The 64,398-nt window shown below is 34.5% G+C and overlaps 6 protein-coding genes and 1 long non-coding RNA gene across 10 annotated transcripts; 6 read left to right on the top strand and 1 right to left on the bottom strand.

Moving 5' to 3' along the window:
* The first annotated feature begins 20,065 nt into the window (after positions 1-20,065).
* Positions 20,066-21,059, top strand: LOC110645186 (non-specific lipid transfer protein GPI-anchored 5). The gene is made up of 3 exons (XM_021798242.2): positions 20,066-20,488; positions 20,599-20,646; positions 20,742-21,059. Exons 1-3 carry the CDS (start codon positions 20,161-20,163, stop codon positions 20,867-20,869), a joined length of 504 nt encoding a protein of 167 aa, XP_021653934.2. The 5' UTR covers positions 20,066-20,160; the 3' UTR covers positions 20,870-21,059.
* A 1,443-nt stretch (positions 21,060-22,502) lies between these two features.
* On the top strand, positions 22,503-27,025 carry LOC110645178 (F-box/kelch-repeat protein SKIP30). Of its 3 annotated transcripts, none has more exons than XM_021798232.2 (2): positions 22,503-22,734; positions 25,785-27,025. In XM_021798232.2, exon 2 carries the CDS (start codon positions 25,869-25,871, stop codon positions 26,904-26,906), a length of 1,038 nt encoding a protein of 345 aa, XP_021653924.1. In that variant the 5' UTR covers positions 22,503-22,734; positions 25,785-25,868; the 3' UTR covers positions 26,907-27,025. The 3 variants fall into 3 exon arrangements, with proteins under 3 accessions (XP_021653924.1, XP_021653925.1, XP_021653926.1); XM_021798233.2 differs by having other exon boundaries at positions 22,523-22,764; XM_021798234.2 differs by having other exon boundaries at positions 22,524-22,683.
* An 8,868-nt stretch (positions 27,026-35,893) lies between these two features.
* Positions 35,894-38,253, top strand: LOC110653129 (FCS-Like Zinc finger 8). Its single transcript, XM_058152721.1, has 3 exons — positions 35,894-36,661; positions 36,753-37,576; positions 37,763-38,253. Exons 2-3 carry the CDS (start codon positions 36,795-36,797, stop codon positions 37,830-37,832), a joined length of 852 nt encoding a protein of 283 aa, XP_058008704.1. The 5' UTR covers positions 35,894-36,661; positions 36,753-36,794; the 3' UTR covers positions 37,833-38,253.
* A 3,630-nt stretch (positions 38,254-41,883) lies between these two features.
* Positions 41,884-44,606, bottom strand: LOC110645169 (uncharacterized). The gene is made up of 3 exons (XR_009151156.1): positions 44,332-44,606; positions 42,240-44,224; positions 41,884-42,140 (listed from the first exon to the last, which is right to left on the bottom strand). It is a non-coding gene; the product is annotated as an uncharacterized LOC110645169 (long non-coding RNA).
* A 4,445-nt stretch (positions 44,607-49,051) lies between these two features.
* Positions 49,052-54,021, top strand: LOC110645172 (protein transport protein SEC13 homolog B). Of its 2 annotated transcripts, none has more exons than XM_021798228.2 (2): positions 49,052-49,253; positions 52,788-54,021. In XM_021798228.2, the coding sequence occupies exon 2, from the start codon at positions 52,847-52,849 to the stop codon at positions 53,750-53,752; it is 906 nt and encodes a 301-aa protein (XP_021653920.1). In that variant the 5' UTR covers positions 49,052-49,253; positions 52,788-52,846; the 3' UTR covers positions 53,753-54,021. The 2 variants fall into 2 exon arrangements, with proteins under 2 accessions (XP_021653920.1, XP_021653919.1); XM_021798227.2 differs by having other exon boundaries at positions 49,053-49,334.
* Positions 54,022-57,623: 3,602 nt separating this feature from the next.
* LOC131182795 (late embryogenesis abundant protein 31-like) lies at positions 57,624-59,288 on the top strand. Its single transcript, XM_058152107.1, has 2 exons — positions 57,624-58,345; positions 58,434-59,288. The coding sequence occupies exons 1-2, from the start codon at positions 57,941-57,943 to the stop codon at positions 59,286-59,288; spliced, it is 1,260 nt and encodes a 419-aa protein (XP_058008090.1). The 5' UTR covers positions 57,624-57,940.
* On the top strand, positions 59,285-61,620 carry LOC110645174 (late embryogenesis abundant protein D-34-like). Its single transcript, XM_058152106.1, has 2 exons — positions 59,285-59,872; positions 61,299-61,620. The coding sequence occupies exons 1-2, from the start codon at positions 59,285-59,287 to the stop codon at positions 61,545-61,547; spliced, it is 837 nt and encodes a 278-aa protein (XP_058008089.1). The 3' UTR covers positions 61,548-61,620.
* The last annotated feature ends 2,778 nt before the right edge of the window (positions 61,621-64,398 follow it).

The raw sequence follows: 64,398 nt of genomic DNA, 5'->3' as shown, positions 1-64,398 counted from the left end.
GATTGGGTTAAGTTTATTCCTGGTTCTCGAAATGATGCTTTGACACGGGACCACGGCTCAGTCAGGCTGCTCCACGGTCATCATGGGCTTAGCCTCATGCCTAAACCATGTGATATAGCTGTCACGACCCAACCTATGGGCCGGACCGGCACTAGGACCTGGGCCAGCCTAAAGCCCCCGAGGCCCGTAGTAAGCCTAACTGTTCATTAACCCAACTCTAAGGCCCATTTGAGCCCAATTTCAAGAAACCAAACGGACAGAATCCGGCCATAAAATGGACTTTTCAACGGGGAGTTTTCGACTCACCCGACCTGTAAACATAATAAATACTCAATTGGGGAGCTCAGCTCACCCTCCACATACTCATATCCTCATAAAAATAAATGGGAGCTCAGCTCCCTCATCCAATCCATCAAACATACATATCATTATACGTTTACAGGTCCAACATGATAATAATATTACAGACCATAATCAAATAAATACTTCTAACACATGCGGAAATTCTAGGAGTAAATAAAATTACACAAATATTGATAAACAACCTGCGAAGGAGAAAAGCAGGTTAACCAAAAATAAAATCCTCCTGTAGCACGAAAAAATATTGAGCAGAGTGGCGTTAATTTCGAGAGTAAAATATCAATTTTAACCATAATCTCTATAACTATCTAAAACTAATGCACCATGTAGAGTGAAATGCAACATCAACATCATTTTCACATCATAACATCAAAAAGGTAATTTGGAGTACTCACGCACCCTGTAGCATCAATCATAACATATGAGAGCTGATCCCTATACAACTCTCTTAAATCCAACTCGTACCAGTGAAGAACTCAAGCGGACTTTTCGCAATAAACCAAATCGAGGTCCCGTGAAGAACTCAAGCCGTGACTACCCCTCGAAGGATCGGGTCCCGTGAAGAACTCAAGCCGTGACTACCCGTCCTATCCATAGTCCACACCACATCACACGCACGCCAACGCACGCACACTGCTCCAAATTACCACAACAACATCATGGCACTTTAACAGTTATCAATGCATCATAAATCGTGCCTAGAGTTTAACTACATAAATATATGCATATAAGTGATGTATGGGCATGCTGAATATATAATAATATCGAAATTACAATTAAAATTAATATTTTACTCACAGACTTGACGGTGGTCACTGAGGCGGCTGGGCGGAGGAAGAAGGTTGTCCCGGCTCACCTGACAATTTTATTACAATCATTTAATACAAATGACTCAATACAAATCAAGAAAAGACCCAATACGTCCTAAGTCATGCCGAAAATCCGGCAGAGTCTCCCCTATACCTAGGACCTACCCAACCTGTAAAAGGGCTCAAAACACACTTCTATATCCACAACTCAATCACATCACACAGCCCCTCCTGGGCCCATCAAATCAATCATCCATCACAATATGTAAAATTTCAATTTAGTCCTTATAATTGATCATTTTTGCAAAAACTGCTCAAATAAGCTCTAAAAATTATAAAACTTTGCCCCGCGGTCCTTAGAAATATTACTAAGCTATTGCAAAAAGAATCGTAATTTTCTAAGCTACCACGAATATTTTATGGATTTTTAATCCTATTTAAGCACTAGAAAATTACGAAAAAGCAAGGTTCGGGTTTACCTTTGCCGATTCCGACTTCGGGAACGTGCTCGGGATGCCTAACAATGGTGGGGTAGCCAAAATCTCGATCCAATTCGGAGACTTTTCCGGTAGCTGGTCTGTCTGGCCGAAAATTCACAGATCCGGACAACTGTCGAATTTCCGCGAATTGAGGATACCTACACGAAGCCCAATAATAATATATAAAAATCAGGGGTGTTACATTCTTCCCCCCTTACAGAAAATTCGTCCTCGAATTTTACACAAGGCAGAATAAAGTACATGATTACACATTGAACAGATAAGGGTACTTGCTACGCATGTCCCGTTCTGACTCCCAGGTGCACTCTTCCACTGACTGGCTCCTCTACAAAACCTTAACCATAGGGATCTATTTTGATCTTAGCTGTCTCACTTGGTAGTCCACTATGGCTACAGGTTGCTCCTCAAATGTCAAGTTCTCTTTTAGCTCTATTACATCTGGTTGTAGTACATGAGAAGGATCTGGAATGTATTTCCTGAGCATGGAGATGTGAAACACGGGATGAACGTGAGAAAGGTTGGGTTGTCACACCCCGGCTTAGTGGGCCCCAGCTCAAGCCCCTCTATGGGTGGCCATCTTGCCGGCGTACCCCTCTAGAGGCCGGCGATGCGACTCAAATCGGTACTGTCCGCTTGGGTGGAGTTCAATCCCTTCGCCCTGCAGAGCTAGGATTCGAACCCATATCACCTCACGGATTTGCTTCGCCTCTTACCAATTGAGTGCGAGGATTGAACTCCACCAAAGCGGACGATCGATTTGAGTCGCATCGCCGCCTTTAGAGGGGTGGCAAGATGGCCACCCATAGAGGGGCTTGAGTGGGGCCCACTAAGCGGGGTGTGACAATTCAATTGGTAAGAGGCGAAGCAAACCCGTGAGGTGATAAGGGTTCGAATCCTAGCTCTGCAGGCGAAGGGATTGAACTCCACCAAAGCGACAAGATCTGATTTGAGTCGCATCGCGGCCTCTAGAGGGGCACGCCAAGATGGCCACCCATAGAGGGGCTTGAGCTGGGGCCCACTAAGCCAGGGTGTGACAATAAAAAGGCGCCTTTTATTGTCACACCCGACAGTGGCCCGGCTCAAGCCTTTATGGGTGGCCATCTCTTGGCGTGCCCCAGAGGCGGCGATGCGACTCAAATGCATCGTCACTTTGGTGAGTTCAATCCTGCCTGCAGCTAGGATTCGAACCCTTATCACCTCGCGAGTTTCGCCTCTTACCAATTGAGTCTGAACTCCACCGATTTGAGTCGTATCGCGGCCTCTAGAGTGCACGGCAAGATGGCCACCCATAGAGGGGCTTGAGCTGGGGCCCACTAAGCCGGGGTGTGACATGGGTGGTAGCTCCAACCGGTAGGCAACTGCTCCAACTCTATCAGTAACCTCAAAAGGTCCAATATACGGAGGTGCCAACTTGCCCTTCTTTCCAAATCTCATGACTCCCTTCATCGGAGAAACCTTCAGGAATACATAGTCGCCTACTGCAAACTCCATATCCCTCCGTCAGGGGTCTGCATAACTCTTTTGCCTACTGAAAGCTGTTTTTAATCGTTCCCTGATTAAAGGAACTATCTCTGAAGTGTACTGCACTAGGTCTACATCATGCACCTTCGCTTCTCCCATTTCTGTCCAACACAGAGGAGACCTACACTTTTTTCCATATAGTGCCTCATAGGGTACCATCCCTATGCTGGAATGGTAACTGTTGTTGTAGGCAAACTCCACCAAAGCTAGCTGCTCATCCCATTGACCTCCAAAATCCAAGACACTCATGCGAAGCATGTCTTCCAGTGTCTGGATTGTCCTTTCGGACTGTCCGTCTGTCTGAGGGTGGAAGGCCGTACTGAAGTTCAACTATGTGCCAAGTGCCTCCTGCAACTTTCTCCAAAACCGAGGAGTGAACTGGGGCCCTCTATCAGATATTATGGAAGCCGAAACTCCATGCAATCTGACTATTTCTCGAATGTAGAGCGGCGTCTTGTGCCACGTAATATGTAGTCTTCACAGCAAGAAGTGAGCTGATTTGGTTAGGCGGTCTACAATTACCCATATCGAATCATATCCTCGCGTGGTACGAGGCAACCCAGTCACAAAATCCATAGAAATCATTTCCCACTTCCATTCTGGGATAGGGAGCTCTTACAACTTCCCTGACGGTCTCTGGTGTTCAAACTTCACCTTCTGACAAGTCAAGCACTTGGACACAAAGTCTGCTATGCCTCTCTTCATGCCATTCCACCAATAGCTATCTCTCACATCATGGTACATCTTGGTGGAACCTGGGTGGACACTGTACAGTATATAGTGTACCTCTCGCATGATTTCATTCCTGAGGTTGTCCATATTGGGCACACATATCCTAGAACCTTGCACTAGGGCGCCATCATTGGCAAATCCAAACTCACCACCTTCACCCTGCTGTACTCTTTCTATGATCTTCATTAATTGTTGGTCTCTGTGTTGGGAAACTCTAACTCTATCTAGCAAGTCTGGCCTCACTGAAAAATGAGCCAACAAGACCCCCTCATCTGAAAGATCTAGGATTAAACCTTGATCAATCAACTCATGTACTTTCTGAATCAACGGTCTCTTCTCTGCTGAAATATGCGCCAAACTGCCAGAAGATTTTCTGCTTAAAGCATCTGCTACTACATTGGCCTTCCCATGGTGGTACTAGATGGTGCAATCATAGTTTTTCAGAAGCTCCATCCATCTCCTCTGTCTCAAGTTTAAATCCCTCTGTTGGAAGATGTACTTCAAACTCTTATGGTCGGTGTATATCTCGCACACTTCACCATACAGGTAGTGTCTCCAGATTTTTAGTGCAAAGACTACAACCGCCATTTCCAAATCATGGGTGGGATAGTTCTGCTCATGCCTCTTCAGCTGCCTTAAAGCATAAGCCACTACTTTTCCATTCCGCATCAAAACACACCCTAGGCCAACTCTGGAGGCGTCACGACACCTGTATCCTTCACCGCTCATAGGTAGTATTAACACAGGGCGGTGGTTAGACACTCCTTATCCTCGTCATTATAACTGACTCTATCGAGCTCTCTTCCTGTCCTTTGCATCTTATCCACTTCCCTTTTCCTATTTTTGGTATTGTTGGTATCTTTTCAACTTGCTGTACTTATTCCTTAATTTTAGTCCTATCTCATCCTTACACCTTTTCCTTCAAAGATGTCTATCCCATCATCAACTTTAACTTTCTTTTTATTTCTTAGTCTTATCTTGATTACTAGTTTCATTACTGAGAGAATTCTAACCCTATGATTTACTCCTACCAGCACATTCTTCACCTTATGTAACACTTATAATTACCCATAGAAAATTTTTCTTGTATCCCCTTTTTTCCAACTTAACTATCAGAACATTATCATTCCCTACCAGCCTTAGTAGGAAATTGCTTATCCTGGATGAATATGAGCCCCATAAACTATAAGTTCCATCTGAACTAACACGGCTGTAGGAAATATGTGTCATGCCTTAATTCCAAACAAGATACTTCACGTGTTCATTCTCCTTAATATAATCATATATACTGCCCATAGCTTTCTAAACTTCAACCTCAAATTACCCATCAACAACAATTTCATCTATTGAAACTCATCCATAAATAGTACTTCATCTAGCTCATAGTTTAAAACAGTCGAAAGCCTTAGTAGCTAACTAAATTTAACTCTGTCATTACTCTGATCGTCCTTTCATACTTAACACTAGGTATGTACTTACTGTCATTCTCATATCAGGAAATTGTATATGAATTGGTGCCTATCAAAATCTCAAATAACTAGGTCTCCTTGCCTCAGTCTCTGCTCCTTATATAACGCTCTGGAATCAAAAACACGAGCTAAACTTGAAAAGAAAGAAAAATGTCACGACCCAACCTATGGGAGCCCCCAGGCCCGTAGTAAGCCTAACTGCTCATTAACCCAACTCTAAGACCCATTTGGGCCCAATATCAAGAAAACAAACGGACCAGTCAAAAATGGACTTACCAACGGGAGTTTTCGACTCACCCAAACACAATATATAGTCAATTGGGGAGCTCACCACCCTCCACATACTCATCAACATAATAATAAATGGGAGCTCCTCATCCAATCCATCAAACAGACATAGAATATTAAGTTTAGTCCAACATGATAATAATATTACACCAAATTCAAATAATTAACACATGCGGAAATTCTAGGAGTACATAAAATTACACAAATATCGATAAACAACTGCGAAGTATAAAAGCGTTAACCAATAAAATATCCTCCTGCGACTGTAAAAATTTTTGAACAGAGTGAGCGGTAAAATATCAATTTTAACCATAATCTCTATAACTATCTGTAACTAATGCAGAGTGAAATGCAACATCAACATCATATTCACATCATAGCATCAAAAGGTAATTTGGAGCACTCACGCACTCGTAGCATCAATCATAATATATTGGGAGTCGATCCCTATACTCTCTTAAATCCAACAAGAACTCGACTTTCGCAATAAACCAAATCGAGGTCCAGAACTCAAGCCGTGACTACCCGCCCTATCCATAGTCCACACCACATCACACGCACGCCAACGCACGCTCCAAATTACCACAACAACACTCATGGCACATTATGAATGCAACATAAATCGTGCCTAGAGTTTAACTACATAAATATATGCATATAAGTGATGCATGGGCATCGAACATATAATAATATCGAAATTACAATTAAAATTAATATTTTACTCACAAACTTGACGACAAATTGAAGAAGGCTCACGACAATTACATTACATCTATTTAATAAATTTGACTCAATACAAACAAAGAAAAAGATTAAGTGCGTCCTAAGTCGTAAATCCAGAATCTCCCTATACCTAGGACCTACCCAACAAAGGGCTAAAAACGCACTTCTATATTCACAATCCATATATCAATCAATCATATCACACAGCCCTCCCGCCCATCAAATCAATCATCCATCACAATACGCAAACTTTCAATTTAGTCCTTATTATTGTTCATTTTTGCAAAAGCGCCCAAACAAGCTCTAAAAATTATAAAACTTTGCCGTCCTTAGCAATATTTCTAAGCTAATGCAAAAAGAATCATAATTTTCTAAGCTACCACGAATATTTTATGGATTTTTAATCCTATTCAAGCACTAAAAAATTACAAAAAAGCAAGGTTCGGGTTTACCTATGCCGATTCGACTTGAACGCTGGGATGCCTGACAATGGTGGGGTAGCCAAAACCTAGATCCAATTCGAGACTTTTAATTAAGGATACCTACACGAAGCCCAATAATAATATATAAAAATCGGTGTTACATTCTTCCCCCTTAGGAAAAATTCGTCCTCGAATTTTGCACAAGGCATAAAGCACATGATTATACATTGAATGTCCTGCTCTAACTCCCAAGTGCACTCTTCCATCGACTCCTCCACAAAACCTTAACCATAGGGATCTGCTTTGATCTTACACTTGGTAGTCCACTATGGCTACAAGTTGCTCCTCAAAGGTCAAGTTCTCTTTTAGCTCTATTACATCCTGTAGTGAGTATATGGGGAGGATCTGGGATGTACTTCACGAGCATGGAGATGTGAAATACGGATGAACGTGAGAAAGGTTGGGTGGTAGTTCCAACTGTAGACAATCGCTCCAACTCTATCGGAACCTCAAAGGTCCAATATACCGAGGTGCAAACTTGCCCTTCTTTCCAAATATCACGACTCTTCATTGGAGAAACCTTCAGAATACATAAACTCCACATCCTCCGTTAACTCTTAATCGATTAAAGGAACTATCTCTCAAGTGTACCGCACTAGGTCTACATCATGCACCTTCGCTCCCATTTTCGCCCAACACGAGGAGACCTACACTTTCTTCCATATAGTGCCTCATAGGGTGGCATCCCTATGCCGAGTGATGTTGTAGGCAAACTCCACCAAAGCTAGTTGATCATCCCATCGACCTCCAAAATCCAAAACACTCATGCGAAGCATGTCTTCCGATGTTTGGATTGTCCGTCTGTCGAGGGTGGAAAGCCGCAAGTTCAATGCCAAGTACCTCCCGCAATTTTCTCCAAAACCGAGAAGTGGGCCCTCATGATATTATGGAAGCCAACTCCATGCAATCGACTATTTCTCGAATGTAGATCGTATGTAGTCTTAGTGAGCTGATTTGGTTAAACGGTCTACAATCACCCATATCGAATCATATCCTCGCGTGAAGGCAACCTACCACAAAATCCATAGTGATCATTTCCCACTTCCATTCGGGATAGGAGCTCTTGCAACTTCGATGTTGAAACTTCACCTTCCGACAAGTCAAGCACTTGGACACAAAGTCCGCTATGTCTCTCTTCATGCCATTCCACCAAAGAGCTATCTTTCACATCATGGTACATTTTGGAGGAACCTGGGTGGACATTGTACATTTTATAGTGTTCATCTAGAATGATTTCATATCTGAGATTGTCCACATCGGGCACACATATCCTAGAACCTTGCACTAGGGCACCAACATTGGCAAATCCAAACTCAAGACCTTCACTCACTTACTCTTTCTATGATCTTCATTAATTGTTGGTCTCTATTGGGAAACTCTAACTCTATCTCGCAAGTCCGGCCTCACCAAAAATGAGCCAACAAGACATCCTCATCTGAAAGATCTAGGAATAAACCTTCATCCATCAACTCATGTACTTCATGAATCAACGGTCTCTTCTCTGCTGAAATTTGCGCCAAACTGACAGAAGATTTTCTACTTAAAGCATCTACTACATTGGCCTTCCCATGGTGGTACTGGATGGTGCAATCATAGTCTTCCAGAAGCTCCATCCATCTCCTCTGTCTCAAGTTTAAATCCCTCTGTTGGAAGATGTACTTCAAACTCTTATGGTCGGTGTATATCTCTCACACTTCACCATACAGGTAGTGTCTCCAGATTTTTAGTGCAAAGACTACAGCCGCCATTTCCAAATCATGGGTGGGATAGTTCTGCTCATACCTCTTCAGCTACCTTGAAGCATAAGCCACTACTTTTCCATCCGCATCAAAACACACACTAGGCCAACTCTGGAGGCGTCACAAGTATCCTTCATCGCTCATAGGTAGTGTTAACACGGTTAGACACTCCTTATCCTCATCATTATAACTGACTCTATCGAGCTCTCTTCTGTCCTTTGCATCTTATCCACTTCCCTTTTCCTATTTTTGGTATTGTTGGTATCTTTTCAACTCTTGTACATTTATTCCTTAATTTTAGTCCTATCTCATCCTTACACCTTTTCCTTCAAAGATGTCTATCCCATCATCAACTTTAACTTTCTTTTTATTTCTTAGTCTTATCTTGATTACTAGTTTCATTACTTTGAGAATTCTAACCCTATGATTTACTCCTACCAGCACATTCTTCACCTTATGTAACACTTATAATTACCCATAGAAAAAAATTTTTTTTTCTTGTATCCCCTTTTTTCCAACTTAACTATCAGAACATTATCATTCCCTATCAGCCTTAGTAGGAAATTGCTTATCCTGGATGAATATGAGCCCCATAAACTATAAGTTCCATCTTAACTAACTAGACTGTAGGAAATATGTGTCATGCCTTAATTCCAAACAAGATACTTCACGTGTTCATTCTCCTTAATATAATCATATATACTGCCCATAGCTTTCTAAACTTCAACCTCAAATTACCCATCAGCAACAATTTCATCTATTGAATCTCAACCATAAATAGTACTTCCTCCAGCTCATAGTTTAAAACAGTTGCAAGCCTTAGTATAGCTAACTCAATTTAACTCCTGTCATTACTCCTTTCATAATTAATACTAGTTATGCACTTACTGTCATTCTCATATCAGGAAATTATGTATTAATTGGTGCCTACCTAACTCTCAATTAACTAGTTCTCCTTGACTCACTGTTCCTTATATAATGCTCTAGAATCAAAAACACGAGCTAAACTTGAAAAGAAAGAAAAATACTCTTATACTCAACTACGCTCGATTGTCCATATAATAATGTTTAACCTATGTTTCTTGGTCTTTCTCTTCAAATTTCATCATCTCCTAGCACAATTGTGCTCTACCTATAAGATGTCATCTGCATGAACTCTTTTACGAACCATTGTCCTTCCTGACATAATATTTTATAATTTATTAACTTTACTTATACTCGACCAATGATTCATATCTATCATCGTTTATATTGTGCTCTTAACTTTTGTTGATTCCTGAAAGATTTCTCTCACTAATAAATTCTTCCAACACTAATTCTAATCTTATCTATGGTCATTAGTTTGATCCTTGAACTTTCTAGTGATTTATAACCACCATTTGTCACTTCGTTCTACCCCTATTGTCATGTCGTTATTGCTTTACTACAAAGTGATTCTGTTGATCACACTAAAAATGTTTGGACATTCATAATGAACCTCTAACTACCTTGTCACTATCTCAAAAGTCTAACTTAAAGCCTCTGTGTCATTATCTATCATTCTTTTCCTCTCATCATACCTTTTGATCCCTTAAATTAACTTTTATTAAACTTACTACTTACTAACTTCTTCTTCTCGCCTAATTAGATAGTCCACAATATCATCGCACACCTTCTAGCTTTTACTCATTATTATTGTATTCCATACCTCCATCAACTTTCTTACTAATGTGGTCCCATTTTGGGTTTTCCATCCTTGTCATTCTCCTTGCCAAGAATAACACTTAGCCTACCCTATATCTTAACTTTGTTCCTTTTGTTACGCGCCTTTAGGTTGTCCTTTCATTTATTTCCTTTTTCTTATCCAAAATAGAACTTAACTATTCTATCCTGGTTCCATTCTTCTTCCTAACATGACACTATATCTTCGAGTCTGCAGCTGTCGCGTATCATATGTCCGATTTGGTCATTTGACCACTCTAGCTAGTACTTCCGCATTTAAATTATATTGCATCTGCAATCAATTGTCCAAACTTTCATTCTGCACTTTCTATTCAATGGCCTCGTGATTTATCTTCGCTAATTTATTACTCTTAACACTATTATAATTAGCTTATACTATTGTTTTGAACAATATGAAGTTACAAAAGAACTCAGGAAATGACAATCATACCTTTATCGTATGATCTCTATTCTTATCCTTTAGCTTACATAATATCCTTACTACCTCGAGAACTGATTCTGCAGTAATTTTATTTATTTGTTGTTATCATTATCATTATTATTATTATTATTTTCTATATTTATTCAATTAGCCAAAACTTAAGATTCAGGGCACCCAAACCCGTCATCAAATTCAAAGGATTTACATCCATCGTGATCTCGATTATATATGATTCCTATAATGGAACTTGTATCCTCTCGTGATACCCGAGCCAACTACTCTCTACCACACTCTACGCCCATCCGGGACACTATTCCATAAGTCATCATTATCATTAATAACCTTCGATCCATTCAAAGATAGGACTATATCCTAACTTGTCGCAACACAGGTACTACATCTACCACCTTGCCAGAACCATGTCAAGTTAATGACTCTTTTATCATATCATAGCTCTATAAATCATCAATTCATAGTTTCGACCTTCTCTAGGTAGTAGAGTTGTACTTTATTCCATACTGATACACACAAGGTATACTATTCTCACTCTATAAGTGTCACCTTTACTTTGCAACTAGTCCAACCTCCAGTCCGATGGCAACTCTTGATGTAACTCTAGCTCATACTCTAGTTATCACCCAACCGTGACCTTTCAATATTCTAACTCTAGACTCTTAGCCGAGTTCCCAACTCCTCTGCAAATATAGAACTCGCATAACTGTACCAAAGCGAAGCCATCTCAAACACCCTCATTATGGAGCACCACGGGATGCACGCACTCTACACAATAATCTCATGACATCGAGAACATTGTATAGTTACTACGATACGCACTAGGTCTCCTAATTTCTTATCTCTCCTGAATCTTCTATTATCACAAACTTATTGGTCATCTGTATCCTCATCCTTATCTAGGCAATTTAAGACTCACTTTTATGTACTGTCGTGTCTTACAATGGGCACACCATTTAAACCCATACCGACAAAATATAACATTTCTTGGAGTACGTATCCTCATGATAGATCTCACATGTCTACTAACTCTATTTCACATTTCTGTACTCCACGAAAATCAAGACACTAATCGAGGTAATCTTATATTTCCGAGGTATAACGTAGAATCTAGAAACAAAGAATTACAGGAAAAGACGAAATGTAATCCTATACTCCGCATGTGACTCTAGTAGACTCTTCCCAACACTTAGACAACTTTTCCTAAGAACTGAGCCTAAGCTCGATACCACATTTGTCACGACCCAACCTATGGGAAGCCCCGAGGCCCGTAGTAAGCCTAACTGCTCATTAACCCAACTCTAAGACCCATTTGGGCCCAATATCAAGAAAACAAACGGACAGAGTCCGCCATAAAATGGACTTACCAACGGGAGTTTTCGACTCACCCGACTGTAAACACAATATATAGTCAATTGGGGAGCTCAGCTCTCACTAGACTTACTCATCAGCATAATAATATATGGGAGCTCAGTTCCCTCATCCAATCCATCAATACTGACTTAGAATATTAAGTTTACTGGTCCATCATGTTAATAATATTACGACCAAATTCAAATAATTATGCTAACACATGGAAATTCTAGAGTACATAAAATTACACAAATATCGATAAACAACTCGAAGTATAAAAGCAGTTAACCTAATAAAATATCCTCTGCGACTGTAAAAATTTTTGAACAGAGTGAGCGTTCGACGAGTAAAATATCAATTTTAACCATAATCTCTATAACTATCTGTAACTAATGCACCCTGTAGAGTGAAATGCAACATCAACATCATATTCACATCATAGCATCAAAAAGGTAATTTGGAGCACTCACGCACCCTGTAGCATTAATCATAATATATTGGGAGCTGATCCCCTATACAGCTCTCTTAAATCCAACCTGGTGCCAAGAACTCAAGCCGACTTTCGCTTAATAAACCAAATCGAGGGTCCCAAGAACTCAAGCCGTGACTACCCCTCGAAGGAACGGGTCCCAGCTAAGAACTCAAGCCGTGACTACCCCGTCCTATCCATAGTCCACACCACATCACACGCACGCCAACGCACGCACACTGCTCCAAATTACCACAACAACACTCATGGCACATTAACAGTTATGAATGCAACATAAATCGTGCCTAGAGTTTAACTACATAATTATATGCATATAAGTGATGTATGGGCATGATGAACATATAATAATATCGAAATTACAATTAAAATTAATATTTTACTCACAAACTTGACGACAAATTACCGTATGGCGGAGGAAGAAGGCTCACGACAATTACATTACATCTATTTAATAAATTTGACTCAATACAAACAAAGAAAAGATCAAGTCGCCCTAAGTCGTAAAATCAATCTCCCTATACCTAGGACCTACCCAACTCGCTGAAAGGGCTAAAAACGCACTTCTATATTCACAATCCATATATCAGCTCAATCATATCACACAGCCTCTCCGCCCATCAAATCAATCATCCATCACAATACGCAAACTTTCAATTTAGTCCTTATTATTGTTCATTTTTGCAAAAATCGCCAAACAAGCTCTAAAAATTATAAAACTTTGCCCCATGGTCCTTAGCAATATTACTAAGCTATTGCAAAAGAATCGTAATTTTCTAAGCTACCACGAATATTTTATGGATTTTTAATCCTATTCAAGCACTAGAAAATTACGAAAAGCAAGGTTCGGGTTTACCTTTGCCGATTCCGACTTGATGCTCGACAATGGTGGGGTAGCCAAAACCTAGATCCAATTCGGAGACTTTTCCGGTCCGTTCGCCGAAATTCAATCCGACAAAATTTCCGCGAATTGAGGATACCTACACGAAGCCCAATAATAATATATAAAAAAATCAGGGGTGTTACAAAAAATATCCTCTATATTCAACTACGCCCGATTGTCCATATAATAACGTTTAACCTATGTTTCTTAGTCTCTCTTCAAATTTCATCATCTCCTAGCACAATTGTGCTCTACCTATAAGGTATCATCTGCATGAACCCTTTACTGTACCATCGTCCTTCCTGACATAATATTTTATAATTTATTAACTTTACTTATACTCGACCTATGATTCATATCTATCATCGTTTATATTGTGCCCTTAACCCTTGTTGAATCCTGAAAGATTTCTCTCGCTAATAGATTCTTTCAACACTAATTCCACCCTTATCTATGGTCATTAATTTGATCCTTAAACTTTCTAGTGATTTATTACCATCCATACTTGTTACTTTTTATTCTACCCCTACTGTTGCTCTGTTGTTATTGCTTCACTGCAAAGTGATTCTGTTGATCACACTAAAAATGTTTGCCTGACATTCATAACGAACCTCTAACTACCTTCTCACTATCTCAAAAGTCTAACCTAAAACCTATGTGTCATTATCTATCATTCTTTTCCTCTCATCATACCTATTTGATCCCTTAGACTGACTTTTATTCAACTTACTGCTTACTAACTTCTCTTTCTCTACCTATTTAGGTAGTCCGCAATACCATCGCACACCTTCTAACATTTACTCATTATTATTGTATTCCATACCTCCATCACTTTTCTCACTAATGTGGTCCCATTTTGGGTTTTCCATCCTTGTCATTCTCCTTGCCAAGAATAACACTTAGCCTATCCTATATCTTAACTTTGTTCCTTTTATTATGCGCTCTTTAGGTTGTCCTTTCATTTATTTCCTTTGTCTTACCCAAAATAGAACTTGACTATTCTATCCCTGGTTCCATTCTTTTTCCTAACATAATAGCCGCATTTGCTAACTATATCTTCGAGTCTCTATCGTGTTATCATATGTCTGTGCTACTCAGATTTGGTCATTTGACCACTCTAGCTAGTACTTCCACTAGCATTTAGATTATATTGCATCTGTAATCAATTGTCCAAACTTTCATTCTGCACTTTCTTTATCCATTGGCCTTCTGTGATTTATCTTCGCTAATTTATTACTCTTAACACTATTATAATTAGATTATACTATTGTTTTGAATAATTTGAAATTAGAAAGGAACTCAAAGAAATTACATCATACTTTTATTGTATGATCTCTATTCTTATCCTTTAGCTTACATAATACCCTTACCACCTCGAGAACTGATTCTGTAGTAATTTTATTTATTTGTTATTATTATTATTATCCATGTTTACTCAATTAGCCAAAACTTAAGGTTCCGGGCACCCAAACCCGTCATCCAATTCAAAGGATTTACATCCATCGTGATCTGATTATATATGATTCCTATAATGGAACTTGTATCCTCTCCAGGATACCCGAGCCAACTACTCTCTACCACACTCTACAGTCCCATCTGGGGCACTATTTTGTGGGTCACCATTATTAGTAATAACTTTCGATCCCTTCTGAAAAGATAGGACTATACCCTAACTTGCTGCAACAAAGGTACAACATTTACCACCTTGCCCAAAACCATGTCAAACTAATGTCTCTCTTATCATATCATAGCTCTGTAAATCATATATTCATAGTTTCGACCTTCTCTAGGTAGTAGGGTTGTACTTTTATTCCATACTGATACACACAAGGTATACTATTCTCACTAAGCTCTAAGCAAAATGTTTGTCATACTGCAAAAACCATCCAAAATTCCATACCGAAGACTAGATGGTCTCACTCTATAGGTGTCACCTTTACTTTGCAACTAGTCCGAAACCTCTGGTCTGATAGCAACTCTTACTGTAACTCTAGCTCATGCTAGGGTAACTGGGTCACTGACTCTAGTTACCACCCAACTGTGACCTTCGATATTCTAGCTCTAGATCCCTAACCAAGAGTTCCCAACTCCTTTGCAGATATAGAACTCTGTTCTGGCATTACTGTACCAAAACAGAGACTGTCTGCAACATCCTCATCATAAGCACTACAGGGAAGTACGCAGCTCTACACAATAATCTCATGTCGCATGTCTGCGACTACGAGCGGACATCGAGAATATTGTATAGTTACTACGATACGTCTTGGCAGACTAGGTCTCTTAATCTCTTATCTCTCTTGAATCTTCTATTATCATAAACTTATTTTGTCTGGGTCATCCACTGATGACTGCCAGCAATGGTATCCTCATCCTTATCTAGGGCAACTGTACTTTCAAGACTCACTTTTATGTACTGCGTGCCTTGCGAAATGGGCACACCATTTAACCCATACCTTGTAAAATATAGTATTTATTGGAGTACGTGTTTCCAAGGTAGATCTCAATAAGTTTGCTAAATCTATTTCATGTTTCTATGTACTCCACGAAAATCAAGACACTAACTGAGGTAATCTTATATTTCCCGAGGTATAACGTAGAATCTAGAAACAAAGAATTACAGGAAAAGACGAAAACAGAATCCTATACTCCGCATGTGACTCCTAGTAGACTCTTCCCAACACTTTAGATGAACATTCCCTAAGAATCTGGAGCCTAAGCTCTGATACCACATTTGTCACGACCCAACCTATGGGCCGGACAAGACTAGGACTGCCAGCCTAAAGCCCCCGAGGCCCGTAGTAAGCCTAACTGTTCATTAACCCAACTCTAAGGCCCATTTGGGCCCAATTTCAAGAAACCAAACGGACAGAATCCGACCATAAAATGGACTTTCCAACGGGGAGTTTTCGACTCACCCGACCTGTAAACATAATAAATACTCAATTGGGGAGCTCAGCTCACCCTCCACATACTCATATCCTCATAAAAATAAATGGGAGCTCAGCTCCCTCATCCAATCCATCCCAGCGAAGAACTCAAGCCGTGACTACCCGTCCTATCCATAGTCCACACCACATCACACGCACGCCAACGCACGCACACTGCTCCAAATTACCACAACAACATCATGGCACTTTAACAGTTATCAATGCATCATAAATCGTGCCTAGAGTTTAACTACATAAATATATGCATATAAGTGATGTATGGGCATGCTGAATATATAATAATATCGAAATTATAATTAAAATTAATATTTTACTCACAGACTTAATGGTGGTCACTGAGGCGGCTGGGCGGAGGAAGAAGGCTGTCCCGGCTCACTTGACAATTTTATTATAATCATTTAATACAAATGACTCAATACAAATCAAGAAAAGACCCAATACGTCCTAAGTCATGACGAAAATCCAGAGTCTCCCTATACCTAGGACCTACCCAACTTTGAAAAGGGCTCAAAACACACTTCTATATCCACAATCCATATATCCACAACTCAATCACATCACACAGCCCCTCCTGGGCCCATCAAATCAATCATCCATCACAATATGTAAAATTTCAATTTAGTCCTTATAATTGATCATTTTTGCAAAAACTGCTCAAATAAGCTCTAAAAATTATAAAACTCTGCCCCGCGGTCCTTAGAAATATTACTAATCTATTGCAAAAAGAATCGTAATTTTCTAAGCTACCACGAATATTTTATGGATTTTTAATCCTATTTAAGCACTAGAAAATTACGAAAAAGCAAGGTTCGGGTTTACCTTTGCCGATTCCGACTTCGGGAACGTGCTCGGGATGCCTAACAATGGTGGGGTAGCCAAAATCTCGATCCAATTCGGAGACTTTTCCGAATCGGTTCTGTTCGCCGGAAATTCACGAATCGGACAGCGCCGAATTTCCGCGAATTGAGGATACCTACACGAAGCCCAATAATAATATATAAAAATCAGGGGTGTTACAATAACCGTCAGTAAAAACCGAGTGAAATGGTTAAATGACTCAGTCGAGAAGATCAAGTGGTCAAGATAGGTCGAACACTCGGCCAAGAGAACCTGAGCATTAGAATAACCAAAGTAAAGAGACCCGAGCATCAAATAGCTCGGACGCTCAAGCCGGATATCAAATAGCTTGGATGCTGGGACAAGAGATCCGAGTAACAACTAATCAAGTGTTGGCCGGGTTTGAGTCAACGATCAGCTCAGACAACCAGCAAGGGACACTTAATTGATAATGGTAGCACCCGCGAAAATTTTGGAATCATAACAATTTCAGATTTAGTAACCTACTAAAGTTTGAGTCGTTTATAAACTAGGTATGCTTAATCTGCACAATTTTCTATAGCTCTCTGTTTATAATATTTAATCTCTTGAATACTCCACTGACTTAAAAGTAGTTGGCTAATATACTACCGACCTCACTATTTTCATATAATACTGATTAAAGGGATTCACATATGGTAGCATCACTATGTTACAGGAAATTCCTCAACCTCATCATTTCCCTGCTCCTCACAGCTCAATCTCAGCAGCGGTGTCTTTGGGCATTGTTGAATGGTGGTGGTTCATCAATGTGGTTAACATTAACCAAACCCTTGCTCTTTCACTTCTTGGAGCATGTCATGTGCAAACACAACCAGTTAGCCGGTCGAATGGTATGTCAACTTGGGAAAATTATTGACTACACTTAATACACTAAAAATAGTACATCCATTCTTATAAAAAGTAAATTATTTTTAATTTTAAGAGTATCTAATAATTTATCACTGATTTGGGCTTAATTAAATATCACAGTTTATAAATTATAACAAGAATTCTGACATGTTTTCAAAAAAAGAAATATCTGACATAGCCCTATTGATTTGACTTGTTATGTTTCAATCAGTAGCCAATAATGGTCCAACAATTCCACCGGTAGGTTCTCCAGCAGATTCTTCCGATGATACACCTGAAACACCGAATACATTTTCAATGCCGAGACATTACCGCAGGTTTGAAATAACACTTCATACAGAAGCCAATTTTCAAGTTTCCAAATCAAATTTATATTCATTGCAGAATCCGAAATGTTGCAGACTGAATGCTCCTTTGTAGGACATTCTCTTCTTACAAAATAAAAATAGTAATTAAAATTAACAAGATAATTATCTTGACCATAGAAATATTTAAATTAGTTATGGAATAAAAAAGAAAAATAATAGCAACCACTATCATAAACATAGTTCTATTTCTTCGGCTTGACATTCTGATGATTATATTATTTCATTTGGAGGAGGTTCTAAGACAAGCATTTTGCCCAAATATGCGTAAAAAAAAAAAAAATATTCTCATTACTGTATGGTTTGCCCAAGAATTTTAAAAAATTCTCTTAAAATTTTATAATTTCCCTATGTTACAAACATGGGACAAATTATAAATCATATTCGGTATATTAAAAAATAATAAAATCTATATTCATATAAAAATAATTATACCCTAAAATAAAAAAATAAAACCTATTATTTATCTATTAAAATACACATATACCAAATATAGTTAATAATTTACCTGAAGATTGTGCACCGCTATTTATAATATGGGTAAGGTGGTGTGACAATGACATCACACTAGCATAAGTGGCAGTAAAGTCAATGTACAATGGTAAATTACAAAAAGCTCCATGTAATTTTGAAACTTATCAGCAGAGGAGTTATCCAAAACTGTTATTAATAATAATTATCTTTTAAGTTTTAACCATTCCTGGCCTGTAACAGCTGTACTAAAACAATTAGGGACATAAGTGATTTATTATTGGTAAAATCTAAAAAAGTGACAAGGCATATTGCTAATATTAACAAAGAATATAAAATTTTATTATAATTAAATGCACAACAAAATAAAAAAATTTAATTTTTGCAAGATTCATAATTAACGGTTGTTTCTTAAAAATTGAATTAAATGATTTTCAACATTTTCATTTTAAAATATTTTTGATAATATTTATTTTATAATCCTAAAAAATGAAAATGTGAACATGTAATAAAAGTCTAAATAATATAATATAATATATCAAAATTTAAGAAATATTAAATTTATTTTATTTTTAGATTTCAAGAATTTTTAAAGGAAATGAAATTATGAGGGCTTGAAATCTTAATCTTGTATATATATTAAAAACAAACACCCAAATATTAGTTTAGTAGCTTAATATGTGAAATTATATTTTAAATATGAAAATAAAATTTTTTATTTAGAAATTCTAGATAAATTAAAATATAATAAGAAATTTAAATAAAGTAAAAAATAAAATAAAATCTAAAATAAAAAAGGAAATTAAAAACTAAATCCTGACTAAAATTGAAAAAAATTAAAAGATAGATGTAAATTAATTAGGATAACAAATAAACTTTTCTGGAAAAATAAATAAAACAAATTAGATTTATGAATCCTTGCAAAACTAAGGAAAAAACGAGCTGGACTTTCTTTTAATTTACGCCCAGTAAGAAAACTTGGTGAACATTCAGCAAGCTGCCCCTCTTTTTTGTTCACAATCTCCCCTTTATAAACCACGCCGTTCTCATCTCCGATCACTATAAGCAGCCAAAAAAGAATACACATCAAGAACAATCCTCATCTACATTTCACAAACACTGTAGCCAGAAATTTCTATAGAAGGCAATGGAAGCTAGGACTAGAAGGATGGAGATCATACTTACCTTTGCTGTTATAGCGAGTTGGTGGGCAGGGGCTATGGGGCAATCAAGTAGTTGCACCAATGCGCTTATGAGCTTGTCTCCGTGCCTACTCTACATAACAGGAAACTCATCAACCCCGACACCACAATGTTGCACGCAGCTAGCTGCTGTGGTTAGGTCACAGCCTCAATGTTTGTGTGAGGTCATTAATGGTGGTGTCGCTTCACTTGGGATCAATGTTAATCTGACTCAGGCTCTGGCTCTCCCGAATGCTTGCCAAGTCCAAACTCCTCCTATTAGCAGCTGCAATGGTAAGAATGGATTAATAGCCACGATTAGTCGTTTCTTTATTTATTTATTTTTTCCCCTACTTGGGAAAGGGGAAAACTAATTTATTCCATCAAAATTAATGAATGAACAGCGTCCTCCCCTGCAAATTCTCCAGCAGAAGCACCAGGTTCTCCTTCAGGTACTAAATCAACTTGTGACTAAAACAAAAGAATTCTGTATTGATGATTTTAGTATGGTTTAGACCAGAATGATTACTTGGATCTCTGGTTGCAGGAGGAGGATCAGCACCACCAAGATCGGATGGAAATTCCAATAGGATGACATTCTCTGTGCTCTTCTTCTTGCTCTTCGTCGCATCATATGCTTCTTCTTACCCTCTGACGAATCTTTCGCCACTATAAACATAGCAGTCCCATATATTATTTATACATTCTTATGGTTTATTTCTTAGGCAAGCCTGTGCGACACACATTTCTTTTGCGAGAATAATACTCTTGGGTTTGATTGTACTTCCTACTCTTTCAATAAACGAGTGATTCTTGTTTGTTTCTTGTAATATACATATAATAAACAAGCTTATTTTCAAGTCCTTATTTTTTCTTCTGTGTGTGTATATATATATATATATACGTTTTATCTTCGTCGCCCAGTACTGCCTTCAGATCAATCTATTAATGGATAATTAAGGTGTTTGACCATTAACAATTAGCCTAAACATATGGAGGAAGATCACATGGTGGTCATATAGAAATTAAACTTCTAGAGCCATGACGTTATTTTTTACTAATTAAATTATAAAGCAATTTCAGACGGATTTATATTAGAGATATAAAATTATTGATAGAGTTTTTATTTAGAAATTAAAATTTTAAGTGATTGTCATTATTTATAATTAAATATTTTAATATAAGATAAGACGTGTTTATGTTTGATTTATTTACACTTTACACGTGCAATGTATTAAAAATATAAAATTATTTTTAAACTTTCCTTATAATTCATTAATTAAATATCAATATAAATAAGATAATTGACCATAATTTTTAAATTTTAAATTTTTTATTGAGTTAACCATTATTGTCCATTATAGTTAATTTTAAATTTTTTATTGAAATAATTATAATTGACAAAAATTAAAAAATTTTAACTTTATATATTATTATTATTATTATACATATTTGTAATCATATATAAAAAAAATTAATATTTTTATCACATCAACTATTATATTAACATTTTTTTGTTCTTTCTTTAAAACCCAGACAATAATAAATACAAAAATTTTAAATTAAGTCAAAATTGACAAAAAAAATTACTATAATTGTAAAAGCACACAGCATTCATTTGGAATTAATTATTTATAAAAAAAAATTAAAAGAATTCTCACATATGAATTATATTCCTTTTAAAATGAAAAATTTTTAAATTAAAAAAATAAATTTTTTTAAACATAAAAATTAATAAAAAAAATCAATTGAATTTTTTTTTCAAAATTCTTCATTTCAAAAAAGATAAAATTTTAGATTTTTTTTAGAGCAGTAGACGTTTAGATTTTATCCATGTGTAGGAATCGGATATATTATACATCTTATATAATATTTTTTAATACTAAAAGAATTCTAATACATACTCTTAAATAGTTTCATTTCTATATTAATTTTTTAAATAAATTATTTTTATTTTCATAAACAAATAAATTTTTATAATTATATTTAAATTTATAAATTAATATTATAAACCGATTTTGAATACCATCAGATTACAAATAAAGAAAAATTCTGTAAAGTTAATGCACTGAATGATTTGTTTAATTAATAAATCAGAAAAATTAATTTAATTAGATGTGGAAAAACTCGAGAGGAATACTTCTGACACTAAACGACTTGTAACTTGTACCAGAGGATGAAGTAAAGAAGATACCAAGGAAAGAAAGAATTTTAAGTTTTTCTTATTACTGAATTTCAACCACGTGCAGTGAACGTGTCTACCAAGCATGGGATGATAATTAACGAAAATGCCATTAAGAGGTGAAGCAGGGAAAAGGGTACGAATAGGAATATCCCAATTTCAATTGCTTCCTTATTCTGTTTTAGGGTAAGCAGAGAGATTAGATTAAACGACTTTTCTCAAAATTCATAAAACCAAACAAACCTCTATTTAACCTTTGTTTTAACCCTGGCTTTTCCTCATCACCTCTCTAAATACTCTCACGCAGGTAATCCTACGCTACCTCTCGACACAATCCCGCTAATCCTTTTGCCTTTTGGTAAGCTCTTTCTTCCTGTTTAAGCCAAAGGTCATAGACTTCTGTCACAATTTTTGATGTCCAATTGCTTCCAATTTTGATTAGATTTTCAAATTATTGAATACCCATTATTTCTTGTGCTGAATTCTAAGTAGGTTTTGTGTTGGAAGTTTAAAAAACTGCAGTTTGGTTGTTTTTGTTGTTGTGGACCTTGTGGTGTTTGGTTTATTTATTTCAATTTAGTGCCTTTTGATTTTGTAATGAATTGAAAGGAAATTGCTTTTCCGTTGAATGTTTAGAAATGCGTCTGGATTTTACTAGAAATTTAGGAGTTTTGATGACGATTTGCATGTGTTAGACGCTGAAAACTGTGGAGGTTTTGGGCTTTCTCCAGTCAAATTCATGAGGTTATGCTATAAGGCCTTAAGTCATAATTAATTAGCTATTAGATGCACGTTTATGAATATGAGATTCGTTGTATTGCATGCTGGATTTTCCCCTTAGTGGAATTGTTATCTCAAATGCTCAAGGTATTTTCGGTGTCAAAATTGTGTGTGGAATTTTTATGATCAATGAACTTGTGTGTGTTTGTGAATCAATGTGCTTAAGAATGCATGGCAAACGGCAACCCTAATATCTTAGATTGTTGGAATTCAGTTGTTTTCTATCAGGAGTTATACATACAATCACTAGGGAAATTAAGAGGCCCTATATAATTCACTTGTCATTTTTTCAACCCGTATACATTTAGGCTGTTGCTCTCTGCAGTTTGGTGATTTGTGCTTGGTTAGGAAGATTGTTAACAGCATTACTATGTTGATTTTGAACTTCAGTCTGTCTCTGTTGGATGAGATTGTTGTTTGGGGCGGACACTTGAAATTTATGTCATATGGGATTATAAAATTTGTTAAGGTTTAAACACTACTTGGAAATTTGAAAGCCAATTTTGCTTGGATTGAAGCTCTCTTGTGTAGTTTTATTTAGATTTAGAAGATTGACTGCAATGTAATTCTGTGAATTAACTTTGGATTTGAATCCTGAATGATGTTAATACTTCTTGTATTAGGTATAATTTTGCTGCTTCTGTCTTTCTTTCATTTGTGTAGTCCAGTTCATCTTCTCCCCCAATCCCATCCTCACAAAAGATGCTTCCTTTTCTTCTATCTTTTATTGATTACCTAAATATTATCAATATGGTGCTTATTGTTGTTTGTAGTAGGAGAACTTTTGGTAGTTCATAAAATATTGAGGAAAACTAAGGATTTTATCTGGAAATTCTAGAGTGGTGACAGAGTTAGAGAATTAAGGTTCTCAGAAGTTTTGGATGACTGAACATTGTCAAGAATGGATCATGAGGCTTATATCCTATTAATATGGTTTATGCTCATCTGTTTCTATATTTTCTAATGTTATTAATTATGAATAAAAATTCATAATTTGAAATTTTTTTAGCCATTCCCATTCATTGACTTTTAGATAATGCTGTTCTAAAATATAGATTGCGGTACCTTTTAGTCAATCATTGCTGTTTAGCAAATGTTTTGTTCTATGGATGCCATTGGCATATAAGATTAAAGCAATTTGAATATTACTACTGTTATATTGTAGCACTGTCTGTCCTATTTATACAATTGTTGTTTGAACATTTTTCTCTTGGCTGGATTTTATATATAATGTTTAGTTCTTTTGGTGAAAAATCATATGAGTTAATAGATTTATGCATTCCTAATATCTTAATCATATAGGCATTTCTGTTAAGTCAAAGTGAGATTAATGATAACAAATGAACATTGATTAAGACTGAGTTAAATTTATGGTTCTTGGGATTGGTTTTGAATTTCAGTTATTAAGAAGCAAGCATATGGGTGTGTGTTTGTTAAGGGATCAAAAAGAGTAATATATTTGAGATTGGTAAAGTTTAATAAGTGATTCTATTTCTTCAGCAGAATTCCAAGATCTCCATGAAATACAGTCAATGCGGAATATGATGTGCTTGATGCTGCTTTACATGCAAAACTATCTGCAGCACATATCATGTTACCATCATTAATGTCACAAATTTATCTTATGCTATCTATTGATTAAATGGAAATATTATGGGTTTTTTTTTATAAAGAATTCAAATTGATTTTGCTGAAAAGTCCAATCCCTAAAACAAAGGAAGTTACTTTTAAGAAAGCAAAAAATTGCCTTTTCTGTCTCTATACTCTGTTGGTCTTTTAAGTTTATATAATTCATGTCTTTTTGGGATTCTAATGTATCAATTATTGTTTGACTTATGATATTCTGCACCATCATTCCAATTTCTGTGTATGTCAATATGTCAAAGAGGTGATTTACTTGGGCTTGAGGCTTTGTCAATTGAATTTACTACAATAAGAAGTTTATTGCTTATTATTGTAAAAAGTCAATGTTCCACGTAATTTTAGATTTTCATTTCAGTAAAAAATTGATGAAATTTGAGTTCATAAACCCCCTTGAGATGTTGACATTTGTTTGTCTTATAGGATTTGGCAAACCTTTCATAGTTGCTTCATTCAATGAAAAGGATTGTATAATTCTAAATACTATTCCTAGGATACCTTCATAAAAAATGGGAATAAACTGAAAGGGCACTTAAATGCCACATGACATTCTGGGGAACTGTGAGGATGAGGAGACTATATATTTAGAAATGAGGTGATCCAAAAACGTTGACAGAGATTTCGATTATTGGTTACCATTTTCAATTGTCCCTTTTCTGGTTCTACTGTTTTCACTTGTCTCAAAGATATTACACTCATGGTTTTGTTTAATCAGATTTACCTAGAGCTTTGAAATATAAATAGATATGTTCTCATAGTCCTTTTGTGACAATATCAACATAGACAATTGTGCAGGTGGAATGATGGCTACTGGGTATTTCAATGATTATTTTCTTTTTCAAGTGTTCTCAATGACATCTAAACACAAATTTAGTAGTTTTGTTCTTATCGGTGTTTAGATTAGCCTTTATAAGCACATTGCTTTTGAAATTCCTAAACTATGACTTGGTTTCTGCATAACCTTGCTTTTTCACTCTGTTTTATCAGATAGCCTATGCCAATACTGTCATCAGCACTGCAACAAATTCACCATTGAAGAATCATTTGGGACTAGGTGAAACAGTGATTAGCATGTCTGAACTGATTGAAGGCCTTCCAGACGCCATTGCTATCAGGTGCATTGCACGAGTTCCCTTCTATCTCCATCCAAAGTTAGAGCTTGTTTCTCGTTCGTGGCAGGCTGCCATACGTAGTCCTGAGCTGTTTAAAGCTCGACAGGAGGTTGGTTCAACAGAAGATCTGTTATGTGTGTGTGCTTTTGATCCTGAGAATTTGTGGCAGCTATATGACCCTCTTAGAGACCTTTGGATTACTCTTCCTGTTCTGCCGTCAAAAATCAGGCACCTTTCCCACTTTGGTGTTGTCTCCACTGCTGGAAAACTGTTTGTGCTGGGTGGCGGAAGTGATGCTGTAGACCCATTGACTGGTGACCAGGATGGAAGCTTTGCAACCAATGAAGTGTGGTCATATGACCCAGTATTACGACAGTGGGCCCCATGTGCATCCATGCTTGTGCCCCGTGCGATGTTTGCATGCTGTGTTTTGAAAGGAAAGATAATTGCTGCCGGTGGCTTCACGAGCTGCCGAAAATCAATATGTCAAGCCGAAATGTATGATCCAGAGAAAGATGTGTGGATCTCAATACCAGATCTCCACCGCAGTCACAATTCAGCGTGTTCTGGAGTAGTTATTGGGGGAAAGGTGCACGTCTTGCACAAGGGCTTATCAACAGTGCAAGTATTGGACAATTTAGGGTCTGGATGGATAGTTGAGGATTATGGTTGGCTCCAAGGTCCAATGGCAGTTGTTCACGGGGCCTTATATGTGATGAGCCACGGACTAATTTGCAAGCAGGAGGGGAAAAGGAGGAAAATAGTGGTTTCAGCATCTGAGTTTCGAAGAAGGATTGGATTTGCAATGACTGGGCTGGGAGATGACATATACGTGATAGGAGGGTTGATTGGTCCTGACCGATGGAATTGGGATATCAAGCCAATGTCTGATGTTGATATCTTGACAGTTGGGGGTGAGAGACCAACTTGGCGACAGGCAGCTCCAATGACAAAGTGCCGTGGTACAATTCTTGGTTGTACGCAGCTGAGAATATAGGTCACACCATTTGTGATGTTTGTTGTTTTGTTGTGAAAATTATGCTGTTGTCAAGGCATTGATTTCCCTCCTATTGGAGACGAGGAATGTAACTTTTTTCTCTGGTTTTTGAGCCTTCATCTTTGTCCTTGATTTATGTTGATATTAGGTGTTTTTGAAACCTCCATTTTCAGTGCAACACTGAAGGTCATGAAAGCGCTTGAACCGATCGAGTGGTACATGAAATTTGGTAAACAGGATGGACGAGGAACCATTTTGTTTCCTCCCATTCTTCTTTTTGGATATATGAACTGAACAAGTTGATTGTCAAACTAGTTTCAATATCTATTTGTCGAGCCAACATGATTTCAAAAGAAGAGGTCGCTTTTTTTTTTTTTTATGACGAGGTTTTGGAAAATTGCAAAGGCTCCATTATATTATTTAAAGGAAAATATAAATTGGGTAATTTTTCTATCTGCAGATTTATCATTCTACCATTTTCAATGATATTGCTTCCGTTCAAACGTATACTTTTATAATCCATTTCTAATTAGTATCATGCGATTTTGGATCAGGCCCACCATACCATATAATTAAAACGTTCAATGAAATGCCCGCACGCTGACCCCCTTTAATCCTGATAGGCGACAAAAATTGCAGGTGCTCAATGGGTTGGGGAGGTCAAGACTTGACTTGGGGCTCATCTCGGTCCATTACTGCAACTTCAGCTTCAGGGATTTACCGATCTGGCCTCTTTGATCTATAGTAAATCCTAGAAAGCACAACTCTGTGACCTTGTAGTGATGCTGGTAGCCTGCTACTATCTTAATGGAGGCAATTCTCCTTTCCTAGAAAAGTATGCTTCCTATTATTATTTTTAATAGTCGCCCACATCTAATTATCTCCAATAAACTACTCATCTTATTTGGTGGGTCCACTGGATTAAAGTCTTAATTGCACATCTTAATCTGGAAGGCTCAAACCTTTAAATATCAAAACATGCTCGACTCCCTCTTTCTTCATTGGTCAAATAGATGGGCTCTGTCGATGGCCCATTGCATAATGCGCAGAGCAGCAGCAGCAAATTTGGAGTTTGATCTCAAAAGTCCTTTCAATTGGCAGATCATGTAGGCAAATAAGTGCACAAATTAGAACAACAGAATTTACTCTAGCTTTACCATAAACGACAAGGAAGGCACATCATGTCATCCTACTCGGTGCCAACGCCATTCTCATCCCATACTATTGAAAATCAAAGCTTCAATTTTGTGGTGTCTCAGTCAATAAACAAATTATGTGTTTACATTACTGGAAATAAAATTATTTGCCAGACAACTTATTGATTGAAATATGCACTTCGACACTTAAGCACCCATGAAAGAGACCTCCACTTGCTTGATGGAGATGGTGGGGTCATTTTATGATTTAAAACTTGGATAAAGAGGAAAAATCAATTTGCCCCTCAATTACTCAAAATCCCAATTGGGTTTTGCCACACACAAGCCAACTAGGAGGTGCCTGCACGTATATGAAGAGCAGCTAATCCTCATCTAGCAAAGAGATACGTCTAGCGGCTTTGTATTGAAGAAAATTGAGTTTCATAATTAAGACACGAAGCATAAAGATAGGAGAAACAGAGAAAAAGAAAAAAGGACTTTAGAATTTTGAAAGAAAGTGATGATTTTCTGTCAACTTTATTGGACCATCTCAATGTAGAAAGATGATTGTGTCTATCCACTAAACCAAGCATCTTAGCAAAATTTAGGAATTGAAATGATGCTTTAGAAGGACATGAGATGAGAAGTCTATTTTTGTAAAATTAGGTCTGGATAGATTAGATGCCTCGTTTGCAGAATTTTTGCTTTACGGAATAAATCAATAAAGCCAATCCTTGGTAATTTTTTATTTTCATCACCATTCTTATCTGTTGCTTTATTTGAAATATTTTTCTTGGCCACTACAACCCTTTTTTTAATTTAAACTAATTTGGTAATTTTTATGTGATTAATTATGTTTTTAATATTTAGATTTATATTCATTTTCACATTTAAGATGTGATTAGGTATACTATTTTGATATACTAATACACTGAAAGTAATCGATCATTTATTGTATAATGCATTTAAATAATGAAGAATAAGATTCAATTATTGCGTTGGTTTAAGTTTAATATTTCTAAATTTTTGGTGAATTTATGAAAAATATTACAAATTAATAATGAGAAAAGAGAGAGAAAGTCAGAGAGAGGAATTGAAATCCTCTCATGTTATATTTGGATTCATGAATTTAAAGATATGAATTTCGATTTATATAAATATCTTGTTTTAGAGATTTAAAAAATATGAATTTGGATTTTAATTAAATTCAGAATAAATATAGATATTTAAAAAAATAAATATTTCAAATAATAACATTAATTATGTAATGGTCAGCTCCAACCACTAGAGAAATTGTCTGCTTTGTCCATAAGCCTCACGGTTTTGTCCCATAGGTGGAATGGAAAACTTCCCAGGAGGTTACCCATCCTAGGATTTCTCTCAAGCGAGAGAGCTTAACCCTGGAGTTCTTCCAACTCTCTAGACCATTACATCAAAAGGCAAGCACCTCTAGTGATTAGTTCTCCCATTTTATATATCATTACTTTTTGAACCCAAAACCATCTCCGTGCTTTACCGATATGAGATTTGCCTAAGGGACCTTTCTCTCCCCTTTCAGGGCTCAGCGTCCTTGCTGAGGTTTGTCCCATCATCGCCCAAGAGGATATTCGAGTGGCTCTGATACCACTAAAACATATCACACCTTACTCCTCCGTAAGGTATAACATGATCCCGTAATATATCTAATTGAACTAATTTCATGCACCTAGGAAACCCATGAATTTCGGCCATGTTAGGGAAAAAGGGGATTTGATTGATTTTGATGACATTAATGGTGTAGGCAAGCTTGATTGAAAGTGTAAATGAATTCTATACACTTTAATTTAGTGAATTGTGTTAAATGAGAAATTAGGGTTCTTGACAATTGAAGAATTAGGGAAAATTTTGGGGTTTTTTTAAAATTGCTACCACTTGACCTAATTGAGGTTTAAAATGGTCAATTGGTGTCATTTGGAGTGTGAGTGAATGCATGAAATTGAAATGAAATGGTAAATGTGTAATGCTTAATCTGGACAGCCTGACCATGGTCCACTTAAATGACCATAACTGAAATTTTGTTGCTCCAATTAGTGTGAGGCTAATTGAAGATGAAAACTAAGACCTAATGTAATAATTTTTATGTAGAAATATTGCCCTAAAAATGATCACAAGTCGGTGAAAATTTTGGTCAAATCCAACTTGTTGTAGAAATGTCTAAATGACCTGATTTTTGTGGCAATGGTAAGCTTAGACATAGTATAACAACTTTCATGAAGAACACAATCTCAAATTCTGACCATAATCAAATCAATTTGCCACCCAAAATTATGTTACCAAATTTGTTAGAACCTAAAAAATTGCCCAGAAATCTGGACTTTAGTCAATCCGGCCAGTTATGGTTAAATGGCCATAACTTGAGTTACAAAAATCCAAATGGAGTAATTCAAAAAGAAAATTAAAGCTAAAACACTAAGGAACAACTTTGATGAATGAAAGTCAACCAAATTCCCACTGTAGAGGGTCCAATGGAACAGTAGAAGTAAGTGACCAAAAACTGAAAATTTGTCAATTCTCCTAGGAAACCTTGAATTGAGTTTGGCAATCAATACCAACAAAAATATGACCCAAAATGTGGTATGTGGGAGTAATTAGAATTAACAAACCTATTTAGTATAAAAAGTCAATATTTTGACCAATTGGTCAAATGAATAGTAACCACTATAATAAAAAACACAAAGAATTCAATTTATGGGACTTTATAAGTACAATAAAGTAAAGTGAAAAATTCAATTATTGAAATTTTTATTAGAAATAATTTGGATAGGTATTGAAACACTGTGATTTTGTGTTTCAGTAGAAAAAGAGACTAGAAATGACGAGGAAATAGTGAGTCAAGGCAAGGAGGCGACTCACTAGAGTTTTGTATATAATTAATTTTATTCAATTGATTTTAATACTGTAGATTATTTTGAATGAATTGTGAGTTTAAATGTGTTGGTAACAATTGTGATTTTCTCTTTGAACTTTTATGAATTTTGTGTTGCCAACCCTATAAGGGTAAATTCTTGAATGATTTGTGTTAAGCGAATTGAAATGCAATTATTTGAATGGAATTTTACGAATTAGTTTTTAAACCACAGTTAGTATGACAGTCCCGTTCGGAAATCCTTGGTAATAACAGCTATTTGGGATTTGGCAATTAAAAATTGCTTATGTCTCCCATTAATAACGATTAATGGGGTAAAATTATATGAATACTCATTAGCTAGCTAGCCCTTTCCTCATTAATAACGGTTAGTGAGGTAATTTGCTTTGTTATGGTGTACAACACAGCATTGATAGTGAAATTTTTTTATCATGGTCTAAACTGTGTGTTATTGGCAACACTTTTACTTTTTGATTTGTGAAATGTGGTTTAAAATAAATGATTCATGTTAACTTGAGATTTTGGAAAATACTTCTTTGGATATGAAAATTTTGATTTATTATGCTTTTATAATGAGATGATTTTTTCTTAGTTGTATACCACTGAGTATCAATACTCAACGATAGCTTGTTCTGCTGTCACAGATAAGGAAAAGGACTAGGCAGCAGACTAAGCTGCTTGGAGCTGAACTTGAAATTATTTTGGACTTTTTTTAGGTATATTAATTATACCCAATGTAAATTTTTCTTTTTGATGTAAATTAATTTTATGTACCCATATGTACACATTGAGCAGTTGTTTAAAAGTTGTATTGTTATTTTAATTAATATAAAACTTTGCAATATAAACTTGATTACATTTATTTATTTTTATGTATAAATGAAGTATTTAAATTTCTTTTAGAATTCTCTGAAATTGTGAAAATGAGTTGAATTGAGATTGACTTGGGTTGAGAATAATGGAGGTTGGGATTTAAATATGTATTGTAAGTATTTTTTCACAGGTTTTTTAAGAATCGTTTTTTCCAAATACAGCCAGCACTCTACTGAAATTTCTATAAAAATTACGAAAAATAAAATTGATCAAAATTTTAACTCATAATTTAAACTTCAATTAAAGGTTTTTAAATAGTGCTTTAACATTACTTTACAATTTAAAATAAATTGGATTTGCTTAAAATCCCTTATAGTATATTTAATGGGTTATCGGTAGACAAAATTTGGTAATTTATTATGTATACTACACGATCATGTTATGCCTTACTGAGGAGTAAGATGTGACAAATTATGTTATTTGGTATTTATAGTCAACGTAACAAAAATTATTTTTGTTGGATACTAACTTTCATTTTAAATTTAAAATTTGAATTTTTTTATTTAAATAATATATTTCAAATTTATAAATTTTAAATTAATAGACTGTCGTATCCAATATCATAACAAAGATATTTCTGATACACAGGATCCTCTCATGAGGCAAGTGTAGAGCATACGTATCTCTGATTACAAAGGACTAAGATATTATTTCAAGGAAAAAAATATAGATAATTAAAATATTTTATTCAGAGATGATCTGGATACAGTAAAATAACCTTTCAAATAGTAATTAGTCTTTTTTCATTTTGGACGGTGAAAAAATTTTCTATAATATTTTCATATTAGGAACTTTTATCTCCGTGGTTCGCAGAAGATATTAAACCACCAAACGTCAATAAAAGAACAGGCTGCACTAATAGGCTTTATTGATAAAATATTATTATTCATTATTTGAGTTTCCAATAAAAAAAAAAAAATCAACAATCTGTAGTATATTTTGAATTGTCAAATAATTCATTCAAATTAAAAAAAAATAAATAAACAGGACCCAGTATATCTATACATGTTTGAGCAACCCTTATTTTTTGAAAGGCAGTAGTTGATCAATCATAACATAGTATGCGATTCTTGCATTTTGAGTCCAACTTGGCAATCTCCTGTATTAGCGCTGGACCTAGCAGGCAGTATAACCTACTACTGTATCAACGACAGTATTACTGCTTAACGTTTAAATTTTTCTTCTTTTTTTTTTTTCGTATATATTTTTCTTTACGTATATTTGGTTGTGGTTATTTCTTTTGAAGCCTTCTAGTCAATTTGAAATTGGATCGAATTAATAGTTTCATTTTATGATTTGATTTGAAATTTAAGTATAGAGACTGATTATAATATCTCTCCTTTAACTGAATTGAAATTGATTATTTAAATTAACTATTTCAAACCTAAATAGACTCTATTAAAAAAATTTATTATTTATTTATTTTTTCTAATTATATTGGGCTTCTTTATTTCTTTGTAAGTTTAAAGGTCAATGACATCCTTATATTTATTATGGAAGTTTAATTTAATTAATTTATAATTTTTTGTTCAGTTTAGTTTAGAATTTTTAATTTTAATTTAATTTAACTTAAAAATTATGAAAAACAAGAATTTGAACTTTTTAATTTTTGAGATTAAATTAAAAAAATCAAGAAATTTAGTTGTAAAATTAAGAAATTAAAACTTTTTTATTTTTTATTTAAATTAAAAAATTTAGCTCATAAATTTTAATTATTGAGCTAGTTTAAATTAAAATTTTTGAACTAATTTTAAATAAAAAATTAAAAATAAATTAAATTAAAAATTTTCTAATAAATACATAAACTAAATTAAACATTTTACATTTCTTTTTACATTATAATGTATCAAATATTAATATTATCATAACATTTAAAAAATTTTAAATCGAGGTCAAATCAAAATCAGATAAAAATCATATTAAATTGTTTCAAACCATTATAAACCAGATTCATATAAACCCAAATTATTTTAAATCCAAATCAATTCAAACCATTAAAATAACAAAAGCCAATAATTCCGATCCAAAATCAAATCGCAACCAACCCGTATCCGGTCTAGTTCTATCGCAAGAAGCAGCCTTGCTAAACTAAAAGACAACTCGAGTCTAGCGGCCGTCATAGTGGGCAGTGGGCACCTAACCCATCTTCAACTTCAAGTGACATAACCTACATGGGCTCCCTTCACAATCAGCACTTAGGGACATACTGGGCCTACATTGTGCCACTTTTTATTTTATTTTTCACATTTTGACCTGTTATTATTTATTAATTAATACCAAAGGCACTTATTTGAAAGAATATTTTGTTAACAAAATAAAATTTGAAGAATGTAATTATTCTAATTTATTTTAAGTTAATGATAATTTCAACAGAAAAATTATTTTATTAATGGAATAAATTTTAAAAACTAAATTATTTTTAAAAAATCCACTGATATGTAATTTTTTATATTTTAGAATTAATTTATAATTTATTTTATATATATTTAAGTAATTTTTTTTATAATTTATTAATTAACTTATTAATCCATTAATTAAATCAATTTGGTCTGTCGGTGGAGTCAACCTCAAGACAAGTTTAATAACATATATATTCCAAATCAACTAATTTGTTTACACATTAAAAAATAAATCAATTAATTTTTGCTATATAAATAAAATTTTTTGGTGAATATCATGATAGTGACCTTAAGTGGAACCCTCTATTTTAGAGTTGCTGGTTAATGCTATAAAATTATCATTTTATAAAAAAAATATATCGTTTTGATTTTTTAAAAATATATTAACTAAAAAATATTAAAATAATTTTATATTTAAATTAAAATATATTTTAAAATAATTAAAAAATAATTTTTAAAATTATTTTTTAATATTTAAAATAATAATTTAAAGAAAATCGAAAATCTAAACTCCAAACTCAACCCTAAAATGGATACTTACTCGATTTGGGGTCTGTGAAGTGACTGTTGGACACAGGACAGAACCCAAAATCTACCAATTCGGAAAGAAAGAGGAAATAAAAGAAAAAGTAAAAAAAAAAAAAAAAAGACGACGGATTGAAAATATATTTATATTTAAATAAATAAAATTTAAATATTTTATATAATTATTAAAATTTTAAAATATAAATTATTAATTAAAATATATAAAATTAAAAGGTTTAAATATTATTTAGATAATAATAAAATTTAAAATAAATTTAAATAATTAATAATAAATTTTAATTAAATTTAAGGTTATTTTAAACAGCTGTATATTAATTTTGAATTAACATAGGTGATTTTTTCTCTAAAAGTTAGGACACTTCTTTTAATAAATATAAAGAGTTACGGGAAATATTTGAAAAATTTATAAATTATAACAAAAACAATAATTTAAAATGCAAATCGGAAATGTTTACATAAACTAAATCTAAAAGAAGAGGGAAGTATCTTCTAGCTTATAATAATAATAATAAGGCCAAAAAAGCAGCAACCTGCAATTGGACCCATCAATTAATGCTTTAATTAGGTGGCTAAACAAAGCAGGTTCAGTTTGGGCCCCTTGCCCTCTTCCATGTGGTGCCAAATGCCATTTAAATGACCCTCTTTCCTTACTCGCCATCAATATTCAATGGCAAACTTTATCTAATTGTTGAGGGAAAATTGAGAAAATGATTTCGGAGGCGAGATTAAAAACAAAAGCAGAGAGATAATAATGCAAGCGAAGTAGGAAAGGATAAGACGAATAGATGATAGGCGTTATGTTCTGAGCTCTAAGTTCTCAGGTGCGTGAGCGATGCATTCATGACCGTAGGGTCAAGTCACGACAAAACACTATCGAGTGTCAAACCCTATTCCACAAACAAACACACCGCAAAACGACACCTGCATGCTAATTTAACTTCGCTTGCTCATTTCATTTCAATGTTACGTTCCCCAAGCTTCAGTTCTAAAGTTTCATTGGCTAATATTAATATGTTACCTTTATAGTATTTAATTTTTTTTTATTTTTTTAATTGTTATCTTTTTTAAATAAATAAATCTGATATAAATGTGAGAATTGATCAAATGTTGCCATATCCACCGATCATATTTTAGAATTTCTCCCCTCTTTAAAGAACGGCTCTGGTTTTAATTTCATAAATTTTTTCGCTTTCCCGTCTCGCTTCTTTCTCTTCCCGTTTACGGATTTGCAAATTCTTGGCAATTGTGAAAGGGCTGAGAATGAATAAAGAGGAAGTGACGGAGTGAAACTGATGGCGAGAACGAAAACCCACTAACAGAAAGTGAAAGTTGATCGTGAGAGAGAGAGAGAGTAGTAACTTATCTTATGGCCCTCCGGTCTTGTTCCTTTTTCATGGGGATTGGGAAAACAACTTAACCATTTCTGCCTTTCTGCCTGAAGCCTTTGCCTTTTTTGTCCATATAGATTTTCTTCTTTTTGCCCTAAATGTCAGGGCTCTTCTGCATATTGCCTGCTGATCATCTGGCTTGCATATGGGTTATTGTGATGGGAATTGATTCTTTTTCTCGTTGAAGGAGTAAGGGAAAAGAATAGAACAAGAGACGGTGATAGAGAGAACAACAGTCTTTCTTTTCTCTTTCTTTTTATTGCCCAGTCATGGAGGCTAAAGAGATTTAGGAGGCATTTCAATTTCCCAAGAGTGTGTGTGTGTGAGCGTCGGTGTCAGGTTTCTTTTTTGTTTAAAAATTTTTCCTTTTTTCTTTTCTGGTGTCTGGGGCGTGGATAGTATTCTACTTCGGAATCTGTAAAGGTGGCTCTTGTGAGTTCTGAGTTGTGACAATTACTAGAAACGATTTATGATCATCTCTTCCATAGTCTAACTACAGTAATCTCAGGTGAGCTTTTACTCATGCATGTATTACTCTTTATTTTCTTTTTTGCTCAATTCGCAACTAATTCTTTTTTTTTTTTTTCTTGGGCATGCAGCTACTTTGGAGGGGCCGAGAATTATCTAATACAGAGGAAGTTATGCTGAGGAATAGATCTAGAGCAGTAACCAGCAAGCAAGCTTTAATGACTGATCACAGTTCTCAATCTCCTCCAATCCAGAACCACACAAAACCAACTCCATCTTTCTTTGGTTCTCCAAGGTTCGAAGCTTTCACGTTTAAGGCTATTCCTGAAACTGAGGCTGTGATTAGTCCTACCTCAATTCTTGACTCTACTAAATCTCTCTCTCCCTTCAAAAACCCGTTTTGGTATGACATGAACCAACCTAAATCCCCAAGAGTTTTCTCAGAGAATCAACGCTCATGGGACAAATTAGACTCAAAAGGCATTGGTGTTGCGCTTATTGATGAAAAACCCAACGAAAAGATCAATAGCTCTTTTTCTGAACCCAGTAACAGAATGGTCTTGTTTGGAACCAGTCTGAGAGTCCAAATCCCACCACTTGCAAACTTTATGCTTTCTCCAACTGATTCACCTAAATCCCCAGCTGATTTTGGAATTAAAACTAGGAATTGTCAATTAGCAGCATCTGGGTCTACAAATTCTGGAATCCAAACAAACTCTTCTCCTAGGGTGCTCACAGGATGTATATCTATGAGCGAGATAGTCCTCTCTGAGGACTATACATGTGTGATATCTTATGGTCCTAATCCAAAAACCACTCATATATTTGACAACTGTGTTTTGGAGAATTATTGTTCTTTATCAGATGAGTCCAACGCTGCCCAAAAGAGTTTTCTCAGCTTCTGTCACACATGCAAGAAGAATCTGGAACAGAAAAATGACATTTTTATTTACAGGTTTGACCCTTCCCTCTTCTTTGATGACATTACTGGGTTCAATTAGATAGACCAAGCCTTCATAAGTTTTCAGGATTTCAAAGACCTCATTCTCATTTGATCTTGCCAGTAATTATGGAGTGACTTGCTATGTTAAAACTGTAATTCCTCTTGGACTAACTTTTCCCCCACTTCGTAATTATGCAGAGGTGAAAAGGCCTTTTGCAGTCAAGAATGCCGGTACCAAGAAATGCAGTTAGATGGGGTGGAGAATTGAGAATTTGATGATGCTTAAACCGTTCTTGATACTCTGCCACCGCTCTCAGAGTTCTCATCAAAGGCCAAATCTTGCTATAAAATATTGCACTATTCAGTTGTTCCATTCTTTGACGATTAACAGTTGAGAATGATCAATTGTATGACCAAAGATTGGGTGCTCTTTCATTGTAGATTTAAATTTTTTTTTTCTTTTTTTTGTCTTTAACCCTCTCACCTGCAAATAGAGATAAGAGAGGATGAAATATTGTAGAGTGGAATTTGTTTAAGTGATGGCTAATTTTGGTAGTTTCTGCACTTTACCCAAAGTTTTTGGCCTTCTAGTGGATGGTGATGTAAGATTGAAGACTTGCCCAAGTTGTTTTGTTCATTATTTTTTATTACGATGAATGAATATAGCAATAATCACTTATTTTATTAAAGTGGCAACCAATTATTTCACGGTGAAGATTCTCAACCTTCTCAATTTTTTATCCTTTCTGCTCATGTCCATTTTTGTCTATCTTGGTTGAGTAGACATCTGGGAACATTAGTGACTTTTTTCATGGAGGCGCATACATCTTCCCAAGTCTTTTTCCAAACCAACTACATAATATGAAGCAAATAATTAAATACTATATAGTATTTAAAAACATTGATAAATATATTATTGCACTAGAGACAAGTACAAAAATCTTAAATCATTTCCAAGAATTTGTTTACTTTTTTAAGAATTAAAAACTTTCTTCCTTCCAACATCATTCATCCCCTCCCCTCCTGCTAAAATCAAAAGATAAATGAATGAAGAAAAATAAAAACAAAAATTTATAATAAATACAAAGCATTTTTAACCCTTTTAAGAGCATGTTATGAGTATACATTTGAAGAACTAAAGTTATCTTTGAATTTAAATTATTATGGTATGATATTTTTATTTAAAACTATATTAAAAACAACGCTATCATTAGAGCTTCATCAATCATGTCAGCTGATGCTAAAATTTTATAACTATTCCTATAAAATTAAAAAAAAAAAAAGAAAAAAGAGTTAGAAGATAATAAAATATTTGTCTTAGTTGATTGGTTAATATCAACCATTACATAGGTGATAACATGAATTCTAACCCACTTACAACAAAAATGACCAAAATGACAAGAAGAGAACACCATGTAGGGTCAATATTCTCGTGTGCTATTACAAATAATAATGTACTAGGCATCATGTAAACCCCATCTGATTTGAAGTCTCAGTTGCAAGTCTCACGTACCTTTCCATTGTTTTTTTTTTTTACCCAAGTCCAACAAAAGGCCAGCGGCCTCCACTTTCTTCTGTTGATTCCTCTTTCTATTTCCATTTTATCAAGCAATAATTAAAAAAAAAAATAGAAAGGAATATATCTCAGTATCAAATATTAGTAACTGGCGATCACTACATTAGTAGTGCAAGTTAAATATTATGGCTTTAAAATCTAGTCTGAGATCTTAAAGCTGGATGCTGTTGCCCACACAATTTGGGTCGATGCTTTCACGGAAGCCTTTTTCTTCTGCTCAGATGGTATACAATTATAGCCCAGGAGACAGGCTGCCGGTTCAGCTGGCCCTCTGTTTAGGAATAATAGGAAGCAAATAAAAAAACACAAAGAAATCAGATAATCTGCATACAAAACGACGCTGATTTATCTCAGTATATCAGATTCCCACTGCGTAATATATTAAGCCAGAGTTTGCGACACCTGAAAGCCATCTCTTCATTAACTTGTTGCAACAATACATGCAAGTACCATCATTTCTGCAAATATTTTGGGACAGCTTGAGCCTTGACTCCGTAGCAGAAACTAGTGATGGTGGAAAAACGCCATCCTCCAAAGAACTTCATCTTTTTCATATGATAAAAGTGCCATGGCTCAAATCTATAAGCCCATTTGACTGACATTTTACGCAAAACCATTTTATCACGAGCAACTGTAAATGAAGCTAATAGCAACAAGGAACTGTGGACGAATTTGGTAACTTGAATGATGAAAAATTCAGGTGAAAAAACTACTGTCAATTGCTGCTGGTTTTTGTGGCAGCTTTGGATAAGTAACTCTACTCTAGATGTTAATGTGGCTAAAATTTCTAGCGCAGCAATTGAAAGACCACAAGTGGGATTCTTTTTTCCAACTCATGCGATCGAAACACTTGATGGATCAACAAATAAATGTTCCGATCAAAAGTCCTGCATTTAGAAACAGATTGCCTGGCAATTAAGAAATGTAGGTTCAGGTTCAGGAAGAAAAGCATCAATCAGTGCCTTTTCTGGTGATGTGTATTGTATCATATTGGTGCTGATATATGGTGGTACGTGATTTGGAAAATGGAAATCCCAATATGCTCTAAATGCAGATGTAATCCGATTGGATTGGAGCACATGAAGGTTGGTTGGTTCTCTGACTTGTACTAGAGAAAATGGCAAGAGGTGAGAATGGAATAATGGATAATGGCTTCATATAAAACAGGCATCAATAAGTGTGTCAGACTGAAACAACAACAAATGAGCCGTTGTGTTTCTCAAACTGCAAAACAAAAAAGCAAGCCGCTGTATGGCAGATTGAAAAGAAAACCTGGGCAGGGGATTTCCCTTTTTGGTTGGCTAGGGAATTCATGGTCTGAGAGTGGCTTTTACTAGCCATCTGGTCTTCTTGTTCGTTTATAGCGTATCTGTTGTACAATTATTTGCCGGGAGTTAATGCCCGGCTCTGCGCCTGGGCTTTGAGGGAGAAATTGAAGGGAAGGTGCGGAGCGTCCTTTCCCATTCCTCACTTCTTCAATTTGTCCCGACGTTTGGTCCTTCAACACCAGATATGATACCGTGGGATTTGAAGAATGATGGACTCAGCAAGAAAACTGAGCTAAAAACTTAGGCCTTTTGATTCGTGTATCTGTATAAGATTAGTTTCTTCAGAACAAATACCTAAACTCAAATACCCAAAACAAGAATAAAAGTAACAAGCCTAAGAAACCAAACAGATGGGCTTTCTCATCATCTAGCACCAACACAACTGAGCTGGAAAGGATCTGAACAATCTCGAGCAGCATTCTTCAGAAGCTGCCCATGCTGGTAATTACGCCAGCGATCGTGAGAACAGCCCTAAGGATCTAGCAGCCTGCGCCCAATTTAATCGCATCTTATTTCTAAAATGTCTGTAACACAAATATATCGATTTTTCTAGGGCTCCATTTGTAAAACCCTAAGCAATGCATTTAGACCAACCACGGTGCAACTGCCACTTCAAATTTTCCATCCAGATAACCACTCAGCAAATTCAAGCGATATATACTTTAGCCTAAGAACAGTAACCCGTAATATCCGTGCAACTGCAACCGCTAAGGACCTATTTGCCATTAAAAATTTTTTTTTTAAATATATTAATTAAAAATATTAAAAATAATTTAAAATTAAACTAAATAAATTTTAATTATAAAAATATTAAAAAAATAAATTAACTTTTTTAAAATTTATTTTAACATTTAAAATATCACTTTTATTCAGAAAACTCAGTGCAGATGCTAGACTCCCCAGCCAAATGTCATATAAAATTCAAAAGATCAAGACCAAAAAAATATCAGATTGGCTCCTTGAAAAATAAATCATTTAAAATAAAATTCAATTGAATTTTTACATTAGTCATATTTATTTTTTATTTTTTTAAAAAATAAAATTTTATTAAATTTATAAAAAAATAAATTCTTTAAAAAAAAACAAACTTAATTCTCGTAAAATCCTAGTTTTCAAAGAGTGGAATAACATTTCCCAACCTAATAAACGAAGCACATCCGCGTGCCTGCTCTTTGGAAAATCAGCACCATTCGAATTTCCCCATGAATACCATATTTCATATTTGTAAATTGATGCCAGAACGTTAATTATGTACATATATTGAGGGAAAAAAAAAAAAAATGCAACAACATCAAATCAGGATAGCTACCCTCGTCCAAATTACAATACTGATAAATGATAATAATGAACAGCTTGTTTGATTCATCAAATAATTGCAGAAACATGCAATAAACTTGTAAAAGAGGCAAGGGTAATTAAACTAGAATTGCAGTCCTGACATAAAATGAAACTGTAAAACACATCATCATCCAATATCAGAAGCCAACCAGACTGATTAAAAGACTCGTACTCGATACAAAACGGCAAGATAGATATTAGAATGTATTTCTCGGACACAAGCGACTAGACAAACTGCATATGGATTACAATAAAACTAGCTTTTAAGAAACTATTACGCTATAACGCACATCTAATATAAAAGCAGCCTCCTGAAATCTTCCCCAACCGTGGCCTGTAACAAATGTTTAGCAAGCTTCAGTAACAATAATAAAAAATTAAAAAAAAAAATTTAATGGCAAAATTTTAAAAATAAACAATGGAAAACTATTACCTCACAAATAGCATGGTATGGTCAACAATCTCCAACAAAGACAAGCTCTATGAAGACTAGGAGGACGCCCTGTTATCCACTCAAAAGAACGAGAAACTAATGGCTTACAACTCAAAGAAGCAACGCGGATTGGATTGACCTTACAATTACAAACCCAAGAAGCAAATGCAGTAACTACTTTCACTTTCACTTGCCACTTCCCCTCTTAAAAAACAGAAAAGATGGCAAGGAGGAAACAACACCCATGTAGACCGTACACGGGGGAGTTAGACATATCTAAAAGAAACAAAGAAAGAGATGGTATATATATGAAGAGGTGTTGATTGTTGAGAAGCCAATTCAGGCAACAAAGAACCGAGTAAGGCAGTTACAAGAGAAAAGACAGTTTAAAGGTGAAAATAAAGCAAAACTAAACTAGGAAGCTACCACCCTAATCAATGCCGTACATTAGAAATCGAAGAAAAAAGATGACTTAGATGAAATAAAGATGAAATTACAAAAGCAAGACGTTAACCTACAGAATTGGAGTGAGACTAATCTAACCAAGATTTAACAGTATGCACACTGTACCTAATACTATAGGCCTAAATTTTGCACGGTAACTAAAATTTATAGGAGGAGAATATATAAAGGACTAGACATCATAACAAAGATGTAGTTTCCTTTTAAAGGCAATAGGACAGAGGAGTAAGTTGTTCCATCCAATTGCTAAAGAAGTCACCCAATTCATGGTCCACTTCTGCTTCCTAAAGGTATTAGAGTCAGGTCCCATCCATGTCACGTTTCCCAAGCTACAAGCACCCCAATCTTAACCGCATGTATTTTGATTGACTTGCTAAGAAATACCCATCACTGAAACATTAATCCAGAATTTCTCAATCCCGGATGTGAAGATTATAGACCCATAAAAGCCACAACCATCACTTCTTCCACTTCCACCACCACCACCACCACCACCATAAGCAAAAGCTAAAGCTAGACAAATTTCAGCAGATACACACTACTAACAATTTATTCCCTCTATATACAGTCTAAAACTAAAACTATTTACAGGAGTAGAAGCCCCCTAAACCTCAATCATCCGCCACATCAAGATTAAGAATGCGACGCAGAGTCTTAGTCGCAGAGTCAACACTTAGAAAAAGGTCTTTTGTAAGTGGGCTATGTTCCCTTGTGGGGGAAGCAGGGGCAGACTTTGCAATCGGATGCATTTTGATACCAGAATCACAGACGGGCAACTCAAGTGACACGGTTCGTTTTGGCCTCATTGAAAACTTGGGAATTGGAAGGGAACTAGGCGGCGGCGAATTTGAGTAAGCAGGTCCAGCCCAGAGCTCGGAAAATGGTGAATTATCGTTTGAGATACCCAGCTCATCATAAGTCGTCTCCCTCGTAGGGATAACTATCGGAATTGGAGAGCTTTTTGGAGCGGTCTTATATTCTGTATTGTCAACAGGATGAGAATTCGAGGGGGGCTTGATAGATTGTGATGGTGTTTTCTGAGAGGAGGAAGTAGGTGCAGAAAGAGTGACTTTGTTCACAGGAGCGGTGCAAGTATCGAAAGGGGTTGGCAGTATACCTGACCCAGATTGGAAAGTCCGGCAATTGATCTCTCTAAAGTGCGGAGGAGGGGAAGACCCGAATCGAGCTTGCTTACATGACTTGACTCTGGTATAGTACTGATTCCTGTGCTGGGCCACAACAACAAGCGTCTCCATAGTACTTTCGAGTAAGGCAAATCCTCAGGTAAAATCTCACCAGAGCAAATAAAAATCACACCTTCAGGTTAGATTCTGTAGCAAAATCTCACTCTAGCTTCTAGATCTTTCCCATGATAAATCCAAATCAAGCATAAACCAAACAATCAAAACCCTATATAGATTCAAGGCCAGTTTATGAAGATTAAACCACAAAAACTCTACAGATTCAAAATCTAACCAGATCTCCTCGTTAGAAGCACAGATCAAAAGCACCTCTCCATTAAACTGAAAAACCACATGCACATATCCCATCAGAAATGTACCAAAAAAAAAAACCAAAAAAGGAGAAAAATTTCCTCTATCCTTTCCTCTAGAAAATCAGAGTTGCTTACCTTAGAGTGATACAGTTTGTCCCTGAAGCCGAGGTGCGGATCTGAGTAAAAGAGACCTATGGATATATCAAGATCTGAGATCTGGGGAAAAAGGAGACTGAGGGTTAGCTTGATTAGAGGGATTAGCTCTGATACTTTGGCCTGTGATTTCCTTTTTTTGGTTTCAAATGGCCACAAAAATGAGACCTGAGAAAGAGTGAGGCAGAATCCACGGATCTGAAATGACTCGCACAATCGTACTTAAAGGCCGTACAGTTACTGCGAGCTCCTTAATGTGAGTATACACGACGACTGCGATTAGATAAGTAATCTTCATTTTGACTGGATTTACGAAAATGACATTTTCGATTAGCGTCTAATTCAACGGATGACTAGACAGTCTTAATGACCTTTTTATCCTCTGATTTTTCCTTTGACACTATAATTGACTTGCGCAACTATAAAATAATAATAATAAAAAAACTAAAACCAAATTTTATTAATATTTAAATACAATTTAAAAATATTTCATATATATTTAAAAACTAAATGTCCATTTAATTTTTTTTTTGAGATCTAATTATTAATTTTAAGCTTTGATTAATTTTAAAATTAATAATTAATTATTTAAAATTATAAATTTATCACTATTTTATATTAATTTTATCTTTTAACCACTTTTAAGTTTTTGAATGTTTATTTAAAATGTTTAATATTCATTTTTAAATTTCTTTCAAAACAATAATAATTAACTTCAAAAATAAAAATTTAAAGACATATTTAATTGTTAATGTTTCCTTCCAATTATTAATTGTTAACTTTCAATATTTAATAGTTAAATTATAATTTTTTAATAAAAATGATTATAGCTAAATTTAGTTAAACATGATTTAAATTGAAATTTTTAATAAATATTTCATGAAAAAATTATTAATTCAAGAATAATAGGAAAAAAAAAAAAGAGAAAAATATATCACTGAATTTATTTTTAAAAAAAAAAGGATTATTGGGCCGTCCAATAGTGTTAACGGAATCCGTCAGCAGGTAGGTGGGTGAGGTAAAGTGCCGATGCCTGGGGCCCACATAGGCATGCAAAAGAGTCCGGACAAAAAGATAGGGATAAAAGGTCCGTTGGAGCGTAAAGGGGTTATCGGCGTGCATTTACAGGTGTCGGTTTCCTGGGCTAAAGACATATCCTCATTTTGTTACCGGTAACCGGATAGTAATAAAAGTAATATTTATATATATTTTTATATCTATTTGGGGAAAAATATCGAGAGTGGGTTTGGGTGCTTTGCTTGGCGGGTTTGAAAAGCCCAAAAGGGCGTCGAGGAAAAACGTTTTTGATTCGACTCCAAGACAACACCGCACGCCGAAAGAGATGCTTATGCTTTGCCAAAGCGGACAGAGGTTCTACTGTGTGCTTTCGGAGCTTTCTCTGAGACTCATTTTTCACGATACATAAAATAATTATAAATAATAATAATAATTTGCAACTAAATGACAATCTATGATTATAGTTGTAATCTTCTTTTTCATTTGGGCATAAAACAAAATTATTTTTATTTTTAAATATATCTTTCTCATTATTGCATTTGCTTTATAGCAAAATTAAAATTAAAAAAAAATTAATATGTACTCTGAATTATAAAATTATTCAAAAAGTAAAATAAACATACTTAAAGTTTTGCCATAAAGATGTAATTTTATCCTCAATCTTAATAAAATTAGAACAACTTTTATGTTAAATATGTATGCCTCTAGAGAGCTATGTGCCTCTTTGTAATTGGTTCATATAAAGGCTTTTTTTTTTTTTTTAATTTGTTCTTTTGAACTACAATTTTCAATAAGCATCAAAGCCACGCTTTCAAAAAGCAGATATCTTTTTTCGTCCCTTATTGTTTTTAATAATAATATTAATAATAATCATCATCAATTAACTTTAATTCAATATTATTATTTTTTTAAATCTTAAAAATAATAATAATATATTAAAGTTAAATATAAGTCGAAAATTTATTATTTAATTTTTATATTATAATAAAATTATTCATTTAACTTTTATTTTAAAAAATATATTAATTAATTTAAATTTTTTAATTTTATCATATGTTTTTATTATTTTATTTATTTTTTCAATTTTTTATATTAATGATATTATAAATATTTATTATTATAAATTTTTTTTCTAAATTATTATTATTATTAACACTTTTGTCTTTCAATATATTATTTTTTTAGTTATTTAAGTAATAATTAATTTGATAAAAAAATAAGAGATAAATAGTTAAATATGGGAGATTAAATTTTTTATTTTTTAAACACAAGAAATAAATTATTAATTTTAATATAATTAATAAAATAAATAGTTATTTACTCTAATAAATTATGTCAAAATAAAAAAAAAGGTACAATAAAAATTTCTTTATTAGTTAGGGGTAAATTCAAATAACTTTTAACAAAACACAATTATAGTATTGGACATATAGCCTTCAACCCATCACGCTCAATTTTGACATGACAGCCCTTTCTTTTAGAACCAGTGCTGGATAGATAGGCCCGGTTGGATTTGAAATAAAAAAATAAATTAAAATTAAAATTGAAATCAACCGGCGGTTGATGTGATCAAATCGAACTAAATTGGTAGTAGCATAAAATCGATTTCTTTTGAAAAGCAAAACCTTTGCATTAACTAGCCACAAGTTAATGAAAAGCAAAACCTTTGCATAAAATCGATTTCTTTTAAAATCGATATCAAACATGTGAGAGCTTGTGAAATGAAGAGGAAGAGATATGGGAAAAGGGGTTTCCTTACTGCAAGCCTCTAGTTTGAGTGAAAAAATGAGTAGGAGCATCATTTATCAAGATAAAGAAGCTAACAATTGTCACACAATACATGATTAAATTAACCTAAGAAGTATGAAAATCAAATTATAGCAAAGCTTTTTTGAGAAAAGACCATTCCACTTAGTCATAAGCTTTATGAATATCCAATTTAATTTCCATTGAATGATTTTACTGTGAAAAGTCTTCAAGAAGTGAGAGACCTCGTGAGCAATTATGAAATTGTCCTGAATAGCTCTTGATGAAATAAAGACATTTTGGTATTGAGAAATCAAAACATCCATCAAAGATTTAAGCCTGTTAACAAGCACTTTTGATATAACTTTGTAAAAAAGTTGCACAAACTGATGGGCCTATATTGATTAATAGAAGTTAAATTTTTACACTTTGGAATCAAAATTACATTTGTTTTGTTCATCTCCTTTAACATGTAACCAGATAAAAAAAAAAAAACTTCTGATAGTTCTGCAAACATCACTACCACAATGTCTCAATTTTGATGATAGAAAATGACTATCTAGACTTGGAGACTTTAAGCTTCCCAGATTAAAAACTACTTTTTTAATTTCTTCGTCCGAGACTTATCTCTGTAAAAAGGTATTCATCTCTTTTGTGACAATCTGTGTGAGCAAGCTAATCATATCTTTCTCACCTCTAATAGTACCATGGCAATAAATTTTTTTGAAAAATAACATAATCTCATCTTTGATATCAATGTTAGATTCAAGCCATCTTTCATTTTCCCCTCTAAGTTTCAAAATAGTACTTCTTTGTCTTCTTTGAACTGTGGAGAGGTGAAAGAAATGAGTGTTTTTATCTCCCTCCGTTAGCCAATTGATATGAGATCACTGCCTCCAATGGATTTCTTCTCTCTGCCACAGTTCATGAAGTCAATTGAGCAAATTGGTTTCGATTTCAATTTGGAAGTTTCTTAAACCTCAAATTGGACTGAATATGAATCGGTGATTTGGCCCTTAGGTTCAATAAAAAAAAAAAAAAAATAAATTCATTAGAATACTTAAAAAAAAAACTAAAATCTAATTAAAAAAAAACTAAATCTAATTCAAAATTCAGAAGGGAATAAAATAAAATTAAAATGAGAAATAACAACAATACTGAAGAAGAAAAATTGATTATGGAAGTGAGGGGGTTGGCTATGGTGGCAGCGCTGCTCTCTGTTGCTGCTGGTTGCTTCTCTTTGGTTTTGCCTAGTGAGGTTTGGTATTGGGCATGGGGTTTTTCTGAGATGGGCTAATTTTGTAATGAACAATGGGCCTGGGAAAGTTATATAATATATACAATGAATATTAGTTAATTAAGTGGGCAAAATCATTATTTTGTATTATTCATAAATATAATACACTAGAACAATAATTAAACTTTAATTTTAAATTTATAAAAATTGATTGTATTAATCTATTAAAATAACATTATTCTTATTTAAGTATAAGAAAATGTTTTTGAAATTCACTTATATTGTATTTATTATATAAATTAAATTTCTTTTACATCGTTTTAGAAAATTAATTTATATCAACAAATTATATAAATTTTGTCTTTAAAATTTATTATATACAAAAAAAATACTTCATTTACCAATGGGCTAGTGATAATTTGTGAAATTATAATTTAATTTAATAATTTTAATCAGTAATTTAACTAATTTTCGTTTTTTTTTAAGTTTTATTATAATTTTTATAATTATTATATAATTTTTTTTATCATGTTTCAAGAAAATATAATTTTTATCAATAAAATTATAGTGGAGATGTTAGTAATTATAAACAATTTTAATTAAATAAATAAAATAAGGAACATGATTTTAATCCATTAAATAAAATTATAATTAATTTAATTTAATTACAAATTATCAAAATGATTAAATTAAATTGTAATTTGCGGAGAATGTTTAGTTTTCCTTTATTAGGCTTTTACCATTTTGCTCAATATTATAATTTATAGATTATCACAACCATTTGTGTAAAGCGAAGTACAGAAACTGGAAGAGCAAATCTAAATTGAGAACAAAATCATTGACAATTGCTAATCAGAAACGCTCAGGCTGTTGTTCTTCAAACTCCAAGGCGCAGATCCAAGAGGTGTTGAAACCCTTGTTTTCTCTTATTTTCTTTCAAAATCCATCATATCTCTTAACCTTTTTCTCGCCCGCACACTAACAGGTCCCTCTTTCTCGCCTTCCCTCCCTCTGTTATCTATCTCTTTATGCGTGCATGTGCGTGTTTGTAATTAGCTGATTTGTAATTGTTGGTATCGTTGTTATCGAGGGATCTATACCTTTTTATTTTTATTTTTATTTTTGTTTTTATTTTTTATTTTTTATTTTTTATGTTTATGCTTATACGATTAACTATGTGGTAGTTGTTGTTGGTGAAATTGTTGATGCTTTGTTGTTTTTGGCCGATTTAGCTTTTCATTTGAAATAGTGGTATTTGTTTGGGATTTAGGACGGATCTATTTGCTTCTTATATATTGGTTTGTTATTCTGAGGTCTAGGAAGTGTTTTTAGGTTTTCAGATTTGGTGGATTGATCATTAACTGGTTCTGATTCGAGAACAATGAGCAAAAGAAAATGGAGGAGACCTATGTTGTTGCTAGAGTAGAGTTTTATAAGCTTTTAGAAGAAGATGTCTATCTAGGCAAGATAGATTAGTTGATTTCTTACCCCTTTGTTTGTTTTGAGGGAAATGGAGAGAAAAGAAAAAGACTCAAATTTCCTTTGTTTGGACATCAAAGATGGTAGAAAAAAGGAGAAATGAAGGGAAATTATATTTTTTATTTTTTTTATTTACTCAAAATATTTCTCTCGAGAGTTAGATACTAGTTATATTAAAATTACTTATACACCTTTAACATTATATAATAACAAAATCGCAACTCATAGCAATTAAGTAATTCTATCAAGAGAGATTCATTTCTCCTTTGTTTTAGTCAATGAAGCATGGAAACACCTATCACTGGGGTTTCCAAGTGTCGGAAACGTTTCCGTCCCGGAAACGGTGGGACATGGTCTTGAAACGTTTCGGGGCCGTGTCCGGAAAATCCAAAAAAATGGAACGCATTTCCCATTCAAAAACGCGTTTCTCCAAAAAAAAAAGGAAATTGCAGCAAGAGGAGAAGAGGACCCAACTCTCTTTTACTGTTTCATTTCCCATCAGCAAGCAACCAGGCCAATAAAATTTACCAAATCAACAAACCAAATCTTTTTTTTTTCTTTTAATTACACAATAATACAAAATGTAATAAAAAAGATCAAGGAAAAGCAAAAGCAGAGGAATTGAAAGATGAATAAGAAGAAAGAAAACCGTAGATTAACTAGGCAAAAGTTCAAACAATGACTTACTTGGAAGAGAAGAGATTAGATTGAAAAGACAAATTAGAAATGGAGGTTGTGAGATCTGAAAAAGTTGAAAGGCAATTAAGGAGAAAGAGAGAGGTAGATTAGGGTTCGATAGAATGGAACAAAAAAAGATGATAAAAAGCTGATAATCGGTGAAGAAGAAGAGTGTTAGAGAGAGAGCGTGAGAATGAGAAGAACGGGAGGCTGGCTTTTAACGTTGTGTTGTACATGGCCAGAAAACAAATGCTAGAAATGCTAGCCTTTAAGGAGAGAGAGAGAGAGAGAGAGAGAGAGAGAGAAATGAGAGGCTGGCTTTTAAATTGAAAATTTTTATTGTAATTTTTATCTTATTATTTCTACTCTTTACTTTATTTTTTGAATTGATTTTAATTGAGATGTAAACTCAAATTTTAATATCTTTAATATACTACTTTTTTTAATAATTATACAGGAGGTGGGAGTTTAAAATAAATAATTATTTTTATAATTTTTAATAGATTATTGATTTTATATATATACCTCTATATTTTTTATATTTACGCGTTCCCTCTACATTTCCGTTTCCTATATTTTTGAAAATGCCGTTTTCCAATGTCCCTTTCCGCGTTTTCTCGTGTCCACGTTTCTGTTTCCGTGCTACATAGGTTTTAGTTAGGTATCCAAACAATAGAAAAGAAATTTAAATTTTCTTCTTTTTTTTTTTTTTCTCTACATTTCTCCTATTTAATTTCTCCTCATTTCCACTGCACAATTAAGGATCCAAACAAAGGCTTAATGTTGCTGGAAAGTTAATATATGCAGAGATTAAATTGTCAATGTTGGCATGTGGGTTATTAGACTGCTGATTCTCATACTTCAATAGCATAGTATTGATCTATTTGCTATATTGGCCATGCCTTATAGTCCTTTTGTTTTGTTCTAATGGATTTTGGTTAGCTGGTATATTGCCATAGAATAGTCAATTAGTTTATTGCTCTAATATTATAGGACACATTCAAAGCGCATATATTTGTGTGTAATTAAGAAACCATGTCAACTGTGGATGCTACACCCATGCTTATTAACTTGCTGATAAATAGTGTAATTCCAAAGGAGAAGCTAGCTCTTATTCCATGGAGAAATAATCTGTCTCTATAGCAGATTATGGATGCTTGATACTTGATTTGATATTTTGGAGTAGACCTAGCCATGGTCAGGTTAGGGCCCGAAACCAGACTGAAATCGGCCTGACTTGAACTGGACCTGAACCTCCAGTTCCAGGTGGAAGCAGGTTCGAACCACCCCCACCCACCCACCACACCCCACCCCCTCCCCTCCCCCCCCCTTCCCCCTTCTTCTTTCAAGAGAGAGAGAGAGAGAGAGAGAGAGAATTTGACTATTAGATTTGATCAAAACCAAAACCTGGACTGGGAGACCCTGCTGTCTGGTCGTCCCTCTAAACTACTGTCTGCAGCCAGGTATATTTTGGTGGAGTAGGTAGATCTCGGTAGTTTAAATTTTATTAACATTTAGAAATTAACGAAAGAGTAAAACTCTTTAAAACGTCAAATTTTTTCTTTTTTTTGAATAATAGATATTGGAGACGATGATCAGTAACTACTCTTTTTATACATCTTTTTTTTTTTCAAACGTAAAACTCTTTAAAAATGTCAAATTTTAAGTGAAAACATACCACATCTACGCATACGCATTTTTTTGAATGTCTAATATGCAAGCATTAAATCTAAGCATAAACTCCTAATTTCTGAAATAAATTCCGGATCCCATCAATTGATGATAAAATTAAGCCAAATAAACTATTTTCAACTTCAAATATCACTTGCCAACTAGTGAAAAATATAACATAAATGAACATGCAAATATTTTGAATGACTGATATAGAAAATTGAAGCTTTGAAAAAAAAAAAAAAAAAACTCTTATTACCTTGAATTAGAAAGCAGATCTCTTGCACTGGGTTATGTAGCAGCATTTTTTCGGCTCTTTTCAGCATAGTTGCATGCATGTGCAATTCTCTTGATGTTGTAATTGTTTCATATTAAAATCTATTTACATGCATTTATGTTATATTTTTCACTAGATGATTATTGATATTCAAGGCAAAGTAATGTTTTGGTTTTGCTTAACTTTATCGTCATTTGATGGGCAAGCATCTGTTTCAGAAGTCAGGTTTTTGTTAATTGTCATAAGATATGATTTTGTGAAATTTGGTAATTGAAAGATGTCTGTAAGTAGAGAAATTGAAATTCTGAGTTTTTGATTTTGGTCCTTGTTCAGGAGAAGGGAACGATTTTAATATAGGAGCCATTTGAAGTGTTATATATTCACTTGAGAAAATGCCCTCTCAAAAGATTGAGACAGGTCATCAAGACACAGTTCATGATGTGGCAATGGATTACTATGGTAAGCGCCTTGCAACTGCCTCATCGGACCACTCAATCAAGATTATTGGGGTTAGCAACAATACTTCCCAGCATCTTGCTCAGCTGACTGGCCATCAAGGCCCTGTTTGGCAAGTAGCCTGGGCTCACCCAAAGTTTGGGTCCTTGCTTGCTTCATGTTCTTATGATGGGCGTGTCATAATATGGAAGGAGGGCAATCAGAATGAGTGGACTCAAGCTCATATTTTTGATGACCACAAATCATCGGTCAACTCTATTGCTTGGGCACCTCATGAGGTTGGTCTTTGTTTGGCTTGCGGCTCTTCCGATGGAAATATATCAGTTTTTACTGCACGAGCAGATGGTGGTTGGGACACATCCAGAATTGATCAAGCTCACCCAGTTGGTGTAACTTCAGTTTCTTGGGCCCCATCAACTGCACCCGGTGCTCTTGTTGGTTCTGGTTTGCTTGACCCTGTTCAGAAGCTTTGCTCAGGTGGTTGTGACAATACTGTGAAAGTGTGGAAGCTCTACAATGGAATTTGGAAGATGGACTGTTTTCCAGCTCTTCAAATGCATACAGATTGGGTAAGGGATGTGGCGTGGGCACCTAACTTGGGCCTTCCAAAATCAACGATTGCTAGTGCTTCCCAGGATGGGAAGGTTATTATATGGACTGTGGGAAAGGAAGGGGATCAATGGGAGGGTAAGGTCTTGCATGATTTCAAGACTCCTGTTTGGAGAGTCTCATGGTCACTCACTGGAAACATATTGGCTGTTGCTGATGGGAACAACAATGTGACTCTGTGGAAAGAAGCTGTTGATGGGGAGTGGCAACAGGTGACTACAGTTGATTCCTAGATCATCAGTCCTTTATTACGTTTTTCCTTTTCCTTTAAAACTATATTGTGTTTTTGTTCCATTGCATTATATGATGAAAACTTATTTTTCCTTGATGTTCTTCCATAGTTGGAGTGTTTTTGTTGGATATTTGGGTCCTCATGTTTTGGACATTTAGCTTCTCGTAAAACCTTAGTTTGCCAGATAGGATGGTTCATGTAGTTTGCACTTTGCAACTTAAGCCCATATTGTTCAATGAATGCATAGATCATTTCTGACGCTGTTTATCATTTTCTAGTGTGAGATTTCTTGTGATAATTTTTTTTTTTTTTAAATTTTGTTGGATTATTTTGACTATGTTGCTTTTTCTTTTTTATTTTTAATCCCCTCCCCCAATATACAAACGCAAGACTAATCAACGACATAATGTTATGAATTTAGTCATCTCTGTTTTGGCTCTTGTTTTAAATATCTGAGGAGGGATTTTTTTTTTTTTTTAAATTTTAAATGTTAGCTGTATAAGTAGGCAAGCTGGTTGAAATAGGGCTATGGAGTTTTTCTTTTGAGGTAAATGGTTACTAATTAGATCATTTGATTGATAAGCTTATAAGTTGTCAATAGATCGTGTCTGTAGCCATTCGTCATTTGGAATGGCAATTGGCAAAGATGGATCAGTGTTGCTGAATCTTGAAACAAGAGAAGAGGGTTTGACATAGTTACTGGTTTCGTAATTTCAATAAATATAAATTTCCTGTGTGTATTCTTTTATGTGAGCAAAGCATACTTCCACGTCCTACTAAACAGGAACTCATTTGAATCATCAAATTTTCAATAGCAGTCGGCATCTACGGACAATTGAGTTAGGAATACAACTCAATGCAACTCAAATAAGTTTTTATTCTACAAATTTATTGATATATAAATTCTCTTTTTCTAATATTTCTAAGAATGTGGATAGAAAATTATAAAGACCTTTCATAAGTCGTGTGACGGTTATTTAGTTAGTCATCAAGGGAGACTCTATATATAATAATCAAATCCCTCACTCTCAACTTAATCTATAACGTATTTTTCTTTTTAATCAAACTTAAATAGATGAAGATAATATCAAGCGGAAAAGTAAATAATAATAATAATAATAATAATAATAATAATAATAATAATAATAATAATAATAATATCCCCGACCAATTGGGGGTGGATAAATGATTGAATTTGAATTCTAGCTCAATTACTTTGAAAGTGATTCATGATTTATTTAAATTCATATAAAATGATTTTAAAATTGATTTAATAATTTGATTGAGTATAACCATTTTAATTAATCTGATTAATTTAAAATTTGATTAATTATTCATAATACGTAAATTATCTCTATTAGTGATCTAATTGGTAACTCGAATTAATCTACAACTTAAAATGATTTAATTTGAATTCAATTTAAAAAAAAAAAACAAAAATCAAATGACTGTAACTCGAAATAATTTAAACTCAAATAATTCTATCCAAATATATCCGAATCATCTCGTTTACCGGCTCAAGGCGAATAATGATCATAAATTCATAATGATGAGATGATAAAACATGTTTATTTGACCTTTTGTTTAGTATTATTCAATCTAACTTTCAACCAGAAAAGAGAACATTAGTCTTATAAGATTAGAAGACCATAGTAAATTATACATAAATATATATATATATATATATATATATATATATATATATATATATATATATATATATATATATATATATATATATATATATATATTTTACTAGCAAACCACCTTTACACTATGTTTGGATTATAATTTAGGATAATTTTATATTATATGAGATAGTTACTTTATATGTTTGAAAAGATCGTTGATAAAAAAATTATGGTTTGAGATTATAAAAAGATGATTTTCTTATCATCATTTTATCGTAACTTTTCAACCCATTGAATTGGTCGTTCGGCATAGTTTAAAATTTTTATTTTTCCATTTTATTTCTATACAATATATAAGATTTTAATTGTATAGTTTCAATGTAATATATTTATAAGGCATATTTAGTTATTAATTAAAAAATAAAATGTATATTTAATTATTATTATTATAGTATTATTTATAAATTAATATTTTATTTAAATAATTATTTTCAAATTATTTATATATTTAAAACAATAATAAAATTATTTTAATGATCTTTGTCTTGATTTTTACATATCATCCATTCATCTAGATAAAAAAAGTTATTAAATTACCACTATACCGGTTTTTTAAACATGTTAACAATAAAAATCATATCATATATTAATAAATCATGCTGCACTCAATCCAAATATGTTAGTAACAATTAAAATGTCTAATTAATTTAAATCAATATATTTTTTTTAAAATTATTCAAATATACAGTATGCAGCTCTCCCCAAGCTTCCTTTCCCTTAATTTTATTCAAATCTCCTTTTCGATTAAGGATCTCATCACCTAATGATGAAATCCTTAATCGCTTGAAAGGAGTATTTGAGTCAATATTTTATTCAAATTTATTGAAGGGATAATGCCACAAAAATTTCATCATCTATCCATAGTTTGCTGGCATAGTTCCCTGTAATTGATGAGAAGAAGGAAGAGGAGAAGAGATCCTATGAAACAATGAAAGCTTTCAAGACCAGATGACACATCTGGTAGCATCAGTGGGATTGGCACTTCACTTGGGTCCTAATAATCATCGTTTTCATATTGCTAGTTCTTTTTGAAAGATCGATGTGATGGAACGTATGGATTGGTATTTTTTTTTTCTCCAACTTTTATCTCTTTCTTTGTTTGCTTTTTATGATATATAGAATCAAAGGTGATGGAAAATTAACGTGGGGTCGTGCATTGTTTATGTTCTCGTCATATTCATGCCACGCATTATCCTTGCTGCTGTGTTTTTTTTTTTTTTTCCCAAAGTGTACACACACACACACACGTAAATGATTCAAGGATAGAACAAGCTTCTTAGTAAGGCACCTTAATTCCTAAAAATTGCTTATACATATTATCCACAACCAATGTGAAATCTTAAAACAGATCACGTGCACGTGACTCACTGTGGGGGGTTAAGTCAACACACACACCAACCTCATCCTCCCAAGCTCTTTGAATTTTTTTTTATTCAAAGGTGTACGTACACAGATGATTTAGGGATAAGACACACTCTTTTGTAAAATCATAATAATTTTACTAAGGCTCTTAATTGACCTGGTGAAAAAAAATGACAGTTTTCATAATTAAAAATGTCGTCGTCATAAGTTTTCACACATCTACATATACAAAAATCTCGCATTATAAAAAGCCATGCTTAGCTAATTCAAAATCCAGGGGAAATTATTTTGGGCTAGTGAAAAGAGTGGTCCAAACTCGTCAAGATCCCAAGTCACAAAACTGAGGCCAAATAGTTTTGGGCCAGAGAAACCTACAAGGGCTGCAATTTGTCACCGATGGACAAAGGCTTGAGAGATGATCGTATATACTGATATCGTCCAAGCTAGTTTCAAGTTTCAAGGAGATACCGTTCTGTTTTACTTTTCCTATCTACTTTCGTATTAGTTGGAGCTTCCATGTGTGATGATAATTAACCCCCAACTTCTCTAATTTTTTTAGATGCCATCAAATTAGCTCGCACAGTTCTTGTATAACATTCACATGAATGATTGCCACATATACTAAATATTTTACATTTAATCAATAAATAAGCATCGTACCTATTATAATATTTACGCTGTGGATGCAATTTTCTCCAAATTGATTAATCATTTTGAAGAGTATCATTCAACGGCTAAACTCTTACATTCTAGCCATTGTGACTATGTAGACAAAGATAATAAATAAAAAGTTATTGCATTTGGTTGCTGGTGGCCCAAGTCAAAGGATATGGCTTATGATCTACCGACATCACCAGAAAATTAAAGAGATTTCTGATCTTCACGCTGAAGTTCTGTGTTTGCATCTTCCACGTCTTTTTTTTTTGTCAATGTCTTCCACATCCGATTAAGGTTCAAAAATCGACATGGGCCTCGGAAATAGGAGTCGGCTATCGGCCTAGCCATCGAGAAATTATTCCATCGGTAACAACTTACTGGTGTCCAGATTATGAACACAACCGCGTAGGGTTCTGTGCCAAATGACACAACAACTTGTGCTTAAGCGATAAGATGTGAAGCAAGCCGCCACCTGGAGAATGATTGGCTTCAATCGCCAACGCGTGTGGAATTTGAGAAATTATACTGTCAGGTCCCTATTATCCTGCTACCGATTTAAGCATCGCTGTACAATCCACCTCTTCAGAAATCCTGCTTCAATTTCTTCCCGCTCAGAAACAGCAGTATGCTTATTTTTCACAAAAAAAAAAAAAAAAAAAGCGAGCCAACGGCAGCTATGGAGAACTCAATACGATCGGGACCCCGTCAAATACAGCGACGTGTTTGATGTCTCAAGAGACGCAGCCACCATGCAGTCTGCGGAGAAAGAAGTCCTAGGGCAGACCCAGAAAGGTGGCCCCGCCTCAGTCATGCAATCTGCTGCAAACGTGAACGTGAGAGCTGATCTCGTCGACCCTGACGATGCTAGTGATGCAGTTAGATATTAGGGTGTCACGGTAACAGAAGCAAATATAGGCGGCACTCGCGTTGTCACTGAAAGAGTTGGCGGAGAGGTTTAGACAACTGAATTAATTAACATTTCACCTTCTTCCTTCCAATATATTATATATATTGTTTAGCGGAAGTTGTGTTTTTGGAGGGCAGGTTGTGGGACAGTACGTTGATCCAAGGCTACCAGCTGCTTCTCCTGGGTCAGCACTTGGTATTACAATTGGCGAGGCTTTGCAGGCAACTGCTTATTCTGCTACAGGAGACAAGCCTGTCGATCAGAGCGACGCTGCCGCTATCAAAGCAGTAGAGGTGAGAGCTCCTCGTAGTAACGAGACACCTTCCACTGGAATTGGCGCACAGGCGCAGTCAGCTGCTGATCTTAATACCAGGCTTATGAATGACGAAAGTAAGACCACTCTCTCCGATGTTCTGGCGGTATACGTTGATCCAAGGGTACCGGCTGCTTATCCTGGGTCAGCACTTGGTATTACAATTGGTGAGGCTTTGGAGGCAATCGCTATTCTCGCTACAGAGACAAGCTCAGATCAGAGCGACGCTGCCGCTATCAAAGCAGTAGAGGTGAGAGCTCCTCGTAGTAACGAGACACCTTCCACTGGAATTGGCGCACAGGCGCAGTCAGCTGCTGATCTTAATACCAGGCTTATGAATGACGAAAGTAAGACCACTTTCTCCGATGTTCTGGCGGTATACGTTGATCCAAGGGTACCAGCTGCTTATCCTGGGTCAGCACTTGGTATTACAATTGGCGAGGCTTTGGAGGCAACTGCTTATTCTGCTACAGGAGACAAGCCTGTCGATCAGAGCGACGCTGCCGCTATCAAAGCAGTAGAGGTGAGAGCTCCTCGTAGTAACGAGACACCTTCCACTGGAATTGGCGCACAGCGCAATCGGCCGATCTTAATACCAGGCTTATGAATGACGAAAGTAAGACCACTCTCTCCGATGTTCTGGCGGTATACGTTGATCCAAGGGTACCAGCTGCTTCTCCGGGGTCAGCACTTGGTATTACAATTGGCGAGGCTTTGGAGGCAACTGCTTATTCTGCTACAGGAGACAAGCCTGTCGATCAGAGCGACGCTGCCGCTATCAAAGCAGTAGAGGTGAGAGCTCCTCGTAGTAACGAGACACCTTCCACTGGAATTGGCGCACAGGCGCAGTCAGCTGCTGATCTTAATACCAGGCTTATGAATGACGAAAGTAAGACCACTCTCTCCGATGTTCTGGCGGTATACGTTGATCCAAGGGTACCAGCTGCTTCTCCGGGGTCAGCACTTGGTATTACAATTGGCGAGGCTTTGGAGGCAACTGCTTATTCTACTACAGGAGACAAGCCTGTCGATCGTAGCGACGCTGCCGCTATCAAAGCAGTAGAGGTGAGAGCTCCTCGTAGTAACGAGACACCTTCCACTGGAATTGGCGCACAGGCGCAGTCAGCTGCTGATCTTAATACCAGGCTTATGAATGACGAAAGTAAGACCACTCTCTCCGATGTTCTGGCGGTACACGTTGGTCCAAGGGTACCAGCTGCTTTTCCGGGCTTTTGATAAAAAATGTGTAATCAAAAATACAAAATACAAAATACAAAAAATGATGAGTTTGAAAGGTGAGTTTGAAAATAATTATCAAAAAGGGGTGAATTATGCAGAGATGGAGAGGTGAGTGCGGGACGCTAACTATAATAACGTTTTTAAGGTTCGAACGATATTCAAAATAAATAGCGTCTGCGTCAAAAATTTAAAAGGAGAGCTGGATGCTATTTTGAATAGCGTTCAGCTCTCCTTATAATAATAAAAAATTAATTAAAAAAAGTTTAAAAGTTGAACGCTACTTATAATAGCGTCCAACTTTATTTTTTAAATTTTTAATAATTTTATTTAATATTTTAAATAAAATATAAATATTAAAATTAAAAAATAAATAATTAAAAAAATTTAAGAAAAGTTGAACGCTCCTATAAATAGCGTTCAACTTTTCTTTAAATTTTTAATTATTTTACTTTATATTTTAAATAAATTAAAATATTATTTTAATAAATAAAATTATAATAATTAATATTATATATTATAATATTTTTATTATAAATATTATTTTTTAATTTAAAATTAAATTAAAATTTAATAAAATAAATTTTAATTATTTATTTTTTGATTTTAATTTTTTATTTTATTAAATTTTAATTTAATTTTAAATTAAAAAATAATATTTATAATAAAAATATTATAATATATAATATTATATATTATAATTTTATTTATTAAAATAATATTTATATTTTATTTAAAATATAAAATAAAATTATTAAAAAAAAAAAAAAAAAAAGGTTGGACGCTACTATAAGTAGCGTCCAACCTTTAAACTTTTTTTAATTAATTTTTTATTATTGTAAGGAGAGCTAGACGCTATTTTGAATAGCGTCCAGCTCTCTTTTTAAATTTTTGACGCGGATTATTTTGAATAGCGTTTGGACCTTAAAAAGGCTATTATAGTTAGCGTCCCACACTCACCTCGTCCAGCTCAACATAATTCACTCATTTTTTGGTAATTAGTTTTAAACTCATCCTTTTCCTGTATTTTGTATTTTTTATAACACCCTTTTTATCGAAAGCCCTGCTTATCCTGGGTTAGCACTGGGTATTACAATTGGCGAGGCTTTGCAGGCAACTGCTTATTCTGCTACAGGAGACAAGCCTGTCGATCGGAGCGACGCTGCCGCTATCAAAGCAGTAGAGGTGAGAGCTCCTCGTAGTAACGAGACACCTTCCACTGCAATTGGCACACAGGCGCAGTCAGCTGCTGATCTTAATACCAGGCTTATGAATGACGAAAGTAAGACCACTCTCTCCGATGGTCTATCGATCAAAAAGAGCAATTTAATCAAGTTGATAGTAATTGATTGGAAGTGGAGTTGTTCCTTCTCTATTGCAGGACGCCACCACCAAGTTGCCTAGGGACAATAATGATACTGAAGGTATGATCGGAGCGGAGTTAAGAAACAAACCTGACGTGATGAGAACCACGCCAGGTGGGGTTGCAGCATCCATGGCAGCTGCAGCTAGGCTTAATCACCATAATTTTACTTATATCTGTGGATTTGCGAGTGTGTGGAGTAGCTGCCTATGTATATTGCAGAACGTCAATCCAATAAGAAATCCGAGTAGTGAACTCTTGTCCTAGATGAGGTTTTACTTTTATCTGTAATGTATCTAAGCTATGTATCTCCATATCTAAACAATGATCTTCTATTTTGCTTGATCTGATCCATCCATATTTATCCCATGTCTTGGCTTGTTTAATTACTTCATCCCTAGAGTTAATGATGTAGGTGTAGCTGCATCTCATAGTAATCAGAGAAGTAATTTCTCGTGCTTCATTTGTCCTTTTTTCTTCCCAACTTTCTGGAATATGGATTAATGCGTGCTCATTTAAGTCTGGGAGTTTTTATTTCGGTCCATGGTTTTCTTCTAGACTTTAGTCCATTTGTGAGGAAAGGGCTTTGGTCTCTATTTTAATGAAACTCACGCCCATGTTACAAAGAATTTTATTATTTAATTAATTGAAATATAATTTAAATTTACAGTTTTTTTTCTGCCCTCTTTATCTAAAAAATAAATCCTTTTTTTTCTTTACTAAAAAAATTTTAATTTCCTTAAAGAAAGGATAATACTAAAAAAAAATATCCATCTCTTCCCTTTCCCATGCATAGTGTTAAAGATCCCGCTGATTCATTAATGGCACAATGTGCATATATATATATACACACGTGCAGTTGATTCATTAATTCAGGAGGCATTGCGCACGATCACATGAAAGTGTTGGTGTGAGGTGGAACATGGAAAGTGTAACTTAGAAGAATAATACGAGTAGTTGCCAATTGTGATATTGGTTGTTAAAGATGACCATAACTACATGGGGCAAGTTTTGCCAAACACCCACCATGCACGAAATATTATCATGCAGATGCATGTTTTGATTATCTACACGGTAAAGAAAAAAAAAAGGGCACAGCGTGCAAATTAATTAATCCTCACACTGGTGATAGATGCAGCTACCTTGTGGCAGCAACCTAATTTTTAATGTTCGAATCTTTTTCCCCATGTAGGAAGTATATCTTTGTCAAAGGGTAACATATCAAGCTGAAGGAAATGATGATGCCCATGTATATTATAGTCAATAATGTAGCACTAGTACTGATATGTTATACAACACACACAGCGAGGAGATGAAGTTCCAGTGAGTGTAGTGGTAGAACTTGGCTAGCTTAAGGGCACAGTATCGTCCAAAGAAAATACAAAGCTACAGCTCATCTCTATGATTTGCAACTGATGAAGATGCCCCTAACTTGACACCGTGTCATACGATCTTTTGCTTCCTTCTTGTTTCTCTCATAATCATGATCACATATGTGAGAATTCTCAGAAACCCTTTCCTTGCATAATTTAGAGGCTCTGGACATTGTCTGGTCTACTGTACTGTACAACTGTCCTTGTTGAAAGTCATTTAATTAATAAATTACTTCACATGACCACAGCTCCTATTTTACTTGAGCAGAACAGTAACCACGTGTGACTTCTGAATTTTTTTTTATTGATAAAGCTTCATCAAGATCTTCAAACAGCATTACAGAGATTTGTGAGCGTGTATGCATGTCCATTTAAAAAATTACCCTTTCAATAGGAAGACTTGTCTCAGTTAAATTAACTCTGAATTTCGGTTGTTTGGGAAGAAAACATGAGAAAGGGCAAGTCCAAATTGGTGTTTGTGGCCTCGGTAATAACTAGAATTCTGTTACAAAAATGGCAGTGTAATTTTATTACTACAGAGATGAAAGTGAAAACTTAGAGAATATATATATATATATATATGCTAAGAGTCACATAAGCCTTGTTGAAGGAAATGAACACAATTGAAAATAATGAAAGCGATTGTTTCAATTGTTTGTTGAAATTGATGCGTCGAGAAGAATAGCAAATGTACAAAAACAATTATATATCATCATAAGAAACATACGATAATTGATTACTCTTTGTTCATATCTTCATGGGACATTCTCGTTCTATGGTTTGATGATATGATTTCAGAGTGAGAAACTCCTCCTAACACTATGTTTGGGTGGAAACTTTTAAAAATAAGGTATGTGTTTTTAAACAAATTATAGAGTACATTCAGCGTATTAAAAAGTAGTATATCACGTACTCACATAAAAATAGTTACATATACCAAATATATTTAATAATTTGCCCTTTAAATAATATTTTGAAGTTGGTATGAGAGTTTCTTTTTTGAAAACAAGGCAAGAAATTAGTCAATCTTTGAAGGGACAATTGTAAGAAATTCTTGTGGTTTATTTACTGTTATGATGTTGATTTTTCATCAAAGGACCTCTGTATTTCTGGCAGTGGCTAAGATAGTGCATGCTATGTCCTTGTCCAAAAGTTAAAAAGATTTTAATCCTATTGTTCTTGTGGGTTTCCTATCCCAGCCTGATGCACACTGGTAAAAAAATTGGTGGTTAGGGCTTTAGAACATAAAAACATGAGTTTCATCCCCACCCCACCATGTGATTATTGCTGTGGTGTTTTCCATGGTTGGTTGGACCATCCTTGTTGCGTGCCTGACCTGACCTGACCTGAACATTACTGATCTAATGATCTTTCTTTAAATCTCTTGACTTGCTTCAAAAGATTTCCTAATCCAGAGAATTTATCAACAAGATATAAATTGCCACAAGATTTGTAAGCCACGAAATGAAGAGAATAATAAACTATATCTAGTTAAAGAATTGCATATAATCAAAGTAGAATTTGGATGTTAACTTGTCGACGATATAGAGTTTTGGTTAGATAATTTTCTTATTCAAAAATATTTAATTAATTGCGATTAAAACCAGAAAAGATAACGTTGATTGTCGTTGCATTGAGGTAGCTCTTCATAAAAAAAGATAAGAAAGAGTAGAATTAATGGGAGTTTATGAAAATTGATATAAAATAAACAAAATCATATTGAATTTGCACAAAACCACAAAAAT

Source organism: Hevea brasiliensis, chromosome 9, assembly GCF_030052815.1.
Source record: "Hevea brasiliensis isolate MT/VB/25A 57/8 chromosome 9, ASM3005281v1, whole genome shotgun sequence".
NCBI lineage: Eukaryota > Viridiplantae > Streptophyta > Magnoliopsida > Malpighiales > Euphorbiaceae > Hevea > Hevea brasiliensis.
The sequence above is the reverse complement of the archived record's forward strand: the minus strand, read 5'-3'. Positions and strand labels throughout refer to the sequence as shown.

Excerpts from the sequence above, each read along its gene's own strand:
- LOC110645178 (XM_021798232.2), top strand. The coding sequence starts at position 25,869 with ATGTCTGAACTGATTGAAGGCCTTCCAGACGCCATTGCTATCAGGTGC.
- LOC110645186 (XM_021798242.2), top strand. The coding sequence starts at position 20,161 with ATGGAAGCTAGGACTAGAAGGATGGAGATCATACTTACCTTTGCTGTT. Across the intron at positions 20,489-20,598 it reads TCCTATTAGCAGCTGCAATG|CGTCCTCCCCTGCAAATTCT; the intron begins GTAAGAATGGAT and ends ATGAATGAACAG. Across the intron at positions 20,647-20,741 it reads AGCACCAGGTTCTCCTTCAG|GAGGAGGATCAGCACCACCA; the intron begins GTACTAAATCAA and ends CTCTGGTTGCAG.
- LOC110645172 (XM_021798228.2), top strand. The coding sequence starts at position 52,847 with ATGCCCTCTCAAAAGATTGAGACAGGTCATCAAGACACAGTTCATGAT.
- LOC110645174 (XM_058152106.1), top strand. The coding sequence starts at position 59,285 with ATGAATGACGAAAGTAAGACCACTCTCTCCGATGTTCTGGCGGTATAC. Across the intron at positions 59,873-61,298 it reads CTCTCTCCGATGTTCTGGCG|GACGCCACCACCAAGTTGCC; the intron begins GTACACGTTGGT and ends TCTCTATTGCAG.
- LOC110653129 (XM_058152721.1), top strand. The coding sequence starts at position 36,795 with ATGCTGAGGAATAGATCTAGAGCAGTAACCAGCAAGCAAGCTTTAATG. Across the intron at positions 37,577-37,762 it reads AATGACATTTTTATTTACAG|AGGTGAAAAGGCCTTTTGCA; the intron begins GTTTGACCCTTC and ends GTAATTATGCAG.
- LOC131182795 (XM_058152107.1), top strand. The coding sequence starts at position 57,941 with ATGATTGGCTTCAATCGCCAACGCGTGTGGAATTTGAGAAATTATACT. Across the intron at positions 58,346-58,433 it reads CTAGTGATGCAGTTAGATAT|TTAACATTTCACCTTCTTCC; the intron begins TAGGGTGTCACG and ends CAACTGAATTAA.